This window comes from Rhipicephalus microplus, chromosome 2 (assembly GCF_043290135.1).
Source record: "Rhipicephalus microplus isolate Deutch F79 chromosome 2, USDA_Rmic, whole genome shotgun sequence".
Lineage (NCBI taxonomy): Eukaryota > Metazoa > Arthropoda > Arachnida > Ixodida > Ixodidae > Rhipicephalus > Rhipicephalus microplus.
In genome coordinates, this window is record NC_134701.1 from 156,013,546 (window position 1) to 156,084,902 (window position 71,357).

General features: G+C 45.5%; 1 protein-coding gene across 2 annotated transcripts; it reads right to left on the bottom strand.

Moving 5' to 3' along the window:
* Positions 1–5,438: 5,438 nt before the first annotated feature.
* LOC119170662 (DNA damage-regulated autophagy modulator protein 1) lies at positions 5,439–33,956 on the bottom strand. 2 transcript variants are annotated; one of them, XM_075886941.1, is made up of 8 exons: positions 33,828–33,919; positions 33,360–33,395; positions 32,087–32,405; positions 30,043–30,110; positions 14,887–15,062; positions 12,404–12,581; positions 11,228–11,292; positions 5,439–5,823 (listed from the first exon to the last, which is right to left on the bottom strand). In XM_075886941.1, exons 3-8 carry the CDS (start codon positions 32,272–32,274, stop codon positions 5,674–5,676), a joined length of 825 nt encoding a protein of 274 aa, XP_075743056.1. In that variant the 5' UTR covers positions 32,275–32,405; positions 33,360–33,395; positions 33,828–33,919; the 3' UTR covers positions 5,439–5,673. The 2 variants fall into 2 exon arrangements, with proteins under 2 accessions (XP_075743056.1, XP_075743055.1); XM_075886940.1 differs by lacking the exon at positions 33,360–33,395 and having other exon boundaries at positions 33,828–33,956.
* Positions 33,957–71,357: the final 37,401 nt, after the last annotated feature.

Sequence of the window (71,357 nt, forward strand, 5' to 3'; positions counted from 1 at the left end):
GTGCCTGGCGTCAGACTATAGAGTGCTCGCGTTTAGCTAACGTAGCGTCACTGTACCCAGCGTGTGCGTGTGTCAACTCTACATGGGAGTATACTGGGCCCTTCATTATGCGCTGGTAGCCGTTTTGCTGGCTCCACATATACCAAATTTGATGTTACGGGACGTCAATATAGGACGAAATGTATGACTGGTACAAACATGCTAATTCTGACACGCGTGTCATGTGAGCACATGACAACATACCACGCTAATTGCGTGCTCGCGGATGTTTCGCTAGCTTCACATATACTAAATTTGGTATCACGTGACGTGAATAGATGACGAAGGTAAACGGCACATCCAAACATTATAATCATTACACGGAAATCAGGTACAGCATCATTTTCCTCCACCTTCTAACGTTGTGCTTATTTTAAAGGGACACTTCAACATTTCTCATTCGTGCTTCGCATATCATTGATTCCCACTGTACGTGGGATCTGCCAACATTTTTATATTCTCGAAGTTTGTGCCCGAAATTTTTAGCACTGGCGGCATGCAAAGAATGGAAGGCTCGCCGGTTTAGAGACGTAAGCATTCCTCGAATAGGGAGGTTTACGTATGTAGTGCACCGTCCTGTAGGGGGCACCATATCACTGTGTATATATGTTTAATGCGCCTTTTGTTTTCATGCGTTGCACCCAAATTATTTGAAATAGAGACGATGGATCTGCAGATATGCAAAGCTACTGAAGTGTAATAGAGTAAGACTACAACAACAATCACAACAACAGCAACAACAATAATAATATAAGCACTGAGGCGGAAAAACCACGATGTGGTTCTGAGAGACGTCGTACTGGAGGGCTCCGAAAATTCTGACCATCTGGGTGCTGCTTAATGTACACTCACATGGTATGCTGAGGGGAACAGCGCAAGAAAAAAAAAAACGTTGACGGAGAATGATTGAACACATGACCCAAGCGCTTCTGTCGTGTGTTCAATCTTTCTCTGTCCCGTTTTTGGCGCTGTCCCCTCAGTATTATGTACCAACTGGCCCTCCACGAAACACTTCGACATGGCATAGTCCAAGGTCTTCTACTATTTTGCCTCCATCGAAATACGAGCGCCGTTGCCAGAATCGGAAGTTTGGCAGTCGGGTCAGCTGCAGCCGAGAACCACAACCAGTGCCCCACTGAAGCAGATTACAACGATACAAGTGAGGGCTAAGAAGGCAGTCTTGCTGGGTTTTACAATAATAAAGTCGCGGCTTATACGGCATTAGTGTTAACAACATCGAAGCCATACCTGCAGTCACAAGAGCTCCTGTTGGGGCGGCATGGTCCTCTGTCGCGTCGTTGCATGCGGTCAGCAGCGCAGACCCCCGTATCGTTCTAGCTTCCGTGCCAACGGCAAGTGTTCACGAGTCCGCCATTGTCGCTGAACTCTATACGCCCCGAATACCAGACAGCGCCTGTGATTTTTCGATCGCAGATGTTTTCTGCGCGCAAAGGACAGAACAATGGACAGCGTAGTATATATATAACCTCCAGAACCTCTCTATGGAATTGCCGATTTCTTCTTCTTCTCTATCTTTCTGGCTAGTAGCTAAATATACGTTCTCATAGAAGGCGTGCTTTGTGATTGGCCGTTCCCGTTTTGTTGACGCTTCTCGCTTGCACTACTTGCAAAGTACGACAATCTGTGCGATAACTCTGTAATCTTTTATTCTCGTAATATACTTCACATCTCTGTCTACTTGTCCTGTGTTGCTTTTTAAAAGGCTTTCTTTGTAGTTACAGTTTGTTTACGCAGCTAGTGTATGAAAATAGCTTTTATGGCCTATTGATTAAGATAAAATCCTCCCCCCTCCAAAAAAAAAAACAATATCAAGGTACCCTGCTTTCAGTTATCTTGTGTTTAGGGACCCAGAGCAGTAGCAACAAAACTGTGGTGCTCCGTCGGAGCGTTACTACAGAAACAGTGTACCGTGATTACCTAAATTTATGTATATGAAAGAGAGCTAGTTATCATTTCACCGGGTGTCGAGTTTTTCTTTTAGATATGGACAAGCGATCCTTGAAACGAAGATAATGCGAGAAGGGTTGCAATAAACGGCGTTTATGTAGCTCCATACGCTGAAATGGCAAGTGAAGCAGAGCTCTTATCGAAATAAAATGTATTACCTTCATAAAGACAAAATCTGTAAATAGGAAACTGTATATAGGAAACATACTTGCAATGTCCTAGATATTTAGAGACAATTATTGACGCAGTGTCAAAGAGTTGGCTTTTGCAAATTCTGCAATCAGCATTACGGGGGCTGCACTCTATGAAGTAGCAAACTTTTTCGTTTTATGGGCGATCCTCTTTATGGTCTAGAGCAATTCTTTGACCCACCGGTGTAATAAGTAGCGTCTCCCTTATCATATATAAATGCCACTGTCCCATAGAGATGCATGCAAGCTGCAGGTGGGTGACGATATACTAGATGACGTTGTACGCATTCTGTGTTTTCGCAATTTCTTGCCTAGTTTCCTTGATGGTGGTGTGCCGTAGAGATGTGTGCAATATGGCGGTGGGTTAAACGGACGCTAGATGGCATTGGAGATACCGTTTGGCTGCTGCGCGGGCTGCGCGGGCTGCGCAGGGCTACGTCGGTGCACCCAATAATTCTCATTCCCCTGGAGTTTGGCCGTACGTGTCGGATCACGCTTGGTGGCTCGAGAGGCTGCCGCCAAGGGGGGGCGGTGCCTGGTGAATCCTGAGATTGTGCGCGTTGTTATGACCGGCCTCCCTTGCTTGGCACCGCTTGGACACGTGAGATGTTGCGGCTGAGCCTACCTTGATTTATTCCGGCAAAGCGCTCCCAGAGACGCGCCAAAAGCGGTGACAGCACGAAAGTCGTTCTTCGAATTCTCCAGGGCCGCCGGCGACCCTGGTAAAACCACTTGGACACGCCGGACCGACTGAATAATTAGGAAGATCGATTGGTCGTCAAGTCTTCTTGCTTTGTACGTCAAGGTACTCCGGACAATGAGGCAAGCGTCTGAGATCCGTCAGCGGGGCGTTTTTCACGTACTCCGTGGTACCTTCATGACGACCGTTTTTCTCGAGCAGTGGCCTGCCCAGCACCCAGGCTCTATCGATGAGTCACCACAGCACCCCTGACCACTCAGCTGATCTGCATGTAAGACCCAACGTCCCTGTGCTATGCTGTGTTGTGCGTATTATAGAATTGTGTATTGCACAGTGTTTCTTCCTCGCCATGTGATGAACTGGGCGTGCCTCGTCACTCTTTCCTGGGTTGGGGAGGAGGCGGTGTTTCACCTTTCCATTCAGAAGGGGAGGCAATGAGGTCAGTTTCATTAGACGGTCCTGGCCTTCAATGTTTTTCCCTGCCGGGAATCGTGGGAAGACCAGGGCATAAAACGCGAGCGTCAAGATGCTCACGTAAGTGAAAAAAATAATAGGTCCACAATAGACGTGAGTTAACTCAACGTCACGTGGCAAGACCCACTCGAGGATGTTCAGGGCGCGGGCCCTCTGGACGATCAGAATTTGAGAAGTGAGGTCCTCTGCCTTAATCAACTTGTTTATTTCCTGTGAGTAGAAATAGGAACCGGGAAAGGCACAGCCCCGCAGGACATGCTCGAAGTCCACATAACCACCACACAAGTCGAAATCTGGGCTTGAGAACCGTTCGAGGTACATCGTGTGCGGTGTCGCAGCACTCGGGTAGGTTCTTGTTTTGAGCAGTTTGAGAGTAACAGCCTGGGCTCTGCACAGCGAGGAGTCTTGCAGGGTTAGCACTCTTCTTGAGAGGTAATGGTGCTTACATATGTCGTTGTGCATACAGAGAGGCTCGGATTGCCCAGGCGATTACACGTTACCCTGCACACGGTCAGTCATACCTCGTGCAGCCGAGTGCGCCTCCTCATTCGGATTGACTGAAACACCCTCAGTGGTTTCGAGGTGCACATGTGCAGGAAAGCAAACCGGACAGTTATTTTTGAGGTATTTGGCTATTTAAAGGATCTGTAGAATCTGGGCAGCCACCATACTCATCTGAAATTCCTTGATGGCAGCCTTGGAGTCTGAATAAATTTTGTCATGCACACCGTCCGTCAGTGCAAGAGCAGTGGCGACCTGCTCTGCAGCGCTCGAGCTAGAAGTGCGGATGGTAGCACAGCTGATTAGTTCAGAATCACAGTCAACGATCACTTAAGAGCGCTCTTCTTTTCGAGAGAAGCTCCTATCAAGCTTCTATCGAGAGCTTTTATGATGTAATTACGCCCCCATGATGTAATTACGCTCTCTTGAATCTGTATATAATGCGATTAGAAGTTCATGTTAACAGCTCCGGCTACTCTCCACGATATCTCCCTGTGACTTGGACTGGCTACTAGTACATAAGCGCCAAAGACGCTGCTGCGAGACGGGCTCAACGACAAGCGGACCCCGAAATGCGAGAGCGGCGGTGAAGCGCGCGCGGTGCCGGGTGGAACTGGTAGCTGCTCCTTGGAGGAGACGCGGTATTACCGAAAAAACCCCGGACCTTGGCCCACCTCACCATCATCCACTCCGTGGAGATGCTGGAATATTTTCCCATTCTCTGCGATGGCGCTGCACATATATAGTTCGGACATCTTCACCATTTTTTATCTGCATCTTTCTTCAACATCATCGGTGCTAGATTCTTCATTGTCGTTTCCACTAACGCCGAGTCACTGTAGACTTCGCTGCTTTGTTTGTATTAAACCTGTCAGCGGCTCTGCATCACGCCACTGCCAGCATTGAAGGACAAACTGAGGAGAAAAGACTTAAACTGAAAGGAGAGAGAGGCCATATCGTAACCCTTAACGTTCTCATCTCCATTCCTAGTCGATGTTTTAGCTGGTGCGCATGCTGCATGCAGCTGTGATCGGCGGTAATAAAAAGGTGGTACCACTTCCGCATATACTGGAGATTTTCGAGTCGCCATCGATTAACACCGACCAAAGCGATGCATGTACCTCACAAACGCGAGCGAACGATGTATGCAAGGAATATTTCCTGGATTGACTTCTGCCAGCTATGAAAGAGTTGGTCGAGCCTTCCTTGAGCACTTGACCATGCCGTTCTATCAGAACGACATGATTCAGTATGCTGATGAAATCGTCATAGCTTGAACGTCATTCATTCACTCATTCATGTAATGCTCCCATCAAATATATTTTAAATATGTTAATTGTGTCCACGTAAATATTCGCGTTCATCTGATAAGATGAAAAAAAAAATACTGTCACATGAACATAAGTAGTTTGCTTTTGGTAGATATACTCAATTTATAATTCAGTATATGGGTCACACAGAAACACCTGAAGAAGAAAAAAAATGTCCTTGTGTACATGCGCCTTCACGGCCGACATCACCTGTGCGTAGTGAAACACTTTCAGAACAATGAGACACAACCTAAATAAATGTGAGTTGTCTCAATATTTATTTGCAAAAATGATGGCGTAAAACATGATTAAAATAATACAATGCCAGTAGCATTTCTCTGGCTCGATAAGTAAAAAATATAGTAAAGTTTACGAGGTAGAATAGATTCTCCACACTCATACCACCGATGGTCATAACAGGCATCAAAGAGTCTATGCTCCTCATAGTTCTTGTAAAAAAAGTTCTAAGGGCTTTTCACACGCACTGCTTCTATTCCTTCTTTTCACACACTCCACCGAGGTTCACGTCGAGCACAAACGTCGCTTTGCGGAAGTCCGGGATGTACGTCAGCACGTAGGACTGGAAGATGAACACCATCAACCACTCAGCTACGACAGCGCGGAGCATTCCTTGCGGGTACTGGAAAGAGAACGAGAATATAGAGAATCACGCTCAGTAGAATGACAGCCTTACATGTCTCATACGCAAATAATTCCAGGCGTTCGTTACGTGAATACGTATAATATACAAGGGAAGCGTGGGCCGGCACTTGAGCAACACCGGGCGAGGTGCAGAAAGGTTGAACAAAAAGGGGGAGGTGGTGTTTAGGAGGTTAGAGCAGTAAGAGTATGTATGGTGCCTTAACAACAAAACAAAAGACGATACCAAGGGAGGGAAGGAACGCACGATGCTGTTCTCTGGTCTCGTCTTTTGCGTCATTATAAAACGCCATGCATTTAAACCAACCTTCCCATTCTGTCGTCCAACACTTTTTAAGGGTATGGCAAGCATAACAAGCTTGAGAACAGGGCTGGTTGCTAAGGTTTAGTCATGGTTAAGGCAGCGGAACTAATATTTACGAAGAAGAAGAGAAAATGCGCGAAAAAAGCTCTCATCGTGTCTCCTTTGCCCGTGTTGTTCGAGCTCTAACCACAATGCCAAGCAGAGGTCGGCCAACTCCCTCATTAGCCGACTCGCGTGGACCTGAGAGCCAGGTAAAGCCGTGAGTGAGTATGTCTTAGTTATATTTTGGGGAGCTAGAGTCGGAGCGAGTACAGCCGAGAAAACGTTTACCAAGACTGAATCCGAATGGGATCGGTTGAAGAAAACTTTTGTGAGTGAGTGCGAGTGAGCCCTAAACGTGAAATACACCTCTTAAGTGTACACCTCTTAAGAGGCTGAGTGAGCGCTACTATGCTTTTGCTGACTTAGGATGCCAAGTGATTGGACGTCTCAATTCGCGCCTAATGTGAACGAAAGGCGAGCTTAGGGCGATCGGAAGTTACAGTGCATTCTGGAGGGGTTACATTTCGGTGGAGGCGAAATGCATAGAAACATTCGTCCAGCTGTGCGCACGTTATACAACACTAGGTTTTCAAAATATCTAGACCACGGAGCCCTGCACTATGGCGGGCGTCATAATCACACCCTTGTTTTGGCCCGTAAAACCCTAGACATTGAACAATGCAAGTGACAGAATAATACAGTCACCGATTGTCTCGTGAGTGCGCACGTTTTTGACTGTACTGCCGTTAACTTTGTTTAAAGGGGCTGTACATTTTGCTGTCCACCTGGTGTCAGACGCTGAAGACAGCACTGCTTTTATGAGTAACTCATAAAACTCATGAGTAAGACAAAATCTATATTTGTTGAATTATTCGTGAAAAGATAAAATAAAACAGGTGAGAGGAAACTTTGAAATGATTTCTAATGCGGAGTGACATGTCCTGCGTTTTCTTATTTACATTAGCTTTTTTTTCTTCTGACGGTTAAATAGTTCATACGCCAGTTCGTCTGCGGAAGTAATTGAGACTCTTGGGTCGCATTATGTGTGGGTGAAGTGGGTAAATTATTTGTACCAGGGTTTCAACTATCTACCCGTCGGGTACAATTGGACAGGTCAGAATGGTGGGTGTGTGGGAAAAACGACGAACAGCGCGACGCATGCTCCGAACATTGGTAGCAATAAATATACTGAAATGGTCCTTTATAGTATCATAAATACCTCTAGTGGCTTTTTATTGCCATCCACGCTACGATCACTACGTCCACTCTCCAAAGACAAAAAGAAAAAAAAAGCGAGACAGTCGAGAATGTGGATACCACATCACTCGCGTTGCTTTGTATCTACACATTACAGGGTAAAACTAATGTGACGGCTGAAGATAGCATTTCAATGTCACAAACAAAGAGCCAATGAAAGTATACGATCTGGGAAAAATACCACTCTACTCGTGGACAAGATGTGACACCCCGAATAAACTTCGCAGCTTCAATCACTCGCACGCGTGAAAGTAAATCTGCCCGACATGTAACCACTACTTTATCTCGTCACCATGAGGAGACGTATTTAATATCGATATATGTCAGGCATGACAGTTTTAGAACGGCAGACTATTGAAAATAATTTGAGTATTTGCTTAAACTGAGCTAACATAATGACACAATATATGAGGTTTTACGTCCCCACACCTCGATGCGGTTCGGAGGGACGCCGTAAGGGAGGCCTCCCGAAGTATATGACCATCTGGTGTTACTTAACCCGTGCTTACATTGCACAACACACGAGCCTCTAGCACTTATTCCTTCATTGAAGTGCGACCACCACAACGGGAATTGAACCTGCGACCTTCGGGCCAGCAGCCGAGCACCCGAACCGCTACACCACTGTGGAGGTCCTTTCTCATATTTCTAGTGAATGTAGTTTCTGTCTGTTCGGGTAGGACCGAATTTTGATCTGTTCAGTTAAAGTTAAAAATCGCGTGTGTCAAAGCGTGCAGCCGTTATTTTGTTTCAGTGTTTATGTTACTGCCACGCACGGAAAAGCAATGTTTCTTCCATGCAAGGTGACGCAACAGCAGCCTAATGATGTTTTTTTTTCTGATAAGTGGGCGCCTAGCTGTCTGTCCAATGTTAGGATCATTCTTCGTAGTCATGATGATTATCTGACAGATGCAAAAATAAACGCAGTTCAATTGCGAGTTAGTGAAAACTCTCGCTCAAGAGCCTCTATGAGAAGGATAAAAAAAAAGAAAGGTGAATTTCCCGGGAGCTGCTGCTAGCCATATAGTTGTTGTGTGGGAATGCCATAACACTAATCTAAGGTGAGTGTTACCTATTTATTCAAATAGTCAGTTCCAATGGCACAGGAACGATGACAAATATATAAAAATCAAAACTGCTACGCTTTTCATCTTATATGCATGTGATTACGGCCAACAATACACTCCTTTATTCGCGCTATAGTGCAGGTATAGAGCAAGTAGGTTTCTTCCTCAGGAGTGCGCTTGTTTATCCTATTATACACTCGGCGTCTTCATATTTACTTTATATATCTTCGCGCACTCCACATTGGTTATCGTTCATATCCGCCCATAGACTGCAGGCAGGTGGACTAGGGCACATTTACAACGTCATGCGTTTGGCCCCTTAACGATTATAATCGAGGCTTTGTCTTTCTGAACAACATCCTCGATGATCTATGGACATGCAATACCGGGGTCACATAGATTCGCTTACCGCTCGTTATCGTTGAAAGCTTGATGGGGGTGTCTCTGTTAATGAATGTGTGGAAGAAAACTCATACACTCGGCGGATGTGACACAAGGCTCACTGCAATTGAGTGCCCCTTCCTTGTTTGACGCGATATCAAAAGAAGAAACAAAACAAAAGGGGGGGGGGGGGGCTTTTTCTCTTTAGCGATAGTGCAGACGTGATTGAGGTGCGCCATAGCTACACATCGACGTCCGGGTTTTCCTTGCGCAACTCTACAAAAAGAAAAAGGAATCGGCACTGTGCTGAAAGGGACCCTTGCTAGTAGAGGTGCACGAATATTGAAAAATTTTGAATAAGGAATTGAATAGTGTTTTATTAGATTCTGCACTCGCTTAGAATAGCGCATAATAGAACTATTACAGGATGTTTTCAGATGTTTTCGAATGACAAGCACCGATCAAAAAAATTAAATGAAATGAAACGTTTGAGCCCAGAGCGGTAACATGTTTTGTTCAAATAATCAAAATACCGAGACGGATGAAGTCCAGTGTTCTACAGGGCTGTCGACTCTGACAGTGAGTACAACATGAACGCGTTCTTGCCTGAAACTATTGTTTCGTAGACGTGACAGAGTTATTATTGTACTATCTTCATCATGACATTTATGTTGAGGTTGCATCTTGAATATTGGCTAATACTGATGTAAAAGCTTATGACAAACTTCCACCTTGAATATTGTAGCCGTTAGTGTATTTCAGCCTTTACTCACTGAATATACTTGCTGGTGTGTACGAGGTTGCTTCAGTTTACCTAATTTAGGTTTTTATTGTTGGTTAAACGTATAATATACCCTCTTTTGTTAAACCTGCAGAAATGTTGTTTTATATAAAATGTTGTAAAGAATTTTTAATCTGCTTCTAAACTGGTTACGTTACCCTTCTAGGGCTGCTTTGAAAATTGGTGCTGGACTAGTCAAATAATATTCGAATACCGGTATTCATTTCGTATCTGTATTCGATTTGGCGACTTTCGTATTCGATTCCTATTTGGCTCATTTATAAAATTCACTATTCGCCCACCCCTACTTCTCACAGTTTGAGGCAGCACTATCGCGTAGAAAAACACAGACTAAGAGACATGCATTGGAAAAATGACAATGGAAGAAATAATTTTTTTCTTATATATGCACGTGTTTCAGAAGGCAATTCAGAAAAACGCTCGTTCCTCCATCTGCGTCTGTAGCGCTGATATGCTGCATATGAATTTTCAGATTCAGAGACCTCCGTCAGAAAAATCAAACTGTCATGCGCCAAGTGCGTTCATGTAAGCCCACAGCTACGCTCAATTAACGATGGAAGAACTCGCCGCGTTATTTATTGCTGTAGTACGGTGCCATTCACAAGAAAGTTCTTGAAGGGTCAGTTGGCACATGATACTGAGGGGAACAGCGCGAAAACGGGACGGAGAAAAAATTATCAACATTAACAGCGCTTGTGTTGTGTTGAACATTATTTCTGCGTCCCATTTTTGTCGCTGTTTTCCTCAGTAACGTTCCAGTCACCCAGAAAGATATTGCACTGAAGTGTATTCCAGCTGGTAGTGATTTTTCTAAATTTTGATCATGCAGAAACTCAAGTAAGGCCCAATCGCACCATCTACAGGTTGTCTCCGTATCAAGGACTAAGAATGCAAAAGTAAAATGTTAATTGGGCTTGAATGAAGCCAAGCACACATGGCTTCCCATCATGTGGCACCCAGTTAGATGTAAATAATATTGCGCGTAATTAGTTATTAGGTAAACTCAATTGTGCTCAATCTTCAATGTCCACCCGAGTGCCAACTCTATTTCGTTACACCGAAAAGGGCGTACCAAAATGACTGATCGAGTTATTTGTGGTGGCTTATGCATGCCGCCCGATGACCAGTTTGCCTCCGGCATTTCAAAAAAGCCTGCGAAATACGAAATGAAACCACATGACTGCTTTCATGCGCTACTGTACTGCAGCTGTCTCAACCATGCTTCGAGTGTAAGAACCATGGTATTTACCACGCTAAAAGCATGATTTAGTCTGTGGGAATATTGTATCACATGATCACAGTCACGTGGCTTTATATCGAATTTCCCACGCTTTTCTTAAACATTAAATAAAAAAGCGTGCCGTGTGTATGGAGATCATGCTGCGCAGCATGTACAGTTTGTAGTGTATTTTCGATATGAATAACAAAAAACATGCAGAGTGTGCTGCTGCTAAAATGTGCCAATGCTGATGGGGTAATTTGGTCACATTAATTATAATAATTACATTTTAATGTACAAAGACAGCCTTACCACTTTCCCTCGTCCAGTTGGTGGAGTCATGAGGCTAATGTCGAACATGAGCCAGTTCAGCCCCGCTGTGGTGTTACAGACATGTCAAGGAAACATACTAAAGTTTACAAATTTACAAACGCACCAAAATTTGTTAATTTCTTGATTTCTCAATTCATTTTAAAGGTTAGACAAAAATAACTTCACATTCAAGAAAATGCAGAAAAAGCTAATTCATTTAACGCGACGAGACAGCTGTTTAGGTTTTTACCTGGGACGCACTTTTTTGTTAAGAAATTGTAATTTTTACTTTAGTTAAGCTCTACTGAATTGTCACTTACTTATGTAACAAAAAGATAAAATTATTGTGTAAAGACCGTTCTATCTCGCCGTCACTTGGAAAAGCAACCGACAAAGCGTGTCGATGAGAGACTTTAGCTCGCTCCTTGAGCGCCCACTTAAAAACAAACGCCTGTAATACAGCAAAAAATGCTTGCGAATCAGCCTACGAATATAGGGTAAAGATGTGGATGGCCAAGAAGAAAGGGGAAAAATCAACGCATCAGATTAAGTGGAGGGTGCCTATTCGTTTAGGCAGGCAGGCTGGAAGGCAGGCAGCTAGATAGATAGATAGATAGATAGATAGATAGATAGATAGATAGATAGATAGATAGATAGATAGATAGATAGATAGATAGATAGATAGATAGATAGATAGACAGATAGATAGATAGATAGATAGATAGATAGATAGATAGATAGATAGATAGATAGATAGATAGATAGATAGATAGATAGATAGATAGATAGATAGATAGATAGATAGATAGATAGATAGATAGATAGATTATCGCGGGAAACAAATTACAGTTCTATTTTTACTTTGTAGCATACGCTGTGAGGTTACGGAGAGCTGTGAACTTCAATTACGACTACCTGCCGTGAGCTATCAGCGAAGTGAGTCCTGGATTGACAAAATGATGACGAGGCTACAAGCACAGGATCATATTTGACTCAGCACTATGGTGATCATTTCGCGATTTTTTCGTTTGTTCCTGAAGACACCAGCTAAAGATGGCTGTCAATTAAAAACGCTGAAAACTGGTGTCTGTAAGAATACAGCGGCATTAATTGCTGACATTGCGTCGAGATGGTAGATGTCGCTTCGTAAGAATCCGTATTTCACGCAAAGGATACTGATAATCATCGCAGTGATGCCGACTAGAGATAAAAGGGCTCTGGTGTAGAACAGTGGTGACGTCTTCCAGCGTGTGTCCGTCAGGTAGTGGAGGTAGAGGTGCAGAAGCGTTGTCGTGTAGCCAACACCGAATACCATTATGGCCCCGATCACGTGAGGCACGAACATGGGCCAGTACTGCGTTGATACGTTATATAAATGATTGAGTATAAACCAGCGTTTCGTGTTAAAAACAAAACAAAAACAACGTGTCGCTTACGTAGAGGCTATGAACAAGGAAAATACCCTATGTTGGCTTCGTGGGCTAGTTTGTATTGCATCATGAAAGGCTACAGCGCACAGATAGACGGGGACGAAAGAATTTCAGTGCTTGCCTTGTTTGTTTTTTCTTCGTTCCCCTCTATGTATACGCTGTAGTCTTTCGAGGTAAAGGCATCGTGAGATCAGTATTTTCTGTCATAAATCACAATCCGTTTATGGCAGCACAGAGTTGCCTACTTATGTCTTTAGCCTCGAATAGGGAACCATCTACCAATATAATTATGTGCCAAGAGAAGGACCCGTGTTTAAAATAAACGTAGTAATGCCGTTAGTTTTCGCAAGATACATTTTAAGCAAATGATTATGCTGGACATAGCGTTAGAGAAGGTGGTCGACTAATAGGAAAGAACACTCGCGATCGGAAAGCTCTGGCAATGTGGCCCATGATTTGTAACGGCTTCTCTATTTTATATGCGCCATGAAGTTTATTAATAAAATTGAATGCCTTCTGAACATATTTTCCGCGGAACTTCATAGGTACACAGCCTTCGTTATTTCTATGTTCCTCATTGGTTTCGATCAAAGGAGTACTGGCACAAAATATCGAAGGCGAGATAACGAGCGAGACAGATTGATGTAGAGATATCCACATCTACGAAATATCAAGGGCAAACATAGCCTAGAACATGTGATGATGATGTCTAAAATCAGTCTTGAAGTGCACGTCGCGTGATTGAGTGAGATGCAAAGCGCCTCCCGACGCCGACATCAACGCAGGGGCAATTTAAGCAAACCTACGGAAACGAATTAGTGCTGGCTGGTTACTGGCACGCCCTTTGCGCTCGCACAACCTGCGATTTCCTCCTCCGTGCCTTCGGTAGACCCTACCTGCGGCTTCGCGTGTGCTGGTAACCTTTTCAACCTTTTTCCTTTGTGCTTCACATATCATCGATTTCCACTGTACGTGGGATCGGCCAGTTTTTTTTGCAAATTTAGTTGAGCCAATCCCGACAGATTTCCGCAAGTACACTTCAAAATTAGTGATGTCACATGTGCATGCATCGGCGCTAATTTTAAAAGTGTTTTCTGGTAACTAATAAAGTGTTTTCTGGTAATGGTAACATTAACGACATAAGAGTTCGCAGGTAACACTTTACCGATATAAACCAATTCATTGTTTCACTTTGGTGTCCCTTCAAGCTCGTTCTTTGTGCTCGAATGAAAAGTATTTGAACAAGGGGTGTAGTGAACGCTAGTCTTTGTAAAACTGCTCGATGTCTGTCTGTATGGTCGATGTCTGCCTCCAACAGCAACTAAACTTGCTGTGTTAAAAAAACATAACACCACTTTTCGAAACCTTGACACCAGTGACATCTGTTGTTCAAATATTATTATTGTCTCCAAGCCTGCATGTTCTCTTGGAATTGTCATTTTCTTTTTTTTTTGTCGCCCGCTTTATGGCTTGGTACTTACCTCGAGTGCAAGGTAGCAAAGCGGACGTGCGTCCCCAAACCTCCTGACCTTTTCTTGCCTCTCTTTTAAGTGTGAATACACTTTATAAGCGACCCCAAACCATCCACCGCCGTCGGCGGCGTCCGCAGTCTTCTCTCTGTCTTTAAAAGAAAGAGGACTTGGCGGGCCACAGCGCGACGCTCTACCGAATAAGCCCGGACGCGACGCTGATATCGGTGTCAGTAACGCGCCTTATACCCCCTCCCCCTTCGCTCGCTCCTCCGCTCTCCTCGCTCGCTGCTGCTGCGCGCGTACCCCTCTCTCTCGCGCGCCCACCTTCTCTCTCAGTCTCCCGTCAAGAGCGGGTCGTGAGGGGGAGTAAAGTTAAAATCCATTGGCATTCGCCAGTGAGTTAACGTAAACTCCCCCGTGTGATCAAATTGCGATTCCCAGGAACCATTACACCATAAAAGCACCATAGTGTGATTAATAAATATAATAGTGCGAATTAGTAAATACCCCTCATAGCATCACCCCGTGTATTCGCACTTAACCATGTTCACCCTCGGGGAAATGCTTGGGAGTTTTTTCTCTATATTTTCTTATTGTTATATATCTATGCGAGTTAAAAGCGAAGTATCAAGGCAATGGCCAAACATAACGTTCACGTTTCACGTGCTGCTGAAGACGCTTAAAAGCGTTCTTTTCGAAATTGCAACCGCGGCGGCGTTCACGAGAACGCTTGCAGTGCAACCAGAGCGTGCCTCACCCAGGTGCAATCCTTGCGCAGGTGTCCCGTAGGCGACAACGCCACGATGAGTCCTCCGAGACAGACGACAAGGCCGGCCATACAGCTCCACCGATTCACCGTGTCCACGCGCTCGTCACGAATTCGTCGGTTCTGCTGCCACACCATCAGGTACTTTAGGTACATACCTATCACAGCTGAAACAGATCACATCCAGTTGGATTCAGATTTGACAATGTTGATTGATTGATTGATATGTGGGGTTTAACGTCCCAAAACCACTATATGATTATGAGAGACGCCGTAGTGGAGGGCTCCGGAAATTTAGACCACCTGGGGTTCTTTAACGTGCACCCAAACCTGAGCACACGGGCCTACAACATTTCCGCCTCCATCGGAAATGCAGCCGCCGCAGCCGGGATTCGAACCCGCGCCCTGCGGGTCAGCAGCCGAGTACCTTAGCCACTAGACCACCGCGGCGGGGCAGATTTGACAATGTGCTGTAACAAAAAAAGAATTGGCAGATCCCACGTCAAGTGGGAATCTAGGATATGCGAAGCACGAATGAGGAAGGTTGATATGTTACTTTAAAATCAGCACAACGTTACGAGGCGGAGGTAAATTAGGCCGTGCCTTCCTTGTCATTATTATCATGTTTGAACGTGTCATTTACCTTCGTCGTCTATTCACGTCACCTGATACTAACATCGGTATATGTGGAGCTAGTTAAACGGCCACAGGCACATCATGAATGTCCAAATACACTCCGACGGAACGTTGACGCGCGTGCACGCTGGGCACAGCCACGCTGCGCCAGCAACGCGAGCACTCTATAGTCTGACGCCAGGCGCGACCAGCGTTCGTCGGCGCGAAATGCGACATAGTGCATTTCGCGCCAATGACGTTAGCTAGACAGCACTGTGACGGCCTCTCTTCATGACGGAAAAACGCCCACCGCGCTCACAAGCGCATGCGTCTAAACAACGCCTCCTCTAGAAAGATGCCTGAGGAGTGGCTCGCGCTTCCAGCGGAGTTGGCCTGCCTTCTGTTTTAACAAGCTCCGCGCGGTGGCGATTGCGACCGGGGGTTCAGTTCGGGCTGTCAAGGTGGATGGACGTGTTTTTTGAGCGCTCCGGATCGACTGCGCAGATAAGTGTTTTTGCATATTTTGAGCTTGTCTTTATAATTATAAGGCAGCGGTTGAAATCTTCGTAGCACTTATTTTATGGTACGGCTTTTTCGGGGGCCAGTCACCAGGTATTTATCAGTTAGTGCGGGTGTGTGTGTTTGAATTTTTTTGTTGTTTTTTTTCTTTTGCCACCCCGTGGGGGAGGTGCGCGTACATTTAACACGCAAATTTTTGTAGTAGAGCTTAGACTTTTTTTTTCTCGTAGTGCAGGGCTCGAGTTTAGTAATTATCGAGTATAGGAACAATAGGTGTCAGAAAGGCATGGTTAAAAAGACTGTAAAGTGTTCAAGATGTGGAGTGGGTTTGAAAGTGGACCCAAGCGTAGAAGCGGATGGAGAAGAGGCTGACGCGAAGTGTAGGCAATGTGAGGTCGAGGAAAAAATGGAGAAAATGATGGTTGCCCAGAGTAAACAGCTGATGAGAATCGCCAAGCTCGAGACTGAGTTGGCGACAGAGCAAGAGAAAACGAGGGCAATGGGAGAAAGACTGAAGTCCGCCGAGGAAGCGCTAGCGAAGCTGAACAAAGAAGCGACCTACCGAGAGAACAGTAGGGAACCGGCAACGAGAACGGTGGAGAAGGAAAAGCAAGCAAGTTTGGAAACAACAGGTTTAGCCGGTTCAACTGTCGCAAGGCCCAGCTTCAGCGAGGTAGTGGTGGGGCAGGGAGGGAACAAAGCAGCCGGCGTCACAGGTGCAAGTAGCCCCCAGGTGCAGAACGATCCAGCTGAAAAGTCACAGCATGTGATAATCGCCGGGGACTCGACTTTAAATCGATGCACAGAAGCCATCAAAGAGAGGGTAAGAGGTGACAAGAGGGTTGCAGTAGGGGCGTTCCCAGGACGCAAGCTGGAAGCAGTCATGAGGCAAGCGAGCGCAAAGATCAGAACGACAGCTGATAGACGAAACCTCGTGATAATTTCAGGCCGTTTAAACGATGTCCTAAATGGAGATGCAGCAGGACTAGCAGCCACACTGGCGAAAGGCGTCGATGACATGCGCGCCACTTCTCCTAAGGTACAGGTAGTGATATGCACGATACCGGAGGTACCGGTGCGTGATAGCAACCTGCAAAGAGCGGTGGTCAACGCAAACCAAGAGATATGGCGGATGAGTCGAGAGAAAGGCTTTGAGGTGGTGGAAATAAACAGAGAGGTGCATAGGTGGGGGGGTTTTCAACGACACAGAATACACTTCGATGGCCGGCTAGGTCATGAGGTGGGTTGGCGACTTGCAGGACGCGCAGTAGCTTTTTTGGGGGGCAAGCGAGCCCTTCGGGGTGCAGGATAGCTAGTAACGAGGAAAACAACCAGGGAGACTCTTCGACAGGTGGTATGGACAGATACGATTCCAAAGTGGCACCAATATCTAAGATAGGTGAGTCCGGGGCATAAATAGACGTAGCCATGAGCGCCGAGCCAATTCAGACATAGGGTATATTAACATGCAGGGTGGTAGGAACAGGCTGAAGTGGGAAGAAATAGAAGAACAGCTAAGGGAAGAGAGGCCGATGGTATACGGTTTTCTAGAAACACATCTCAGGGACATGGAACAACCTCCGAACAATCCGGACTACGCGTGGGAATATTGTAATAGAACAGAAGGCAGCAGAAAGGGGGGTGGTATTGGGGCATTCATTCATAAAAGTACAGACTGGCAAAGGGTCAAGCAGGAGTGCAAGGAACATTTATGGCTAAAGGGGAAAGTGGCAGGTCAACTGACACTCCTTGGTTTCGTGTACTTGTGGACGGGAGCAAAGGCCAGAGAGGAAAACCAGGCAATGGTAGAGTATATCAAAGGAAATTCAGGAGTTAGGAAGAGAGTGCGAGATAATTATACTACGAGACATGAATGCGCACATAGAAGATATAGATGGGTATACCGACCCGACAGGCAAAATGATCATGGATATGTGTGAAAGGCTTGATTTGATCATTTGCAATAGTCCCGAGAAGTGTAAAGGGCAAATAACATGGGAGGTAGGAAGGCTGCAGTCGACGATAGATTATGCACTGATGTCACATAGGATGTATGATAAGCTCAGGGGAATGCATATAGATGAAGGTGGCTCCAGAAGTCTGGGTAGCGATCACAAACGTATCAAGCTAAGTTTTGGAAGAGCAGTGAAAGTGGGAAGGAGACAAGATTAGCATTTACAGGAAAATTTTTATCCAGAAAGGCAAATTGAAATAGCCACTAAACAAACTGAAAAAGTAATCACGGAGGATAATAAGACAGTGTGGACATACACGAATCTAATTAGACTCTTTGAGCTAGAGCTTGCTAAGACGCGTGACAAGTCACCCCGGAAAAGAAGACACAAACCCAAAAGTTGGTGGGATGAGGAAGTTAAGAAAGCCATAGCAAAACGCCAGGAAGCCTTTAGGGAACAGAGACATGCTAAGCAGCGGGGTGAACAGACAGATGATGTTGAAAGAAAATGGTCAACCTTTTTAAGCTGTAGAAGGGATGCATCCCTTCTGATCAATGAAAAGATTAGAAGGAAGGGAGCTCAGTGGCTGGCAGAAGTACATAAAAAAGACAGAAAGGCAGCTGCGAAATTTTGGAACCATCTAAGAAATGAGACGAGCCTAGAGCAGAGTTTTATAACTACAGCCCAATGTGCTAGGCTAGAAGGGGACGAAGCTATTGAATATATAAGAACAAAAGTGACAGAAAAATTTCAACAGAGAAGTACTTTATGCACCACAATAGATAAGGACGAATCAAGTGGTGCAATGGCTCCATTTTCACAACAAGAGTGGGAAATGGCTGAGAAAAGGGTTCCTAGTAGTACATCAACAGGCTCAGATGGCATTCCAATTAGGCTGATAAAGACATCAGGTCCGAAGTCTAAGCAGGCTTTGAGAGAGGCAGTGAGCACAATAATAATCGATGGTGAAGTTCCCGATGGATGGAAACTTAGCAGGATGAGCATGATCTATAAAGGAAAGGGGGACAAAGCTGACATAAACAACTACCGTCCTATAACAGTGACATCAGTGGTTTACAGGCTGGCGATGCAGATTATAAAGGAAAGACTGCAGGCGTGGATAGAGGATGAGGGGGTGCTGGGGGAACTGCAGAATGGGTTTCGGAAACATAGGAGGTTGGAAGACAATCTGTTCTCACTGACGCAGTGCATCGAAATAGCAGAAAAGGAACACAGGTTCCTGTGGCTAGCATTTTTGGATATCAAGGGAGCGTACGATAGCGTGGTTCAAGAGGAATTGTGGGGAATACTGGACACAATAGGCGTGGAAGATGTAGTCACTAATCTTTTAAAGGGTATCTATAAAGGTAACAAGGTAGTTATAAAGTGGGAAAAACAGGTATCCAAGCCTGCAGAGGTAAAACGGGGGCTTATGCAGGGGTGCCCCCTGTCACCCTTATTATTCATGATGTACCTACAAGGATTAGAGGCAAAATTAGAGGGAAGTGCACTGGGCTTCAACCTCTCTTAAGTCAAACAAGGAAAACTTATTGATCAGGCACTACCAGCATTAATGTACGCAGATGATATAGTGCTAATGGCCAACAACAAGGAAGATTTGTAGAGATTGATGGACATCTGCGGTAATGAGGGAGATAGGTCAGATTTTAGATTCAGTAAGGAAAAATCAGCAGTCATGATTTTCAATTACAACGCAGGTACTGAGCTTAGAATGCAGGAGGTCACGCTAGAGATAACAGATAAATACAAATATCTGGGCGTATGGATAAGCAATGGGACCGAGTATCTGAGGGAACACGAAATATACGTGACGACTAAAGGTAACAGGAATGCAGCAGTCATGAAAAATAGGGCACTGTGGAATTACAATAGGTATCATGTTGTGAGAGGAATATGGAAAGCGGTCATGGTTCCTGGGCTGACGTTCGGCAATGTGGTCTTGTGCATGAGATCAGAAGTTCAAGCAAGATTAGAAATTAAGCAACGTAGAATAGGTATGCTTGCTTTAGGAGCTCACGGGAATACACCAAATCAGGGAGTACAAGGTGATATGGAATGGACATCATTCGAGGGCAGGGAAGCTAGCAGCAAGATAAAATTTGAGAAGCGATTGAGAGAAATGGGGGAAGAGCGTTGGGCTAGGAAGGTTTTCAGCTACTTGTACATGAAGAATGTCGATACAAAATGGAGGAAGCGAACCAGGAAGTTGACTGGTAAATACTTAGAAAACAGCAGGTGGCCAAACCAAAAAGAACTATCGGTTAAGAAGAAAGTGAAGGAAACGGAGACTGACATGTGGAGAATGGGCATGATTAAGAAGTCCGCACTAGATATCTATCGAACTTTTAAGCAGGAAATTGCCAAGGAAAGGATCTATGACAATACTCGGGGTAGTTCTCTACTGTTTGAGGCCAGAACGGGAGTACTGCGAACCAAGACATATCGGGCCAAATACGAAGGGGTAGACACAGTATGCTGTGCGTGTGGAGAGGAAGAAGAAACTGCCGAACACTTGATAATGTTCTGTAAAGGGCTTCACCCTATAGTTCAGGATGATGGCGCAGAGTTTTTCAAAGCACTGGGGTTTAGGGGCCGGGAGGGCAAAATAAACATTAAGCGGGTAGACTTAACTAGAAGGAGGTTATCTGATTGGTGGCTTAAGCCAAGGCACGAGTGAAAATTAAACTCTTCACTGCAAAGTACGAATCCTCAAACTCTTTTTTAAGGAAAAAAAATAAATATTGTTTTTGGTTCATTAGGTATTACGGCTTGGTGGCGCTAGCCACCGCCCGATCTAAAGGGTACAGCCATATCCATTCATCCATCCATTCATCACGGTGACGGACGGTACCAGCTAAGCGTTTTTCATCTGCGGCCCACAGGGGCGCGTCAGTCGAGAGTTGTTCGAGACCTGCTACTGTGCACCACTGTTTCGGAGGCTACGCAAAGTGTAGCGTTGTTGCACCGTCCGCCACAGGTGACGCTAGCGACCGAGAACATTTTCAAAATGAAGGAGGGAAAGGATGTGACAGCTGTTTTTTTTTTCTCATGCGGCTGGCATCTTCCTAGAGGAGGCGTTGGTCTAAGCAACGCAGCACGACGTACGCCTGTGCAGGCTGATCTGCGCCATGCTGCACATCGCCGTCGTGACGTGACGAAACGAATGCCAGCACGCACGCGCATCTGGTCCCATCGAAGTGTATGGTGCCTTGAGGGAGGCATGTAGTCATGTTCTTACTAGACATACATCTCATGATTGTTATGTTTTCACCAGTCACGAACCTTTGTCATCCATTCACGTCGCGTAACACCAAACTTGGTTTATGTGAAGCTAGCGAAACGGCCGTGAGTGCATCATCAACATGACATGTAGTCATGTTGTTACATGACACGCACTTGATGATTATCATGTTTGCACCAGCCACATACCTTCGTCATCCATTCACGTCTCGTAATACCTATTTCGTATAAGTGAAGCTAGTGAAACGATCGTGAGGGCATCATGAGCGTGGCGTGTAGCCATGTTAGAACACGATACCCATCTCATGACTATCATGTATGCTACAGTCATCTACCTTAGTCATGCATTCACGTCCCGTAATACAGTAATTGGTATATGTGAAGCGAGCGAAACGAACGTAAGCGCACCATGAGCTTGGCGTGTAGTAATGATTCATGACATACATTTCATGCATGTGATGATTTTCATGTTAAGGCATATCGCTTGCGTTCGCCATGCAGTCATGTCACACCATACCAGTTTTGCAACATGCCATGTGAACGAAACCACCGCAAGAGCTACAAGACCATGAATTGTAAATTATGACTTTTATGACATACATGTTCGGTTTTCATGTTATGACTAGTCAAATATGTTCTTCATACAGTTAAGTTTTGCCATACCAGGTTTGGTATCAATACCATTATTGAAACCGCCAGGAATGCTAGAAGTCGTAAGCGGATAGATAGATAGATAGATAGATAGATAGATAGATAGATAGATAGATAGATATGTGGAGCTAGCGAAACGGCCGCGAGCACGCTATGAGTGTGGTATGTTGTCATGTTCTTAGAAGACACGCATGTTCGGATTATCATGTTTGCGCCAGTCATATATTTCGTCATATACTGACGTAAGGTAACAGCAAGTTTTGTATATGTGGAGTTAGCAAAACGGCCGTGAGCGCATCATAAGGACCCAATATACTTCAATGTAGCGTCGACGTGCGCGCACGCTGGGCACTGCGACGCTACGTTAGGCAAACGCGAGCACTCTATTGTCTGACGACAGGCGCGACCAGCGTCCGTCGGCGCGGCCCTACGGCAACCGGTGCTAAATGTGACATGCTGCAATTCGCGCCGATGCGCTACGCGGACAACTCTGCGTCTCCCTCTTTTTGTGACGGAGGAACGCCTGACGCGATGAAATGCGCATGCGTGAAAGCAGCGCAGCGCGGCGTGCGCCTGCGCCTGCGAGTGTATGACAGGACTGGCGCCTGGCGTGGCAACGCCGGCATGACGCGATGAAATGAACGCCGGTGAACACGCGCACCGCGTCACGTCGAAATGTACTGGCGACTTCACTGTGGCATGTAGTCATGTTCTCACATGACGCCCATCTCATGATTATCATGTGTGCACCAGTCACATACCTTCGTCATCCATTGGCGTCACGTAATACCAAATTTTGGTATATGTGAAGCTAGCGAAACGGCCGTGAGCGCATCATCAGTGTGGCATGTAGTCATGTTGTTACATGACACGCATGTCGTAATTATCATGTTTGGATGTGTCATTTACTTATGTCGCTCGTTCGCGTCGCGTAATACGGAGTTTGGTACATGTGAAGCTAGCGAAACGGCCGTGAGCGCACCATGAACGTAGCATGTAGTCATGTTGTTACATGACACGCATGCCATCATTATCATGTTTTCACCAATCACATACCTTTGTCATCATTCACGTACCGTAATACCAAATTTGGTAAAAGTGACGCTGGTGAAACAGCCGCGAGCGCATCATTAGCCTGGCATTTATTCATGTTGTTACATGACACGCATACCATGATTTTCATGTTAGGGTCTGTCTCTTGTGTTCGCCACGCAATCTTGCCATACCATACCAGTTTAGCAAAATGCTATGTGAATGAAACCACCGCAAAAGGTGTTCGACCACGAAATGAAATTTATGACATTCATGACTTATATGTCATGATTTTCATGTTGTGACTTGTTCAATATGTTCTTCACACAGTTATCTTATGCCATACCAAGTTTGGTATCGATAGCATTTTATAAACGGCCAGGAGAGCTAAAAGTCGTAGGCGGCTAGGTAGATAGATAGATAGATAGATAGATAGATAGATAGATAGATAGATAGATAGATAGATAGATAGATAGATAGATAGATAGATAGATAGATAGATAGATAGATAGATAGATAGATAGATAGATAGATAGATACGCTGAAAGTTGCCAAACTTGCTAAGAAATGCTTCGCATTTAAAAACTACTCCGAGATTACAGTGGGTGAAGCCTGTAGTCGGTTAATACGGGTTCAACCTAAAAGCAGATATATTCTTCTCCCGCAATACTTCGGCGCACTTCACACAACTCAGCTTCATGTCAGTCTTCACTCGGGACCGATCCGTGAGGCCAAGGAGATTCGCGTTCTTCACCTCTTCATACACCACCAACGCAAGGCCGACACCACAATAGCCAAACTTCGCACGGTGGGAGACCAGGTGGGCCGTATGGTCCGCCGGGTCTCCAACAAGCAGGGCGGATTACGAAGCAGGGATGCAATGCGACTTGCCGATGCTTTCGTAACGAGTAGAATACTCTACTCGACTCCCTACTTGTACCTACGCAAACACGGGGATGATCGACTCGAAGTCATCCACCGTAAAGTTATGAAGCGGGCTCTCGACATTCCTATCACCACGTCCAACCAGAGACTTCTGGCCCTAAGCGTGGTGAGTACCTACCGGGAACTTCGTGAAGCTCACCTCGTTAACCAATACACGCGGCTTGCACAGACCCGTTCCGGTCGCCGCCTCTTGGACCGAATACACATCATACGCGATTACTATATTGAGGAAAGGGCGAGAGTGTCAGAACCTTGGAGACGCGCCCTCCGGATCCGTCCCCTTCCCCGCAACATGTCCAAAGAAAACCACAGTGGTCGCCGCCAGGCGCGCGCGGAAGCGTTGCAGCGACACTTTGGTCAAGGGGAACACGTGTGCTACGTGGACGTTGCCGGCCCGCACCATGGGGGGTGGTATACAGCCGCAGTCATACACAACGCAAACACCGTAAACGGGCTCACTTTCATAGCCTACAGCACAACACACGCGAAGTCTCGAGATTGCCATCGCTCTGGCTCTCACCTATCCCTCTTCTAAACTTATCATCACCGACTCACGAGGGGCCTGTCGGAACTATCAGCTAGGGGGGGGCTTCGCCGCTTGCTCAGCGCATACTGGAACCTAGCTGCTGATACGTTAATCCAACTCCGCGAAATCTGGTTTGGGCACCCGGTCACCAAGAACTCAGGGGTAACAAACAGGCCGATCAGGCCGCCCGCGCACTCTCTTCCCGGGCTATCTCCCTGTCTTTGGAAGCGTACTCCCAATCAGACAATTCGGCCCTTTCATTCAAAGATATTACCAATTACTACAAGGAGGAGCACCGGCGCTATGCAGACCCTTGTAAGGGACTGCATCGCGCGGACGAGCACCTCATTTTAAAACTGTTTACCAATACTGTACTGTGCCTTGCAGTGCTAAAACATTTCGATTCATCTTTTAATGGCACGTGCCAGTTCTGTGGTGAGGTGGCTGACACCTTCCACATCGTCTGGGCGTGCCAGTCTGATCCATCTATCCCCCCCCCAACCCTAATCCCACGAGAGAGGACTGGGAGGCGGCCCTGCTCGGCTGTCAAGACCTGAAGGCTCAAGAGGCTCTGGTTCAACGGGCGCGGGCGGCGTTGCTTGCCAATGGAGCTACGGAATAGGGATTCCACATAGTGCTGTGATGGTAGGAGGCCAATAAGGCCCCAACCCAATCACCTCTCTGTAACCATTTAATGGTTAATAATTGTTTCACCACCACCACCATCGGCGCGCTTCTCAATCACCTTTTTAAAAGAGTCGATGAAGCTGTTTTTCTTTCCAACCATAAGTACTTTTCTGCGCTAATGTATTCGCCACACAAATTCTAAACTAAAGGCTCATTATTCCTAATCTCAGAAATGACGTAGAATCAGGTGTGATGCCCGGATCTGAGATAAAATTGGCCAGTACATTCAAGTCTTTTTCTTAAAAGCAGTGACACATATATGTCTCCTCAGGAACATCATTAATCGAAAGCACAAGCGTCGTGTTACACGCCCTATAAAAATTTATGGCTAAGGGTTTTGCAATCCCCGACGTTTCCGTCGCGGCTTCTACGTTGTGCCTCCGCACTCTACTGCGAATACTGAGCAATGATGGCATGCCCGCTCAGACACTGGCTCACTACCATCTGGGGCCATCACTACGTGTCTTCTTGCCGGAAAGCCAAATTAACGAAGGTCCCCAATCAACTGAATTACCATCTTTGTATTAAGCCCTTCTGGTATTTCACCGACGTTTGGAAGCTACGTGCCCAGAGATAGAGGTGGCCGATTGTAAAGTGGTGGACACAATGTCTGCCCTTCTGCGACCCTTGTTGCCCCAGCATCGTCAATCTACAATGAACCGTGCTTAGAAACCAATAACTGCCGCAGTGTTGCCAGGGCATCTCAGAGACTTTGTCTGGAGGTTGGGCTGGGGCTTGCTCCCCACGCGAGATCGGTTGCAGCGATGGCAGGTGGTTCACACTTCCACTTGCCCCAACTGCGTCATGGTAGAGACCAATCGACATGCGACGTTTGAATGTGTTGTTTCCCGCTTTTTTTTGGCGTGCGGTTAATGCTGGTTTTCGGGGACGGGGTGTGCAAACTTTCGTGTCCAACGGCCGATTTCCGCGTGGCCACGTCTCCGCTCAGTTAATAGTTGCGGGGCTGTTCAGCCTTTGGAGAAACCGATGTGAGGCCGTAGCTGCCGATTGCCGCCGGCGTGCTTTGTGGCCGATACTGGGGAGAATGAGACGAGAGATCCTCGCGTTCCTCTCTGAGGAGCTTTTCTTCCTCGGGGAGCACGACTTCCTGCGGCATTGGTCGTGCCCTTTCGTCAAGGTAGAACACGAAAGGATACAACTCATTTTTCGACCGACTTGGTGCTAAGCAGCACCCATTGAGTTGTTCTATATGATTTCATTTGTTACAAATCATGTTTCATTGCATCTATTGTATCGGTATATCATTGTTACATGATATCGCATTGAGTTCTTTTGTACATATATGCCAACGTTGTCGTGTATATTAGAGCGAATGTCTTCACTGTAACGTAGTGATGTTATTCGTGAAACATAGATGTGCCGAAGTGTATGTGCCCTGTTACTGGAATGGTAAGAAGCCTTTGTGTTCTCTACATGCTGTAAATATTTTTTTCTAAACGCAAAAGCATAGTGGGTCTTTGATATCGACTGTGTGAGGTCCAAGGGACGGCTATCAGCTCTCCCATAGTAGAGTAGCGACAACTATTAATCGTAAACCACGTTTCTAAACACACGGGGCGACTATATGCTTTCCCATAGTAGAGTTCTAAGTACTCTAAATCATTACCAACTTTTTCTAAACACACATGTCCAAAAAAAATGCTCTATTGAAATGTTATTGACGTCTGTGAAAAGACATTTTTCTAAACAGGAAGTTTAATCCAATCGGCTCATTTTGTTCGATGTCATGAACTGCTTCACGGCGTAATTTTTGTCGACACAGACTCATCAAGGCTGAGGTGCACAGGAAGGTGTTATGCTCTTCAATAGTAGAGTACGAAGTACTCAAAATCGTTCACCACTTTTTTTAAACGCACACGGATTTCATCCGCCTTCTGGGATTTAGCGTCTTTTCGTGTAACCTAAGGATTTTCGTAATGCTCTGGAAAGGTACGTCAGAATTGTAAAGATGTAGTTAAATAATAGCGACGTCTGATTTACGTTTCTTCTGGGACAGCTTCGTGATCTCCCATAGTAGAGTGATGTATACTGTGAATCGTCGAACACTTTTGCAAAAATCACAGGCGTTCTCGGGAGTTTGTTTGTACGTGGTCCCATAGTAGGGTACCCGTTACCATCTACTCTAAATGGTTGATTTTTCTTAACACATGTAGCAGCAGTTTAAATCATGGAACATATGTTCTAAACATACCGAACGTCTTGCACATTCTTTCTGAATGACACAGTGATAATTGTGGATTCCGGTTATACTGATTAGGTTGGGGCCGGTTGCAAGATTAAGCTAGGACATGGCTTGGCCCACCAAACCCCTTTTTGCCCCCCCCCCCCCCCAACTTCACAAGTGTGGTTTGCTAGCTGGTTGTGCTTCGAAAAAGTAGTACAGTATATCGGCAAAAGGGTAGAAAGGTGGGCCATTTGGTATTTCATGTTCGTCAAACTTAGAGTGCGGCAACACACAACGAACAGCTAGAGCAAGAACAGATGAGGAGGCGCGCTTGTGCAGTGCGCTTCTTCCTCTGCTTGTTGTGTGTTGCCGCGCTCTCATTGCGCTGAATGAATGCTGTGCAACAAAAATGTAAATACTATACACCCTACAATATAAACGTTCGTTGTTTCTGACTGAAATTTAGTTCCCATTTATTGTTGCTGCTGGTATGTGCGCACGAATATTTTGTCGGGACGCTCTAGTTTTCTACCTAAAACCAGCGATGCTAAGTGGTATCTGTATAAGAAATTTTGACCATGAGTTGCTATGTATGACAAGAAAAAATTATTGTGCTGTAGTTCATCTGCTTCGACTTCACTCTGTTTTGGTGTGGCTAGTCACTCGCTGGCACTATGTGCTCTCTTTGATTGTAGCGCATACGTAACACTTATAATGGTTTTATTTTAAATACAAAAGCATATTTATGCTAATAGAAAAAGCCGTGAGCCCTTGTATTTTTTGTCAGGCAAAACTAAATATCAGCACGAAGAAATGAGTGCACAAAACAAATCGAAATACAATGACGATTCCGGGTTTAGAACGCCTGTATGTTTTCTTTTTCTGATGTGATTCTGATCCTCTTCGCATACACCCATTGACATTTTGCTCCCACGTAATTTTGACCATGGCGGCCGTGATCAGCCTTGTGACTGATGTGAAGGGCACCAGGTCACAGCCATTAAGCTTATAGCACATTGAAAACATGTAAAGGACGTGTTGAAATGTATCTGTACAACGGACGACTGTTAGGAAAGGACAAAAAAAACTGAGGTCGAGGGCTCCGCTTTTATTAGTAAATACTACTAAAAGACAGGCCACAGTCTTATATTAGCGATACCATTATCAGATAGGTTGAAAACTCTTACGTTAAGGAAGTCGAGCACGTAATACGCCTATGGTTGAGAAACGGGGTAGAGAAACGGTGAATATGTCAGTATTCTTTGTCTGTACGTAATGATGCCTGTATGTATTGATATCTGTAAAAACAGTAAGTATTGACAAGTCAACTCCCTCCTACATTAAGTAAACGTGATTTCAACGCTTCAAAAGGCCAGCCATTTGCTTGAGTTTGCTCCTTTCTTTCTTCATTCGGCGCCTGTGTATCAATTTCTACCCATTTTTTCCCTATCTGTGATCGTGTATGTGATGCTGCTTGCCAGTGAACAATATCCTCGAATAAACGGAGTCGCGATAGGAAACATTTGTGATACATTTTCATGGACGGAAGGTCTAATTCTGAGGCGTAGGAATAACCTTAGATCAAAAATACTTGAGCAAAACATGCACACGGAGTTAAATAAATGAGATGTTTTCTTCAGAGAAAGGCATTCCCCTTGAAGCTACTGACCCCCCGTTTTGTGAGGGACGGCCGATCTGACGAGGGGTGTCCATGCCGGCGGCACCCGTAGCTGTCAACATTCGGCATTGCTTTTCTGGCAAGGACCACGCCTTGAACTACTTCACGGGCACTGCAGCGAATACTCATGGCATCATGTTGGTCGTCTTTGATGTTATCAGGCTTCATCGCACGGAGGGGAAAAAATATGCTGGCTAGCGCACTCCGAGGTCAGAGGATACGCGCCATCAAAAGATGTCCTTCAAGTGTCCCCCATTCAAGAACCCTTTATAATTGCTCCTTTGCGTATGTGAATGCTGTTTATTTGTATTTTCCCGGTTCAAACATCCTTCTTCTACAGAAGTGTGCCTCCAACAACCTTGTAAGTACGTTCGTACTGGTCTATCACGGAGGTTTTCTGTGAAGCGAAAATCAGACTGCCAGAGTACCTTTCTCTTCTTTAAATGTGAGCATCAACATGCGTTGAAATTTTGCAACACAGCCAAGCCAAATGTCGGCTTCATCGAAAACGTGTGCGGAAAGTGTGCGGCTCACATATTTAATTAGACGGTTGAATAATAACTAATATAGGAATGGTTTCCACCAATGTCCCCACCAAAAATCTGTCCTTCAAAATCGACTAACGCTTTGAATGGACCCACCATGTTAGCTACCTGACTATAGCGTAGTGATATTGAGCACTACGCTATAGTCACTAACAACAAGCTTGCCCTTAGCTAAGCGGAGATCACTGCGATGGAGAAACGCAGAAGCATGCTTGTCTCTGCTAAACCATAGCGTAAGATTAACACTTGTGGGTCCTTTTGTCTACCACAATGACCCTGAATATCCCCAAGTCTTACGGTGTCAATTTATTCGCAGTTTGTAACATTCCTTTCTCTCCATGCTTCCAGCGAGAGGAGCTCAGCCAAATAGTTTGCTGCTGAGAAAGAGGGTGCCTTCTCGCGTACAACCTTAGCAATTATTTAAAAAAGACGCAACAGGTAATCCTGCATGCTAAGGACGATATGCGAAAGCCTACTGTACTCCATGCAATACGGAAGCCACGAGACCGAAAATCACCGTAGAAAACACTTTGTCAAAAGTTCCTTACCTGTGAAAGATGTGACTCCTAGGAACAAGCCGAACACTATACTCTGAGGAGGATCTCCACCAGCGTCACTATAACGACATAGCACGGACATGTATTTTGAGTTATTTGAGTATTTTGAGACTATTTATTTCACATTGTTGTATAATTTTTTAACTACTCGCTGCAATATATATTGTTGCAAGAAAACACAAAACGAAGAACTCTATTCTTGTCAATAATGACGTTCTTTTTGTAATTGAAATGCCCACACGAATAATAAAGTTGTAGGACGAAGTATCATTCCCGCACTAATTGCAATATGTTGGCCTTCAGGAAAAAAAAAAACTGTAGGCGCATTTGCAACCAGCTTTTCCGGTAAGCATGCCTAATTCTTGCCAAATTATTGCGTGTATTTGTAGTGAAACCACCAGTTCCTCTCGCTTTTAGCTTCTACAAAAGATGACACATATTTTATCTTGATACAATGCTTCATGCCGCTTTTGTGGACTACTTCACAGTGCTCAGAAGCCACATTAGGGCGAAGGAAGAATGATTAAATAAAGTTTTTTTTTATTTTGTCCTTTATTATCTGATTGCTTCAACTTTTCATAAGTGTCTATCTTACCGAGTTACACGCGATTAAACTTGCATTAGGGGTGCGGGCCTGCCGTTACCTGCCTTGTCTGCCGGAGGCTTAGCTTAAGAGTTACGGAAATATGCACTACTGATGTCGCGGCACATTCCTCTCAATAGTTCAATACACTCATAGTAAACTAGACCACTGAGAATAACACATGAGGCGCGAATCGGCAAGATCGCGCAGAAAAACGAAGGAAAAAAAAACTATCGTACCCTTCGATGTTCTCACAAATCGCAGTTCACAATTCGTATTGCCACAAGAATGAAGAGAGTCGGTACCTGTAGCGGCGAGCGGAATAAAACTCGCCGTGCGAATCGCTCCTTGCATCGTCTCTTACCACGATACGATTATGAGAGGCGCCGCGTAGCAGAGAGCTCCCAGCGTGTAGTAGAGTATGGCATTTATATTTAAAAGCACAGGCCTCAGGCATTTAAGTCTCCATCAAAAATGTGGCCGCCGTGGTGGGGATTCTATTCCGCGACCTGCGGGTCAGCATTCAAGTGCTATATGACCCCTAGACCATTGTGGTAGGTTAGAAATGAAGCAAGAAAAAAAAGACATCTAGCACCATGCAAAATATGACTAGGTCCGATGGCTAAAACCCCTTTTATTGGCAGGTTGCGATTCTCTCTAACGTAATAATAATGGTAACCCGGCTTCGTGCATTGATGTGGCTGTGGGGATCGTATTTGTCACCGTCAGGCTGAAGTCAACGCGATTCACGCGCTGACAATCGACTCGAACCGCCTACAGCGAAGCGCCACTGAATACGTGCCGCCGACCGCATTTCCACACTAACGCAGCAACGGTGCTGTTGTCGTAGCATGATCTCGCAGCAAACTGTATACGCATGGTTTGATTGTGCTGTACAATCTGACTGTGCCGTAGCGGTGACAAGAACAGAACGCGCTCGGTGGTGCAGTGAATGTCATTCTGCTGCCGAGCGTGAGCTTGCTGCTTCAATCCTTCGAAAGTATTTACCTTGGCCCTCTTGTACGTCGTCCCCAATAGCGCATTATTCTGACTTGGGATGCTACACCTCATAATTTGTGTCAAATGATCATTCAGGCCTTCTCAAATGTGAAATCTTTATGATTTCGTGAAGTACAATTGCAATTATTGAAGGCTTTCCGACTACTGAGATTTACTTCATACGCAGCAGATTTAGTTGAAAGTATCTGATGCGTTCGCCGATCACCACAGCCCCGATGAGCGCTGCTATGGATTTGTCTAGTATGCATGAACAACCGTACATTGAGGAGTGGAAGCTAATAATTGCATAAACAATGTACAGGTAGTGGTGATTATATGCATTAGGCTCCTACGTGCATTTTGTTTCCCGTTATTCTTAATTATAAATTACAATTTAACAAAAAGAAAATATATTTAATCTTATGCTCTATTTATATGTTTTTGAGTTCTTACCTGATGAAGGGCAGAATCGCAGGTGTGTCCCCCAAGTACACGCTGATGGCGTAAGGTACAATCATGGCGATAAGAGAGCTCAGGAAGCCTGTTATGGGCAAATAATGGAGGTTTCTAAACACGAAGGGGCGAGATTCTTTAGCTCCTCCATTGCACAGTCCATTGGTGTTGCTCACGGGCGCTGGCATGGCTCACAGAGGAGAGTACGATACTGCGGTAGTGTTATGTGTTTCTTATGGCCGGATATTTGCGAAGTCTATTTTACTTGAGTAACGCTCGTAAACTTTTGGTCATCCTCTTCAGATTCTGTGAGGCGAGTCTGCATGCAAAGGAGAGGACAGAGATCGTTTACTTAGTGACTGTTATAACTACTGAAAAATGCCAATGGCTTATCATTTAGGGTACATTGTGTTGGCGTGCCCAAGGCATCAAAAAATAACAGAGAGAACTATTGATTGAAAGGTGACTGCAGCAGCAAAGGACACATATGAAATGAACACTTCGGGAACCTCAATGTCTGACATATTCAGGACGCCTGGGATTGTGTTTTTTTTACATAAACTCATTACGCCAGAGAGAGAGAGAGAGATAAAGATGCAAGGAAAAGTAGGGAGGTTAACCAGACGCACATCCGGTTTGCTACCCTGTACTGGGGAAGGGATAAAGGGGAGAAAAGAGGTTGAAGAGAGATGAGAAGGTACGCACAATCACGAGCACACTCGGGGAGCACACACAGTCTACAGGCGGTCGCTCAGGTTTGTTGACTTTAGGTAAAGTAGCAGTGCTTTAGTTGCTTTCTGCGCAACTGAGGCAGATGCCCAAGGTCCTAGTACCTTCTGCACACAAAATGGTCCGGGGTCAAGTTGATTCAAAACCATCAGGAGCTGGCATCGCTGTGTGTCGTAGCAAGCGCACCTGCCTAGCACGTGCTGCCTAAAGAAATATGATGGCTGCATGCTAACCTAAAGCTTTGATTTCTAATATTTATAGGTTACCAGTTGACGCATTCTTGCTGCATAACAAGTTCGTTATCATCCGTCTGTCTTAACAAACGTAGATTAGGAGTCTAAACACTTGCGAATTCGTTACGGATGACTAATAGATTTGTCTTCCTTCACTTGTCAGCTAATAACATACGTAAAAATAAACAAGGAAACAGTGTTGACAACGTGAGTATGGTTCACAGAAATTGTAGTGCTACTCTAAAAAAAAACTACAAGAAATGTAGTGCATGTAGACGCCATGAACGTAACGAGAAAAAAATGAGCCTTACCTAAATATGTTGAATATGACCTCCGCAAACTAGCCACTGTAAGTATAAAGGCGTTCAAATGTACCGTTAATCTAAAGTATGCATCGTCGGCTTGCTATTTGCTACAGAGCTGCTGCACAACTCTGCAAGCTACCGTTAGTTCACTTAAAGTTGCTTGCGTTACAAGCAGGCGGAGCTGAAATACCACAGAAAGATGTTGAAAATTGCTCAAAAGGTATGCTCGGGCTAGTACTCAGCGCAGCTTGTGATCTCTCTACTGTCTTCACTCTCTTTTATGCAGCCGTATCGGAGCCATGCAATTTTGCATCGAGATGTCGGTTAAGTAATGCGCTATAAGATAAGTTCAACTATCAGTGATCACATTTCTTAACCACGAGGCGTTCGGAAGATACGAGGCTCGGCGACACGAACATACAATCACGGCCATTCTGTAAAAAAGAATAGCAGGAGAAAGAAAAAGTTGCTCACCTTTTCAGCTCGATTGAAGCGTCGCTGCTATATACAATCTTTTCGCCAAGACAGCAAGAGCAATAGTGGGCACCGTCTGCACTGCGGACGTGATCTAAAGTGAATCGGTAGAGAGGGCAAGAAATGAACGGCGTAGACAGGAAAGGACGTGAAAAATTGATAAAAGAGCAAAAGAAACATACGTGTGACGACGAGACGATGCTACGACATAGGAGAGAGAAAAAGTAGTGGCCTAGGAAGCGGGCGGCGAGGACGTGTTTCGCAAGCGTGCGAAGACGACTCCTTTGGCGTCACCGGCGGCAAGGTTAGGAAACTCCTTTCCCGATCATCCTTGGCCGGAAGACGCGTGGTCTGGCACGCGCGAAAAAATTGAAAAACGTCTGCACCCCTCGTCGACGTCAATGACATCGTGACCGTGGTGCCCAAGGCCGCGTCACCGACTTGCGAGGCGATGATTATTCCTGTTCAATTTGACTTGAGCTTGAGCAGACACTCGACTAGGTTACTGCGGCTTTCCTTTCAACGGTGTTTGTTTTTGATGGCTTCGTTATTCCGTGCAGGATGCACGCTCATGAGCACAGGATGACATGTGGACAAGGAAGAAAAATCGTCTCTGCAGAGACGCATTGCTCTTGTTGCAGAGACGTTATCAAAGAGGTAAATGGATCGGCAATTGAAAGACAGTTGGTGACAGGCTGAAGTAAGTGCAGGCAGTGATCATCGCGGTAGCTTTTGGTGCATCTCAGTGTTCATTCTTCCCCCATTGTGATGGAAGGAACGTGCATGTAGTGTAAACAATGTTTTGTAAAATGAAGCCGCGGAACAGGCGTCCCTTGACACCAACAGCTAGATTATGATCACTGTATGTGCATAAGCGTGAGCGTGCGCGTGCGAGTGTGCGTGTGCGTCTGTGTGTATGTGGGAGTGTGGTGTATGTGTGCATGTGGTGTGTGTGTGTGTGTGTGTGTGTGTGTGTGAGAGAGAGAGAGAGAAACATAAAAAAACAAGACATGGCCCGATAGTTCACCAAGGCTTAAGCTGTCCGACCTTAGAGAGAAATAAAAATGTGGCTGATTCCTCCTTCTAGGAATCGGTAGAACAGGAGAGTGATACATGTCTTCACATAGTTCGTTGAGCATTTATTGTGCTTCGCTTCACCACAAATCGGAGGAATGAGTGCTGAAACAACAAACTGCAAAGTCGCGTGAAGAACGGCAAGCAACAGCAGCTCGAAACTTGCAGCGCGCACGTTAAGCTAAAAGCACTCACAGAACGAGCATACACAGGACGAGCACGGACTAAGAGCTGTCACAGCTCGAGGCTGAAAGCGCGCTCTATAAACAGAAAGACAAGCGCACGAAACAAGCGCGCTTGTATACACTAAACAAGCGCGAACTGTCATAATTCTTACTTCACGTTTGTGAGCAGTGGGCTCCTTTCATAAATGCAGCCGCGGCAGCAAGCGAAGTGACCTTCGTGCTCTGTTGAAACTCGAGTCTGATAAGCACGTGCGCAGGAGAGACCACGCTCCGTCGAGGCGGCGCTCTCCAAAACGCGAGAGGCGACGACGAGAGGGCCCTCCCAATGCGCTCGTCGCGCCACCTCGCTACTGATGACAAAAACGCGCTGAATCTGCGAAGCTATCCGGACTGCCAAATGGTATAACCGCTATATAAAAAAGATTGCCGTTAGCGCTGTCAACCACATGCGCTGTGTCGTAGTGCATAGCACCATGCGCTGTTGTTGAAAGGTCGCAGGTTCGACGCCCCGTGGCAAGACTTTCGCATATCTGTTTTTTTTTCTTTGCAACTTGTCGCTTATATTTTACAACGTCATATTCGTGATGGAAGTACGTCATCGGAGCCATGGTGGACCCTCACATGAAACACTTTAGCGTTAAAAACGTGGCAACGCAGTTAATAAGGAGTTTTAGTGCTGGGTACCCAAGCGGCTTGCGTACGCAGGACGTTGGGGCGGCGGTATTGCGCATGCGCGAAACCCCAAACAGATGCGTCGCAAGATTGCTGGGGCGATGGGGCCATGCGTCCGCGCGGTCCACCTTCGCAAGAACTCACGGTATCCGCACTGCGGATACTCTAGACGTCGAGTTAAAATAAGCCAAAGTGCGAGCACTTGTTACGATTACACGGTTTTAGCCAGATTTCCAAAGCTAGAATGGCCTGGAACATAGAAACTGGAAGGCATATGCCAGCCCCCGACCAGCCTGATAGGTGGCGCCATCTAGCACGGCCATAGTGAAACGGACAACCACAACTTTGTTATTGCAGAAACATTGTGCATTGTACATCTGGTGCAAAAACTGCGCAGCGAAAATATTACAAATGAATAACCTTTTTTTATTTATTTTCACCTCAAAAACATTATGCGTAAGCTAACATGTTCATGACTGCAGTTGCACAAAGTGTCACAAGATGTCAACACTGTCGTTGCAGTAACCTTGTATTTTTCACTTTTTTGCGTATACCAGATTACTGTACACAATAAAAAAGTGTACTGATCACCATGTATGTTTTATTCAACATTTGAAATCATATAAATACTTGAATAATACTTACGCGACAAGACGCTACGGCGCTGCGAGCGCGTGTGAACTTCGTGCGGCTTGCGTTTGCGTGCGTGCCACCGTGGCGCCAACTAAAAGGCATTCCGGTTGGGTATGGGTTGGGCACGCAACGCCGCGCGCTCCCAAGCCCGCAAGGCCCCAAGAGAATGCGTACCCAGCACTAAATTTCCCTAATATACCGTATTACGATAAGAGAGGTAAGCCCGGGAGTCTCTTTCCAGTGTTATGTTTATGGTCGTAAGCGCGACGCGAGAACAGACTGTCAGTGATCAATTTCTTCCACATGCTCAGTGCAAACGTGAATACCGATAACGAGAATATATACAGAGTGCCTCAGATTTTTTAGCCAGATTTTAAGAATATGCTGACACTCGCAGTGACGACGTGACTAAATGCATGTTGCTGACTGTTGCCTGCTGTCAGTCAGGCTATTTTTTTTCTATTGAGATGCCTAATTAAACCACTTTTAATAACTATATTTGTAAGCAAAGAAAATGGGCCAGATGTTTCCATGAGAGTGTTGTTCATCAGTTTGCAAAACGCTTGATTAGACTGTTTCGAGCTTTATAGCCGTTAATTTTAGTGTTTTTCGCTAGCTACGAATACCCACGAAATACACAAAAAATACCACGTGACAAGCCCATTCGCGCTCCAGTGTGTGCGATGATTCTATTGCTCACTAACGTTCCGCGTACAAACGACCATAACATTTGCCCGATTGTGTTGTCTCAACAGGGCCGCGACAATGGTGGTGGCTTTGCGACGCATGAACAAGTCTTGCTATCTGTCCAAAAAAGCGATAACCACTGTGACTGCTTATCGCTGTCATGAACCTGTGTGAGGCGAACGTATCGTTCGTACGCGGAACGTTAGAGAGCACCAGAATTACGCGGCGCTTAGGCATGGCAGTGGGATTCACACGGGGTATTTTTTCATTTGATTGATATGTTGGGTTTAACAAAGGTTATTTTATTTTGAAGAAATTTGTAGTTAGCAGAAAAACACCAATAATGACAGGTATAATGCTTGAGGCAGCCTAATCGGGTGTTTTGAAAACCTTCAAAACCTTCTCCTGAGACTTCCTGACCCATCTTTGTTCCTTCAAAAGTCAGTCAATTAGAGAGCCTAAGGAAACAAATATTGAAAACACACAAAAAAATCTTGCTCCCTTCAGGCAACAGCTGTAGCATGCATTTGGTCACGTTGTCATTACATGTGTGATATATTTTTAAGCTCTGGCTGTAGATAGGTGGGGTGCCATGCGTATCGGCGTTCACAGTAGCAATGACATGGTACTTGGAATTAGGAAGTGTTTTAGAAGAGCATAGGTAAGAAAGAAATGGTGAAATGAAATTTAACGGTTAGCACAAACCCATTGTCAACACGAGTGTTGTATAAGCTCAGCTCCGTTGCCTTCAGGATATCCAACCCAAAGCAGCAGATGTCAACGATTCCTCCAGCTCGGACCTCATGTATTGCGATGGTGGCATTTTCGGTATACGTTCCACAGATTTCTTGTTTTCCCAATGAAAACAAGATAGTTGTTTTTCCACTACCACTATCATCTACGCAACGATCACGCAGTGGCCTGCAGTGGTGGTGCTGTGGCGACAGGCAGTTTTAGCCTTCCAAACGGGGTAGGCAATCGCTCCGCCCGGTCGTCTCTTTCCAGTCGTATATTTATGGTCGTAAGCGCGACGCGAGATCGTGCAGTCAGCGACCAATTTCTTCCACGTGCTCAGTGCAAACGTAACGTGTAATCTGGCCAGCGAGAATTGTGCCGCAATGAATTATTATGTTTGCGTACTGCGTCGTTCTTCTGACAACCTCTGTAAAAGTGACATCATGGATGACGCTGTTGTCCCCCAACTGCGTCACTGCTGGGCGCATCCTGTTATACCGGTCTGTGCTATGCATAAAGTCAACCAGAAATGTTTTCATTATTAATGGCCCGTTTGCAAGAACACAACGTTTCCACGAGCGATGTTTGAATCTTGAGGCTTGATTGGTATATGGGGTTTAACGTCCAAAACCACCATATGATTATGAGAGACGCCGTAGTGGAGGGCTGCGGAAATTTTGACCACCTAAGGTTGTTTAACGTGCACCCAAATTTGAGAACACAGGTCTACAACATTTCCGCCTCCATCTGAAATGCAGCCGCCGCAGTCGTAATTCGATCCCGCGACCTGCTGGTCAGCAGCCGAGTAATCTTGAGGCTTAGTACTGGCACTCATATATGCTTCCCGCGAGCTTCTGACTGTTTTGACGAATGAATAAACGAGGAACTGCGTGCAGCCATGCTCGTATTCTGTGAATAAGTAGCATGCTGCGCACTACGTGAACTTCAGGGAGTATTTCTCTGGTTAATTTGGTGGTACACAGGTAATGCTAAGAGAATAATGCTAAGAGAATAGACTTAAAAAAAAAACGAAAAACGACGACTTACAACGTGCAACAGGTGTTCAAAAATGTTGTGAGTGAAAGCCACATTTAACAATTCCTAGTCGTCGTCTTCGTTTATGGCAATAAAAATCCCGAAATCGACAACCGTTGCCTTCGTTTGTGGCAAGTAAAATCCTGTACTAACCATTCTACCACATCTCTTGCCTGCACGCTTATGCATTCATCTATAACGCAGGTGTTGCAGACACAGAGATAACTATTTATAGCACTCGGGTGGAAGCTTTACTATATCCGTTCATGGCTTTTGCGGCGCGCTGGTGCGATACAGTGTTGCACCACCTGTAGGAGCTGTTATTTTCGCATAGGATTGTTTCTAAGCATTTATGACATGAGGACCATTTTGTGATATCATCTGCTACACCACCAAACACTTTCTGCGTGAACAATTCCGCAAGCTAAATGTTGCGGAACAAGCAGCTTGCAAAGCAATATTTCGCTACGGATTGTAAGACGGACTTTTGGGTGGCTTAAAGTCGTTGGTCGTAGCAGCTACAGTGTTTCCGAAGGTATTTGCTCCCGCATGGAGAATATACAGTGGCACACTTCACGCCACCGTGGAATGCTCTTTTTCCAGAACCATGCGCTTTTTAGCCAGTTGTCTAAAGACCCTGCTCATTGTATCGAACTGACCCACGATTCAAAAGCACTGTTGCTGTTGTTGTGGACTCCTCACTAGAATAAAGCTATATAAAGAACTCCTATATGCAAATGTCTGTGCGTGATCTGACCGAATATTTGTGTGTATATACGAATCTTGTATAAACCACAGCCATCGCCCGACACCTGAAGTAGCAAGCAAGGTGATGAACCAGACTAGAGTTTCCGGTGTTATCATTAAAAATGCTACCTTTCCATCTATCCTCACTCACGACACAATCGCTCTTTTTTAAGTACTTAATACTAGGTAAAAAAATATCTATCTATCTATCTATCTATCTATCTATCTATCTATCTATCTATCTATCTATCTATCTATCTATCTATCTATCTATCTATCTATCTATCTATCTATCTATCTATCTATCTATCTATCTATCTATCTATCTATCTATCTATCTATCTACTAAACAGCCCTTCACAACCATGATAATGCGAGGCACAATGTGTTGCACGAGGAATAAATATCTCGTAAACCCAAGCGAAACATGTGTCTAACCACATTAAGAAATATGCACATGAAACCATAATTGTGAAGGGTTAAATGCAGCGTCGGGTTCAACCCACTGCTAAACACCTGGGTCACATGTTTCAGCTTTCGCTAATTAACCTTGTGTACGAAACGTTTGGGCAGTGGTCTTTTTTTTCAGCAATATTATAATTAGGGAATTAAGTCTCGGGTGACGTGTTCATCTCTTAATCATGATACCCATGGTGATTTTCTCATTAAATGTAGTTGAGGAGAGGTTGGTGCCTATACAGGGCTCCGGCTACTCTTCTTCTTTTGCATAGTAATTTGTGTCACGAACTTATGCATCACGCAAGAGAATAGTAACATTCATGCATGCATAAAAATGTCATTTTCAAAATGAGTGTTCTCACGTCGTGAACAAATACTGACATAAACAACAATGTGCAAACACAAGACACACAATAAGCGTTCGCACTTTGCAGGTCAGTTCATCTTACAGTCTATATATACGTGACGTTGCTGCTCATGTCACCGACTTTCCCGTTCGTCACGTCGACCAGAAGTTCCGCTACCGCGCATTTTAGAAAGTGTAAACACGTGGTCTTCCCACTTTAACGGTGAAAGAACATTTGCGCGGCACAGCTTCCTAGCGCCGTTCAGCACTTTTTAGTTAGTGTTTTTGTTTTACTTCGTAAAGAGACGAGATAATTATTAGGAACACCGCATTGGCGGGATCTGGGTATTTACCTTGCGCCTAAGTTTGAGTATACATGGACCTCTAGCATTCCTCGTGCATTGCAGAGCGGCCGCCACGAGCGTGATTCGATCCCACGACCTTCCTCTTAGCCATCGAACACCACAGCCCGTGGCGTGGGTTCATAGACTTCGAGACGATGGAGGCGGAAATGTCGTAGGCCCGTGTGCTCAGATTTGGGTGCACGTTAAAGAACCCCCAGGTGGTCAAAATTTCCGGAGCCCTCCACTACGGCGTCTCTCATAATCATATGGTGGTTTTGGCACGTTAAACCCCACAAATCAATCAATCATAGACTTTGAGAGAATCATGAAGCGCTTTTTGAACGATTAAGTTTTACAATATTCGCCGTCATTTCATTGCGCTTTGTTCACTGGAAAGGCGCCAATGCACCTACCACCGCCTTGAGCCATTCTCAAGCTTCCCGCTCTGTTATCAGCTGACAAGACCAGCAAGCGCAATGATTATCATACACGATGAAGTCACCCATTTTTTTGGCCCTCTTTTTACCTATTGTTATTTTTTGCTTTTAGTACGTCACGCCATCGTCGTCTTCCGTCTTATCGTCGTTTCATCGAGGCCAACTCCTCATCGCCAACTTCTCAGTCGTTTCAACGCTTTTTTTTTTCGAATAACTAATAATGTTAAGTTGCATCACAGATGGCCGCCCCTTTAAGAAAAACGCATTCCCCACCCTATTTTCTAATTGGAGAGCATTACACTAGTAATTCGCATTTAGGTACAGTGCACGGAGATTGTGCCGATATTTTTAAGAAAAGTTGCTTTAGAACAGGTACTTGTATTTTATTATCTACTGCATTCCCGCTTCTTCGTGATAGGACCTGACAGAGATGGTTAGTAGAACGAAGGGTAGCGGTGAAACGTCACCGGTAAATGAAGAAATGTGCAGCAGGAAAAAGGAAGAAAGCACTGTAATAAAACAATCGTTGAATATTTTTTCTCGCGGTGGTTCCCTCCATGCGATGACAACTGCCTGAAATAAGGAATTCTGCCCATTGTAATTAATTACGGAGCTTTTCAGGCGGTACTTTGTTAGAATAATTATTAGCAGGAGCGAACGAGTAGAAGTGAGGTCAAATGACTGATACAACAACAGCTGGGGTTTTCCCAATGTACTTGTGACACAGGAACGGGGTAAAGGCAGTTGAAACACCCCTCCCTATTCTCATTTTTTTCAATTTTGATTGTTTACGCATACAAGCACATATACCAGCGCACGCATGAAGTTCCTTTCAAGCATTTAACTATCCCTCCCTACCCCCCCGCCCCCGAAAAAAAGAAAACTAAAAAGTATATGGCTACGCTACTACCTCGTGCTAACCATCGGTGCAAGGTACGATGTTGAAAAGCCGGGTTAAAGAGCTCATTGAAGTAGAACTAGTGATTCGGTCGCAACGTGTGACTACAAGCCGTCCGTGTTTACCTTGCGAGTGCTCGTGTGTGTTCCTACCCCCTCCCCTCCCCCTCGCTAGCCTTACAGACTCACCCCCGTATTTACAAACGCTCCTCGACTCGACCCTTCACCCGGAACGCTCCTTGAGTGGCGTTTTCCCATTCACAAATCGCCCTTCACTTGAAACGCTTCCTTCACTTCAGAAAATCTCGAGCGCTTCCTCGATATTGTCAAGAAAGCGATCGAGCTACCTTGAATATTTCCTTCAGTGAAGTTTCTGCACCAAAATCGGGTCCGTGGCGGAGCCCACCTCGCTTTGACGGCGTTTCTCGATCAATTAAGCTGCCACCGCCACGTTTTTTCGACAGTGGTGGTACGTGTTTACTACGGAGCTGTTTTTGAATGGTTCGGCAACGGCTACTGTGTCACCGGGACAGGCGGGCGTGGTGTCAAGAGTACTGCTCTCCATTGCCATGATGTGTTGTGTTCTGTGCATAAGCCAGTGGGTTACCTGCCTTTGTGTGTGCGTATACTCGTCGTGCGAGTGCTCCCATACTTACAGCGAACGCCAGTGGCTTCAAATGTTTTGATGAAACTCGCTCACCGCATCTGTTCAAGCGTGGCACGAAAGCTTCACAAACAAGTGGAAAGGAAACGTAATAGCAAACTTTCAATGCGCTGCATTCACCGTATTTCTGAGCGGCTACCTCTCCGGCGGATCTTTGCTACCCTATAGCCGAAATTTACGGCGAACCATATAGGGAATCAAGTAGAAGGTCATGCTCTGTGAAACCTGTAAGCAATAACGCATGGAGTGCCGTATGAAAACGTCAACATATGAAATAAAAATTCAGCAGATACATTGCAGGATTGCTGTTTTATGATTGACCCCTCCCCCGAAGAAAAATTGCTCTACGCCACTGATTACTGCAACTAAATAATGAAATTATATAACCATATGCCTGGTAACCTGCTCAAGTGCCAGAGCCAAACAATTGTCAAAGTAGTCAAAGCTCATTACCTGAACATGAATTTTCGTTAACGCAAAAAAAATTAATGTGTGCACCACTAGAAGTTAAAAAAATGCGGCTTTAATGCCCCAGCTGTGACGTTTTTGTAATAATATTTCTTGCCTATTTTGTGCAGGGGCCAAGCTGCCGATAGAAGAACACAGAGGAAAGCTCTCCTAAAACATGCCGTATTAGCACCGCATTGTAGAGCTCGCATGACTGTATACAAAACGAGAAAATCGGAAGTGAACGCGTGCAACTGCACTGCATTAGACACGCTATGGTTTCTACTTTCCGATCTTACTTATGTCCTACGAGCTGAAACTGTATCTTCAAAGTGTGTAGGTTGAATATGCCTGATTGATGTACACTTTGCATTTGCACTTTTGTGTTTACTACGTTGCATTACATCAACACATTAATACATCAGACACATGTAATAAAGGTTCATTTGCCATTCGCAATTTCCACTTTGTTAATTTCTTAATACACAGTTATCGTTACGTTTGCCTGGTAATGGTGAGACAGGATCGCAAAAACCACTTTCCTGATTCTACAGGAAAGCAGTTCTACACAATTCAAACTTGTTTTATATACAAGAGCACCACTCCCCTTTCACGGAATTGAGATAAGGTGGTTCTAACGTATATACATACTAATGATGCAGCAATAGCGGGCGTTTTATTTACAGGGTTCCGACCGGACGTATCCGAAATGACTGCAATACTCAAGCATTTTTTACCATTTAGTTGCACTGGCATTCGTTATTTCAGCAGAGTAAAATACTCTGTTTTTGACGACACTTTGTTCAAGGTTGAGAGAACCGACACGGTCGTTTTTAAGACATAACAGCGCCAAAAGTCAGAAGTGGCTTTAATTTGATAATCTCCAAAAGAATGAAACATCTCCTATAAATTATGTGCTGCCGATGCTTTGGTATGAAGCACAGACACATGATCCTTTTCAACAGGTATTTCCAGCAATCATATTCTGCAAATAAAAGTCAAAACGTAAGTGCGAAGGTCATTCATACACTAACGAATGCGCTTTTGGGCTTCCAGATAATGGAGACGGGACAAAAATTTTGAGACGTAGCCGCTGTGTGAACTTGGAGATGGAAGCTACAAAGATTTAAAGGTTACGTCTATTAAAATCTGTCATATTAGGTGCATCCACAAATGCTGAATGAATAAAAGAAAGATTAAAAAATTAACTGCTTACTGATGCGTTCTTAGAAGTTAAAAGTTTTAAAATTTGAACACACCCACATACAAACAAAGACCACTTCTGTTAACCGATATCATGCTGCTAATTGAAAAAAAAAACACTAACTTTAAAATGTTGTTTTCGTCGATAGTGGAAGAAAGGCACACAATCACTTTTCCTAATTTGCGTAGCAGCCTAATACTAATGCTCAATCACGAGTATACCATGCGTACTTTTTAACGCGACCCTTGTATAACCTTAAATAGCAGTTGGGAGCATTGTCTTCCAAATTTCCTATTGCACGCAGAGGAACTACTACGAAAGTGCCACGTTGAAATTTGCAGTAAAGGAGAAAATAGACATAGCAGAGGCTCCAGAAATCAGGAACTGTGCACGTACTCCCACTACGAGAACAAATTTACGTACGAGTAATCCTTGTACACAATGTGATGGTGATTCTAAAAGCACACCAATGTAACGTGATACATAGTAAAAATTACTCCATCCACCGCATTATGAGTTAAATCACCATATTAGTTTGATCAAAAGGCTCTCAGAAAAGCGAAAGTAAAGAAAGTAACAAACAATTTGTTGTGCGTCCTGCCATTACTCACGAAGTTCGTTAGTTACCCCTGCGAAAGTTGGGTCCCAAACAACACATGCAGACAATACCGTAAATATAAAGCCCAACTAACAGACGCATACGAAAAAAATTAATCTAAGCGCGTGGAAGCATTTACAAGCAGACAAAACGCTGTCAGCTGTTCGTTCGGCTCATGGGTTCAGCTGCCTGGGTGCAACTGTTGCAAGACTTGAAGCGGGGGTTTCGCTAGCTCTACAAGCTAAAGGTTTACGGAAATGACGCTACCACTCTAATTGAAGATATTTTGCCGTAATGTCAATTTACAAAGAAAAATACTTTAAAACGTTGGCATATGCGACGTACAGTAGGGATCGATGATTTGCGAAGCACGAATGAGAAATGTTTATATGTCACTTTAAAGTCAGCAGAACGTTACGAGGAGGAGGTAAATGATGATGTACATGACTTCCGTGTCATGATTATCATGTTTGCATGTGTCGTCTACCTTTTTCATCTATTCACATCACGTGATACCAAATTTAGTATTTGTGAAGCTAGCGAAACAACCGTGAGCATGCTATGAGCGTGGTATGTTGTCATGTTCTTACATGACAGGCATGTCAGGATTGCTATGTTTGCACCAGTCATATATTTTTGTCATTCATTGACTTCATGTAACACAAAATTTGAATATGTCGAAATAGCGAAACGGCCGTGAGCGCATCATGAGGGGCCCAATACTACAATGTAGCGTTGATGCGCGCGCACGCCGGGTAGGCACAGCGAGGCTACGTTAGCAAAAAGCGAACACTCTTTAGTCTGACGCCAGGCGCGACCAGCGTCCGTCGCCGTGGCGTGACGGCAACCGGTGCGAAATGTGACATGCTGCATTTTGCGCCGATGCGTTACCAAGACAACACTGCGTTTCCCTCTTTTCGTGACGGGGGGAGACGCCGGACGCGCTGAAACACGCATGCGTGAAAGCAACGCAGCGCAGCGTGCGGCTGCAAGTATATGGCAGGATCTGTGCCTTGCGTGGCAACATCGGCGTGACCCAACGAAATGAATGCCGGTGAGCACGCGCGCCGCGTCACGTCAGAATGTATTGGCGCTTTGGCTGTGGCACGTAGTCATGTTCTCACATGACACCCGTCTCATGATTATCATGTGTGCACCAGTCACATACCTTCGTCATTCATTCACGTCACGTAATATGAAATTTGGCATAAGTAAAACTAGCGAAACGGCCGCGAGCACATCATGAGTGTTGCATGTAGTCATGTTGTTACATGACACGCATGTCGTGATTATCATGTTTAAATGTGTAATATACCTATGCGTTCATTCGCGTCTCGTAATACCAAGTTTGGTACATGTGAAGCTGTCGAAACGACTGCGAGCGCATCATGAGCGTAGCATGTAGTCATGTTATTACATGACAAGCATCTCATGTTTAATATTGTTACGTATGCCTTGGAAGAAAACGAAGATGGGTGAACATGCTGGCTGCCCCAAGCTGGAGGAAGAAAGAAGACGACGAGACTGCGATCATCTACCTGTTGGCCACTCCGGCGCTTCTCTTCGCGACCAAAATAAACGGCCCCCTTCAGCCATATACGTCCTGGTCCTCCTTGTGCGTAACAGATTGGTGGAAGCGTGCTGGGTAAGACAAGCCCAACGACGTGAGCTTCACTACCTGGACTACGCCGCAGCCGCCGCCTTGCCGGACTTCCGCCTGCGCCGATCGTAATGGCCCAAGATCAGCCATCTAACGCTTCAAGGCCAACTCCAATGTGTTCCGTGTCCTACTACCGAGTCCCGCCAACCTTTGGAGGAAAATCGGGAGAGGATGTCGACGCGTGGCTCGTCCAGTACAAGCGAGTCAGCAAGTCCAACGGCTGGGATGCCGCCGCTCAGCTCAGCAATGCGGTCTTTTGCCTTACGGATACTGCGCTCGTGTGGTACGAAAACCACGAGGACTCACTGACGACGTGGGACGTTTTTGTTGCAGAGCTGAAAGCATGTTTCGGCGACTCGAGCGTCAAAAGGAAGCGGGCAGAGCAGACATTGTCTCAACGCGCGCAGCTTCCAGGTGAGACATGTACCACTTATATAGAGGATGTGCTGAAGCTCTGCAAGGTGGTCAATGATCAGATGTCAGAAGACGACAAAATAGGGCATTTGCTGAAAGGCATAGCCGAAGATGTATATAATTTTCTAATCGGAAAAGAGCACCTGAGCTCGGTGTCCGACGTGATTCGGCATTGCCGAACTTTCGAACAGCTGAAAATGCGCAGGACTGCTCCAAAGTTCGGCCGGCTCACAAATGTTACAACGGTTGCCAGCATCGACACGAGCACCTGCCCAGACCTGTCCTCCACGATTCGAGAGATTGTTCGCGAAGAACTTTTTCGCTATAGAGAACAGACGCAGTCAGCAGTTGATCACCATTCTGTAAACGACCAACATTCGGTATATGTGCCACGTGAGGCTGTGACTGCACCGCCGCCTTCTACGACCCCTTGGCAATCGATGGTTAGTGCAGCAGCTGTTGAGTACAGCGCACCCCCACAGCCAAGGAGAGCACCACGGTTGCCAGCTCCTCGCCATAACCGACGCCCCCAGCGTCCGCCTTCTTCGCGACGCCCGGTCTATCCCTATGATATACGAGACGAACCGACCTACTCCGCCAGAGAAGACGATGTTCGATTCATCGACGAACAAAGAGAGTGTCGACCTCTCACAGTTTGCTACTCCTGTGGTGTACCAGGACATATTTCGCGATTTAGCAACCGTCGACGTGTAGCCCCACGGTATGGCTACCCACCACACTTTGCACGGCCTTCCGAACGACTTCGCGATGACCCGCGAGCAACGTACTCTGGCCCACCACAACACTTCACACGATCGTCTGATCGACCGTACGACGACGCTAATGCAACACACCTGCTGCCTCGCGACGACTACTGGACACGCAGCTTCCGGAACCACTCCCCTACATCTGACAGGAGCTTGACGCCTCCACCGCCTCGTGTTCCCCGTTCTCCTTCACCACGGCGCCGCAACACGTCTCCTCACCCACAGGAAAACTAGCAAGCGCGGCCGATGGAGGTGAGGTCGCCGGAGACGTGCTAATATCAGAAATACCTCCTGTGTTGATGCTCAAGAACAAAGTACGTATTTTTGTTAACGGTGTGCCTGTGATGGCTTTGGTGGATACGGGGGCAACCATTTCGGTCATGAGTGCGTGTTTTAAAGGTACCTTGGGGCGGAAGGTATTATTTAGGTGGAATCAAGCTGCGAAGTTTTGCGGAGTGAGTGGTGAGGCACTGCATCCTGTTGGTGTGTGTCAAGCTAACGTATTTCTCGGGGGCCGCGTTATCCCAACGGAGTTCGTGATTATTCCGCAGGTGACACATGATGTTATTTTGGGTATGGACTTTTTGAGAGAGTGTGGTGCGACTGTCGACTGCCGCACAGGGACAATAGTCTTGAGTGATCACGTTCCACAAGCACTCTTGGAAAACCCTGTGGATGGTGAGACGCCATTGTGTGTCTGTGGCGACACTATCATACCACCGTTATCAACCGTTCGTGTACCTGTTGGTTGCAGCGACAGCTATTCCGCCAACTTTGATGCCAACGTATAACCAGTGTACACCAACTGCATGAAAAAGAATGTGTTGATCCCACATTGTGTGGTGTCGATCAGACGTAGACGCGCTGGTTTATGGACTGTCAATTGCTCTACAGAACCCGTGATGTTACCAGATGGTCTAAAGTTAGCGGTCGTGAGTGGACAACACGAGGCCTTACTGGTGACCGAGTTTAGAGATGCGCCGGAAGAGCATCGTAGTCACAGTTTCGAAACGGCTCTTCTGTCAATGGTGAATAAGTCGCTGAGCACAAGTGAACGCCGAACATTGGTCAATGTACTTTCGAAGCACGTCCTTGCATTCGACTTTGCGCAGAAAGACAAAGCGCCCCTAATCCCTGCTTCTCGGACATGTCACACTATCAACACGGGTTTGGCCAATCTGATTAGACAAAAGCCATACCGTGTTTCGCCATCCAAGCGGCGGATTATTAATGAGCAGGTGAACGAAATGATTGAAAACGGTATCATTCAAGAGTCGGTAAGTCCATGGGCAGCTCCAGTAATTCTCGTTAAAAAGAAAGACGGATCCTGGAGATTTTGCGTCGATTATCGCCAATTGAATGCTGTAACAAAAAAAAGACGTGTACCCACTTCCACGTATTGTTGATGCCATAGACTGTCAGCATTCGGCCTCTTACTTTTCCTCTGTCGACTTAAGATCGGACTACTGGCAAATTCCCATGCATCCTGAAGATAAAGAAAAGACAGCCTTTGTAACCCCTGACGGCCTTTTTGAATTCAACGTGATGCCATTTGGACTGTGCAACGCGCCGGCGACGTTCGAGCGATTTATGGACACTGTTCTTCGTGGCATGAAGTGGAGCATTTGCGATTGCTATCTCGACGACGTCGTCATCTTTGGCCGCACCTTCAGCGAACACAATTCACGTCTGGATACTGTACTGACTTGCATAAGAAACGCTGGCCTTGTTCTTAACTCAAAGAAATGCCACTTCGGAGACCGGCAAATCCTTGTTCTCGGGCACTTAGTCGATCAGGAGGGCATCCGTCCAGATCCCCAGAAGACAGCAGCCGTTGAAGCATTCAGTGTGCCGCGCTCTGTGAAGGAGCTTCGCAGTTTTTTGGGGCTTTGCTCCTATTTTCGCTGCTTTATACCCAAGTTTGCCGATGTCGCGTATCCACTGACATGTTTGCTACGGAAGAATACTCCCTTCGAGTGGACTCCGGAGTGCGACTCCTCTTTTCGTCAACTGAAGTTCCTCCTGACGTCGCGGCCTGTTCTTCAACACTTCAACCCATCAGCTCCAACCGAACTGCACACAGATGCCAGCGGCATAGGAATTGGTGCCGTCCTAGTTCAACGCTATGGTAACCGCGAGCACGTGATTGCATACGCAAGTCGCTCCTTGAGTAGGCCCGAGCAGAATTACACTGTCACAGAACAAGAATGCCTCGCGGTAGTATTTGCGATTCAGCGGTTTCGGTCTTACTTATACGGACGCCCTTTTACAGTCGTCACCGATCACCACTCATTGTGTTGACTTGTCAACCTTCGGGATCCTTGCGGCCGTCTAGCGCGCTGGGCACTTCGGCTCCAAGAATATAACTTCATAGTCTCGTACAAAAGTGGTCGACGACACGCCGACGCAGATTGCCTTTCGCGCATGCCACTGAGCACTACAGAGTGTGACGCCGATGACCTCGATCACCTCGTAGCTTCTGTGTCACCAAAGTTTCCCGACCTCAGTGCTTTCAAAGATGAACAGCGAAAGGACACCAGGCCATCATCGCTTTGCACAGCTCCTACGGCATGCCATTTCTGTGTACGCAACGGACTCCTATATAAGAAGAACTTTTCCAGCACTGGCGCACGTTTCCTTCTGGTAGTGCCAGAAACCATTCGGACAGCGATTTTAGGTGTGATGCACGACGATCCTACGTACGGACATTTAGGTTCTGCGCGGACGCTTTACCGTGCTAAGGAACGCTTTTATTGGCCAGGAATGCGACAGTCAGTCGAGGCGTATGTGGCCAGCTGCACACAGTGTCAACGCCACAAACGCCCGTCTACTGCTCCGGCTGGTCTTCTACAGCCCTTGCCGCCTCCAAGCACACCTTTCCAACAGGTGGGCATTGACCTCATGGGCCCTTTTCCAAAGTCGGCTAAGGGCAATCGCTGGATAATTGTATGTGTCGATTACCTCACGCGCTACTGCGAGACGGTGGCCATACCAACCGCAACTGCCAGCGACGTCTCTGTGTTCCTGCTGCAGCACGTTATCCTCCGACATGGCCCACCTCAGGTGATCATCAGTGATCGTGGGCGACAATTTACGGCAGACATAGTAGAAGAGCTGCTTCGATTGAGTGAGTTCCGCCTTCGTCACTCGTCGCCATACCATCCGCAAACAAATGGGCTCACGGAGCGCACCAACCGAACAATTGTAAACATGATCTCTATGTATGTGGCATCCGACCACAAGAACTGGGATGACGTGCTACCATTTATAACGTACGCGTTCAACACCGCTAAGCACGAGACAAGAGGCTATAGCCCCTTTTTCTTGATGTACGCACGACCGCCACGGCGCGCACTCGACACAGTTTTGCCATTCTCGGCGCACGAGAACCTCTCAGTCACCGAAATCCTCTGCCTTGCAGAAGAAGCGCGTCGTATTGCTCGTCTACGCACTTTGGCATCACAGGAAAAATTGAAGGTACGCTATGACGTCCGCCACCGGCCTGTAACTTACCACGCAGGCGTCTTGGTGTGGCTGTGGACTCCGGTACGAAGACGCGGGTTATCCCAAAAGTTCTTGGCCACATACGACGGACCGTTTGTCGTTTTCGACAAAATAACGGAAGTCACATACACAATAGCTCGCCTCACGAGAAGTGGTAGAAGAGCCGCTAAAACCCAAGCAGGCCATGTCGCTCGACTGAAGTTGTACACACCAAGGTGAATCGGTTACCTCGCCCGGCGGGCTTCGTCTGCGAGGGGAGGAATGTTACGTATGCCTTGGAAGAAAACGAAGATGGGTGAACATGCTGGCTGCCCCAAGCTGGAGGAAGAAAGAAGACGACGAGACTGCGATCATCTACCTGTTGGCCACTCCGGCGCTTCTCTTCGCGACCAAAATAAACGGCCCCCTTCAGCCATATACGTCCTGGTCCTCCTTGTGCGTAACAATATGTTTGCACCAGTATCATACCTTCATCATCCATTCACGTCCCGCAATACCAAATTTAGTATAAGTGAAGCTATCGAAACAGCCGCGAGCGCATCTTGAGCGTAGCATGTAGTCATGTTGTTACATGACACTCATCTCCTAATTATCATGTTTGCACCAGTCACATACCTTTGTCATCCATTCACGTAGCATAATACAAAGTTTGGTATATGTGACCCTAGCGAAACGCCCGTGAGCGCATCATGAGCTGGCATGTAGTCATGTTGTTACATGACATGCATGTCATGATTTTCTTGTTAGGGTCTGTCACTTGTGTTCGCCATGCAATCATGTCATATCATACCAGTTTTGCAACATGCCATGTGAACGAAACCACCGCAAGAGCTGCAGGACCATGAAGTGTAAATCATGGTTATGTTGACGAAAATCGTGGTGATTCACATTTTCACAGTTGTAAATAACATCACCACAACACAAAAACTAAAATTTTCAGATAGAGCAAACAGCAGAAATCAGATCAACAGAATAAGAAATGCATAAAACTCAAACCTAACAATATAGAGAAAGCGTCAAATGGGTAAATTGGCAGCTGCTCATGCTTTTTCATAGTATTCTTGGTGGTATAATCACCAAGGCATAAGATACCAAGGCGGCGAACACAGTTCAAAAGGGCAAGGTGAAAAGCAAATCAACTCTGACCTGGCGGTGCGGCTTAGCACCATGCCGGCCAAAAAATAAGCAGGACACGTTCATGCTTAACGTTGACGAAATGGAGCCAAAACTTGTGCTCTCCCAAAAAGAAGACCTCCTAGGCGAGGAACGCGAGCATCTCATAAGGCCGTCGACGGCCACTCCCAGCGACGCCTTCGCAGTGGTTATACGCCAGAGGCTGAACAGGCCAGCAGCGAATAAGAGTTCCACAAAACGCCCGTGTGGAAACCGGCCGCCGGACGCGAACTTTCTCACACGTTGGCCACCAAAACAACATGAACAGCATGCCAAATACTGCGGGCGGCCATGCAATATATCGTCACATGCCTGTTGGTCTCAACCATGACGCAGTTGGGGCAAGGGGACACGCGTACCACCTTCCGTCGCTCTAGCCAATCGCGAGGCGGGTGCAAGCCCCAGCCCCTATCGCCAAAGTCACGAAGATGATCTGGCAATGCCACTGCTGCCATGTGCCATAGAGTAACTCTATGGCACATATTACTCTATGCATGTGCTCCCACGAGTGATTCATTACCGCATGGTGGTGTCGAGCTACCAGAGGCTCCACAAGGGCGGCCATTGTGTACGCCACTTTCGCTCCAGCTACATCGATTCCAGAGCCTTCAGTTTGTAGACGGTGACGGAAGGCCGGCAAGGCACAATACACAGTCGGTAAATGGAAGGACTGCGGACCAGAGTTGATGTGACCATAAGGCATTAAGACACATATAGGGACGGACCTAGGGGGTAACGTGTGAGTATTTTCACTTGCGTACCATCTTTATTTAAAATGCACAATAAGGTGCGGAGGCAAAAGATGGAACCCGTGACGGTCACATTGGCAAACGCGAAGCCTCCTCAGTTGCGCGTTGTCTTTAAAGAAAGTTATTCTCACGAACAGTGAACATCAATTACAGTCCAACAAAACATCACTACGGAACACAACTTCCACAGACACACGAAAAATTGCTGCAAAAAGATATGTTTACCTATGTACACGCAACACAACATACACAGATACAGAAGTATCGTTATAAAAAGATATGTTTACATAGGTACAATACATGGTGGATTTATAAGAAGTGGTTAACGATGTACAGTACTTGGTACCGTACTAAGGGAGAACTGAAAGCCGTCTCACGTGCTGGAAAGTTCATCGACACAATGAATACAAGGCACGCAAGCATACCATAACGCGAATGAAGTCCATAAACACAACGCTAAAAGGTGACACTCATACAGAGACATGTTTGTGTCCCTGGTTTCTGCACTGAAATATCAAAGTCCTAGTAAATTTGTTCAGAAGCTGACAATTCAACTCACTATAGAAATTCATTTTTTTAATTGTAACGACGAGGTTTTAACTGCTTATAAAGGGAATATTTATCTGAGCTAATAAAAAGTACATGCCGTGCGAATGAAAACCGGCTAGCAGGGTCGCATCTCACAAGTGATGGACAGGCGCGCTAAATTCTATCGCGCTGCTTTTTTTCGGACCATTTCTCAACGGAGCTAACATCGTTCCTTTGGTTGTAACCATCACCTCCGAAATTGCGAGTCAGCAGGTGTCAGCTGACACGAAATCTCGGAGGCCATGTTGTAACCTAGCATATAGCACCTGTGGAGCGTCGATGAAGGTACCCTGGGCTTCAAATATATTTGAGTGGTTGGTGGTGTTAACCTCTCATGAATACTGAGGCTATGGAGGACAACCTAGTGAAGATCTCCAGATAAGTTCAATTACTTGCGCTTCACCAAACGTGCACTGAATGAAGTACACGCATCCGTTTTGTGGTCGCCCACAAAAAAACGAGATAGCCGAGGCCGAGATCAAGCCCGCATCTTGTGGATGAGCAGTGGAATCTCGGAGATGTGGTTATAAAGAAGCTGCCGTGCCTGTAGGGTTCGCCGTTATCCCAATCACCCTCGTAGAGGTACATGCACAGGTACGTTAATTCCAGTAGGACAATGTCACTGCCCTGCGGACAATGTCACTGCCCTGCGTATGTCACTGCCCTGCGTATGTCCCTGCCCTGCATATGTCACTGCCCTGCGTTACAATGATCGTTACAACGATCAATGTAACGGTTAAGAGCGTGCGAATAGCAAATTGTATAACCACATTGAGTATGGATGGAATACTAGTTGAACATAATGGAATAAGAATTAAAAAAGAGTACTACATGAATACTCTTCGATGACTAAGCTCACCATTTTAAAAGCAGCCCTTGAGTAGTAATGTAACCATTATCAAAGCAACCCTAGAATTTAACAATGTTTATCTTTGAAATAAATATTGTGTCTATATTTCATTTCCGGGATGACTTAAGTAACACACTTAGTTTAAATAGAGCTTTGGTTTTTAGACACGAAGCTCGTTAAGGTCGAAGCAATAGTCTGTTGTCGGCGTTGTGCGTCGTAGCCACCGCTGTCCGTAGACCACGATGATGGTGATTATGCTGATGACGATGAAGAACAAGTGCGTTGCAGACCACACATTCTGTTTCTGCCATCATGGCACAGCACATGCAAGGTGCTCAGTTATGCCATGGCGATGATGATGACGCTGTTGATGATGAAGATGATGGCGATGATGATCACGGACAACGACCGGCTTCTGCAGTAGATGACGTCTCGATATGCTCTACTACGCATTCCGTATGACTGAAAATGACCAGCAACCACCAGAAGAACGTTCCCAGACTTCGTCTTTGCCAACTTCAGGTTAGATCTGACACCACAAAGCTGTATAATGAAGGCAAAACAAAATTCATAACGAAACAACACTTACCAGTTATGCATGACCCATTAACATTGTATATACCTTAAAACTGCTTGGCGCTCATTTACATGCGTGAGCCGTAAATGTCACAAGTGATTTAAGGCAAAACCAAACGATACGACTAATTTGCGTCCACTCATCATCATTCACTTTGTGGATACGCTATGAGTTTTTTTTGCCTAATTGTTTTTGTGCGCACTGAACCATATTTGCATACAGGAAGAGGACAAGATGAGCGTTTCTACTTTTTTTTTGTTTCAGCATGTTCGGTTATTATTAATATTATTGTTATGTTATTATTATTACCGTTTCACGTTAGTCACTTGCTATTGTGTAATGCTATACTTGGATTACGATGTTGACTTTTTAAGAGCACGTATTGAAAATATCACAGTTGTTATTTCTTACAAGTTGCCTTTAAGCATTAATGCTTGCAACTTAGAAGTACTTGTTGTTGGGCTAGTTGGTTCGTCATACTGACACTCTTTCTCTGTGATTATTTCTTCCTGTGGTGTTTTAGGCATCTAGAATTACCTCTCAGTATTAATGCTTGCTTATATATTATTACTCCATCACCACATTTTAAATACAACTAAAGCACCAAAGATCCACAGATGATTACGACATCATCCTACTCAAATTCTTAGCGCAGTTTGTGTACTCTGTTTGAAATTTGTCTATCCAAAGCTATAGCAATGTAACCGTCGCCGCATATTGCCGCAGAAACTGTGAGTGAGACGCCAACCACATTGTGCATTGCGGGCGTTGCATACTAAGGGAAACGCTGTCAGTGCCATTACCACACGCGATGCCGGCCGCAGTGCACGTGCTAGCCCTGCGTGCGCAGAAGCTTCGACCGAGGGGCTAGCGCGTGTGATGGAGGAAGGAAGTCAGGTTAGAGGCCAGTGGCTCTTGATTGCGGCAGATTCTTCTGTCACTCTCTTTCATCTTCATTTGCTCTACCGGTTACGTCATAAACGGAGGAAAGGACGCCTAAGAGCCGAGCCCTAAAAGTAAAGAATGTTTTATTAATCTACTTTACACTAAATATTATATGAGGATGCATGATAATATTTTTACGCTAGCAACACTGAAAATTTAAGCAACGACTATTTCATATGGTGATCAATAGCTGTCGATGCCGTGATAGAATTTTGATTGCAATATAAACAAAAATACCCCTCATTGTTTCAAGGTTTCGGTTTACGGAGTTTTTCTGTTGTCGCTGTGTATTCGTGAAATATTCAGGAAATCTCCTGTATTTCGAATACGCAATCCTCGATGCAACTTCCGAATTGAATCGAACGCTATTCGATTCGCCATTCGAAAATTTTCTAATATTTGTTATACCCTGTCCATTTCCGAAGTTCCTGACGACATTCTTAGCTTCAGCGAGAATTCAGCAAAGCTGCATTAACGAAGCACGCTTCGCACAATATCTGTTCGTTCGAGCACCAGCTTTTTATGAAACCCGAACTATGGTTATCCTCAGCCAAAATGCGCTTTCAAATGCACTACTATATTCATCTTGCCGAGCTATAGATGCTCTCTTGCGGTTAATGTTCATGGCAGGTGAAAATGAAGGCTCCGCGATGCTTCGATTCATGCACGATAATGCCAGAAACAGCTAGAACACGCCCGCCATGCACGTGGAGGAAGTGTTCCCTGCAATTACGTGGGCCCATACAGGCGTCATTCATTAAATCATCGCCAGAGAGCATATGTGCGAACAGATTTCCAGTCGACGTCCTTACGGTTATAGCTAGTGCATACACTTAAGCGGAACAGGGAGATTAAGAATGACGCTGTTAGAGCGGCACCGATAAGGGTCAGTCCGGATAATATTCGGCGTGTAATTTACGTGGAATGTTGGGATATGCGCGTAAAAAATAAAAGTTTGAGATAGATATATACGTAATAAAAGAGGCAGGGATTTTTACTGAACGCTTGTTACCCTGCGCCAGGGCATTGTAATGAAAACTAAAAGAGTGAGAAAGGAAAAAAAAAAGAACTTGAAGCAGCTTCGCACTTGTGGCGCCAAGCGTGAAGGAAGCGCGGAGTCTGACAGCTCTGATCGTTTCTCGACACTTTAACCTATCGTTCTTCATATCTTTATTTCTCCTTTTATGTCCTCTCTATAGCATCTTCTTTTGATTCTCTACCTACATTTTCTTCTATATATCTTCCGTGCTTTCTCTCGATGTTGCAATGTTTATTCCTTCGCGATTTTTCCGGCTTCTCTTTTTTCTCTGCCTCTAATTATCACTTCCTCTTTCTCTCTATCTTTATCCTTGTGTCTACATATTTATCTTTCTTCTGTTCTCTCTTTCAGTGTTTCCTTCTATCTTCTATCCTCTGCTTGCGATCTATATGTTTCTATATTACTCTTTCTTTTTATGCTACACTTTAATCTCTCACGCCCTCCTTTCTTTCCTCGTTGCCCCCTCATATATCCTCCTCGTCTTCATTTAAATGCTCCCTTTGTCCCCCCCCCCCTTGCCCCTTAACCCCCAATGTTATGTTCTGCTTGCGTGCCCTTGGATAGCTGAATAGTAATGAACCTCACCGATGACCATGGGTACGTGCGATCAAAAGCCACCTCACCGGAAAATTTTCTCCCTCAAAATTTTCCTTCCCCTTTCTCTTTTTTTTATTTCTTACTCTCGATGCTCGTCCTCTCACTCATGACTGTTATTGCATCTGACGTCACAGAAATCGGCGCACGTGTCCTGACAGCAACGCAGAAAATGATGAACAGAACGAAAAAGACATTAATTGCATGTGCCGGTTCATGATACTGATAATTACCTGTCGACGCCCAACGCCACAACGAAAAATTCAACAGCTAACAAAAAACTGTAAAAGTCGCAGAGAGAGAGAGAGAGCCATACGAAGAGGAAACGCTGGTAGGTTAACCAAGTTCCGGTTCAATTGGCTACACTACCCTCGGTGGAGTGGAAAGGGGAATAATAGAAAGAAAAGGATAGAGACGAAAGAAGAATACTAAGTAGACATGAACGCCTAAGCCTATTATAAGAATAATTCTGTTGTATGTCATCGTAGTACAAAAAAGATCTTTGGTCAGTGGGAGGTTATGCAAAATAATATTTAACGTTTGAGGCTAGCACCTGCAAAATATCAATAATATTAAATGCAGTCTGTGTATATATTCCGCCCGACTCTTGGCTGACCTCCCCGAGTAGGTAAGTGCCAATCATCCAAGGAGCATCATCATCATCATTATCAGAATCCCACAGTGTGTCATTTGGCTACATAGTCGTTAGGGAGGAAAGCGGCGAAATGGTGCAGCCAATTTGTGTTATAAACAGTAAGACAATAAGAACGAGGCAGAACTTTGTTAAAGAATGTTAGGTTCGTTGAGAGCCTACCATTCGTTCTTGGTGTAAGCGATGTGTCCAGGGGAGTACGTGCCTCACCCTGATCATTTCTCTATGAACGCCTTTCTGCTCGTACCGCAGCTTTCCAACCACTCCACGAACGAGTCTAGTGAGCACGCCAGTGTTGCGGCCGACCACGTACGGGTATTCAATGCGTAACGACAGTTATGATTGCTAGTAATGTTATGCATCATTAGTTTTGTTAGAGCATAACTAACATATTCGCCATGCGTGTCTACATTTACCGGTCATTCTAGAATTCGGTGACTTCTGTGTAGAGCATACGCGTTGCCATTCAAGCTCGTTCCAAGGTCTATATAAATAGTCACGAAGGCTCAGGCGAAAAACTGTTCAGAATCTATTGCGAGTGACATCAGCATGGGGAGTTACGGGAGCTGCGATTATAGAGAAGCTATGTGTGGAAGGAGCAAACACGAATAGTGGAAAACCATGTTTGATTCAAAGTCGAAGCAATTCATGAGTTTTACAAATGAGATTTCTGTTCTCCCAACATTATTACATAGGTGTAATGAACAAAGAATTCGTGATGGTCGTACTATTACGAAAAATCATTATTTAGCGCCCTCTGCCCATGCTATTATTACTCATTGCAGCCCTTGCACTACACAGGTACACATGGCAAGGCGCGCGTGTAACATTTGTCTGCGGAGACACACCCCCTCACGTGATTTATTGTTCTGCGCCTGCTTGCGTTCTCTGTTGTGTGCGAAGTTGTTAGGTGCGTTTTATCCTTGATGAACGTCTTCAGTGCAGAGTCCAGTGGGCAGCGGAACGATGCGAATTACATTTAACGCCAAGTCTTTCGTCGGTAGCTATGAAACAATGTGCTATGCAAGGTTGGAGTAGCAACAAAAATATGCCTGGTGACCCATGTCTTCTAGCAAAAAAAAAATAGAAAATGGTTCCGAATGCACAGCTTCCTGGACTTTCAAACATCAATAATCCTGCAGCGCGGTTTTCTTCTTGAGCATGCAGTGTCTATATGCGCGTTATTGGTTAGCAGATTATCAAGTTATCTATCACGGTATAATTATTCGCATGTCTTCATTCGCATACATGCCGGTAATTTGTCGGAGCATAATGCAAAAAAGAAAGACATAACGCAGGGAGTCTCCACCGATGCTTTTGTTTCTATTACCATTTTGTGAAGTGTAATAAGTTTGAGTTATTGTGAGCATTGAAGAAAACTAAACTGCCCACATTTTGGCGTGACTACGCATCGTTTCTTTCTATTAAAACAGAAAATCATAAGCATTGTGCATTCTGAAAAAAAACCTGCGTGTGTGTGGGACAAATGAGCCATGCTGCAGATATCACTTGTAAATACTGATACGCTGTTGGTTGCTCTAATTTACGTCAAGTGATACGAAATTTCGCAAATGTGGAGCTAGCGAAACGGCCACGAGTACATTATGAATGTAGCATACATGTGGTCATGTTTTACATGGCATGCATATTATGATTATCAAGTTTGGACGCGTTATTTATCTTCCCCACCTGTTCAGGTCATCATCATTATCATCAGCCTGACTACGTCCACTGCAGGACAAAGGCCTCTCCCATGTTCCGCCAGTTAACCCGGTCCTGTGCTTGATGCTGCCAATTTATACCCGCAAACTTCTTAATCCCATCTGCCCACCCAACCTTCTGTCTCCCCCTAACCCGCTTGCCTTCTCCGAGAAACCAGTTAGTTACCCTTAACGACCAGCGGTTATCCTGTCTACACGCTACATGCCCGGCCCATGTCCATTTCTTGTTCTTGATTTCAGTTATGATATCCTTAGCCACTCTGCTCTCTTCTTGTCTCCTAAGGTTACATCAACCATTTTTCTTTCCATTGCTCGCTGCGTCGTCCTCAATTTAAGCTGAACCCTCTTTGTAAGTCTCCGGGTTTCTGCTTCGTAGTTAGGTACCAGCAAGATACAGCTGGTATATACCTTTCTCTTGAGGTATAGTGGCAATATACCAGTCATAATTAGAGAGTGCTTCCCAAATGTGCTCCACCCCATTCTTATTCTCCTAGTTACTTCAATCTCGTGGTTAGGCTCCACGGTTATCCCCTGCCCTAAGTAGACAAATCTTTTACAACTTGAAGTGCACTATTACCTATCTCGAAGCGCTGCTCTTTCCCGAGGTTGTTGTACATTACTTTCGTTTTCTGCAGATTCATTTTAAGACCCACCTTTCTGTTCTCCTTGTCTAACTCCGTAATCATGAGTTGCAATTCGTCCCTTGAGTTACTCAGCAATGCAATGTCATCGGCGAAGCGCAGGCTACTAAGGTACTCTCCATTAACTCTTATCTCTAACTGTTCCCATTCTAGGCTTCTGAAAACCTCCTGTAAGCATGCGGTATATAGCATTGGTAAATGGGATACCAAATTTAGTATATGTTGAGCTGGAGAAACAGCTGTGAGCGCACTATGAACGTAGCATGCAGTCATGTTTTACATGACGCGCGTTCCATGACTATCATTTTTGACGTCTCATTTACCTTCATCAACCATTAACATCACGTGAAACGCAATTTAGTATATGTGAAGCTAGCGGAACCGCCGCAAGCCCATCATGAGCATGGTATGTTGTCATGTTCTTACATGGCATGCATGTCACAATTATCATGTTTGCACCAGTCATACATCTTTATCATCGATTGACATCACGTAACACAGAATTTGGTATATGTGAAGGTAGCGAAACGACCACCAGCGCACTATGAGCGTGTCATATAGTCATGTTTTACATGACACGAATATCATGATTGCTTCTCCAAGAAGAAGTACATCTCCTTCTTGTTTATTTGTGTGACCCTCTATTTTTCTGCTGGCACACTTAAGCTCCCTCAGGTACTCCTTTTTCCATCTGGTTCACCATATTATCATTGCCTGTTTTCTTGCACTCCAGTGATTCAGCAAACTGTATTCTCCGAGTCTGTTTTCTTTCTGATTGTTCATTGCTTGCCTGCCTCCTATAACGTCCGCCGGTGTGATGGGTTGTGGCTCGTTAGGATCGTCATACACATAAGAGGCCATTTGTTAATTACTCCTTCTGCTTCAACAACAACAGTCCGTAGTTCTTCTTCATTTAAAAGTCGAGCACCTATAGTTTTTGCCATGAATGTCTCTATACGTCGTCTACAAAATTCCATTTAAGTCCCAAAATCTTGATTTGTCCCTCTTTTCTTATCCCTCGATCCAGATCCTCTCCTTCTTCATAAAAGAGTTTTCTTAGCTCGGCGTCATTTGAAAATCCATTTTCTTAAATTCATTCGCGCATTGCAAAAAATATCTCGTGCTTCTTTCTAAATCTTTGTCGATGTCGAGTATTCGTCGGCTCCTAGTAAAACGCCATCGACGTAGATTCTTTTCCGGAGTTGCGCCACAACAGAAGGACATTTTTCTTCGAATTTATCCAAATGTCGATGAATCGTGGCTGCTAGAAGGAAGCTACTTGGTGTAGTTCGGAAAGTAACCCTCGTCATCCTCCACGTTTTTATCTTCGGGGTTGGCATATCTTCGCTGGATATTCTTTCCCACCACATGAATCGCAATGCACCTCGGTCATTTTCATGTATCTTGATTTGCAGGAATGCTTTTTCCACGTCGGCTGACATAGCGATCTTGTGATGTCGAGAGTTCATCAGCAAGTTGTGATGTCGGGGTTAAGGTTTGGCCCCTTTTCCAAGTTGTCATTCAAGGATTCAACTGGATTCTGGCTTGACGATGCGTCAAAGACGATCCATATTTTTGTCGTTGTTCGGTCCTTCTTGATTACTGCTTGATGCGGCATGTAGTATACAAATTTTTTCTGTATATCGGATCCAGCATCTTCTTCGACGTTTTCTGATATTTCTTGCTCGAAGTACTCTCGAATAGATTTGCCATAGGCTGAGAGCTCATCTTTATCTTTGCATAATTTCTTGGTTCCCTGGATAAGCCTCTTCTCAGCAATGGTGGTGTTGTCGTCCAATGTCACGTTTTCCTTCCATGGTAGCCGCACTTGGTATCTTCCTTCCTTGAACTCCATTGTTTGTCGGACGTACTCTAGCACATGTTCATCGCTCATCTTTGTTGCTGGTTTCTCCTTGATGCCCATGTTTTCCAAGTCCCAGAATCTCTGCAGTTCGTCCACAGTCGTGTCCTACTTGGTACTGACTTTGAGTACCATAACCATCGATGATTTCATCGGCACACAATGAAGTTTTACAAGACCTTGGACCGTCCATCCCAATATTGTTTCTATTGACATTACTTTTGGATGAATCACGCAAATGCGACCAGTGACTACAGTCCAGTAATAATCTGCTCCAATTAATATAGAAGTTTCCATATTTTTTTTTCTTTGTCCGTCTTCTTGTTGTCATCAGCCAAACAAATTCCCATCGATCTTGCTGTTTCGTGTATTGTAAACGGTGGCGATGGTAGCACGTCACAGGATATAACTTCTATCTCCAGTGCCTCAATCGTGACTGGCTCCGAGACGGAATCTTTCCTCACGCTGACCTCGACGACTTTCATGTCTAGTTCCATCTCTCCTCCTCCAAATGATCCTACTGTAATCCTTTCGGATCTTTTTGCCTTGCACGCTAGTTTTCTTGACAATCTTTTGAGGATGAATGTCCTCTGGCTCCCGTTGTCCAGCAGAACCCACGCTCAGCACCCGCTGTCTTCTCCCTCCGTCCACGAAAAGGCTGGCTGCAGTAGTATGCACTTGTGTTCATCAGACTGCTGTGCGTGCACGTTGCAGGACTTGCTGGTGTCTAACAGGTCAGGTTGCGCGCTTTTACGCACTTTCTCAACATCACTGCTTTGCTGCTGTGCTGACTTTCCTGCAGGCGTACGTGGTCGACACATGGATGTCGCGTGCCTTCCCTTGCATGTTTTGCAGCGTACGATAGCGCGGCATGTCTTCGCCGTGTGGTGAGGTCTGGTGCATCTGAAGCACCTTCGTTCCCGTTGCAAGGCTTCTTTCTTCTGTTGCATACTAATGCCTCTTCTGCAATCTCCCGTGCAGTGTCCAGTCATCTCACAAAAGATGCATTTTTTCATCGAGGAGCTTTAAAGCGCAGATGTTCTAGTCCGCCTCATACTGTGCGGTGACTGGGTCACGTCGTATTTTTCCTCTCGAGTTTCTTCTCTGCTGCGTATATATATGTTCAAAAACTCCATAATTTCTTTCAAACTGCTCGTGCTGTCTCTTAACGCTGAGTTCGATTCCGTAGTTGCTGGTCTGTTGTCACCTTTCTTTAACTCCTTCATCTTCATCTCAATCCTCATATCCACCGGTAGCGCAGATTTTACAACAGGAGCTAGCACTATGGCGTAACTACCCATTTTTGCTCCTAATGACTGCAATGCTGGTGTGTTAACTTGCAACTTTGAAAGAGTTTCTTCAACCCATCTACATCTTTAGGACTTTTCACTGCTTCCACGTTTGCTAGCTCTTTTATGTAGGTCTCTCTTAAATGATCTTGTCGTTCGAATGTTTCTTTCAAAAGAGCGACTGCATGCTCGTAATTCTGATAAGAAAACTGCAAACCTTCTATGATGGACGCAGCCTCCCCGCTGAGAGACGCCAGAAGGTAATTAAATTTTTGACTCTTCGGCATGTTCGTTCTGTTATGCACCGATGTCTCGAACTGATGCCAAAACCTTGGCCATGTTGTTTTTTTTTCCATCAAACTTGATCAATTCAAGACGAGGCAACTTAACAAGCTCTTGCGTCTCCGGGATTTGGTTAGTACCTTGCACTGAGCTCGCCTGTTCTGTGACTATTCTCGTAGTCAGTTGCGTCGCTTGTTCTAACTCGCGTAATCGCTCCTCTATTTTTGTCGTTGCAGCGACGATCTTCATCTCATAATGCAAAACTCTTTCAAATTATGCCTCCGCGTCGTCTTCTTCAACAAACGGTTCACTCTGTTCGTTAACTTGACTTAGCGTCTGTGACACGCTCTTCATGTGGTTTAGAAGCGTCATAAGTTGTACTCGATCGGCGTCTTCTTCTATCTTCTTATCGATTTCGCTCGTAAGCGTCGTCACATTTGCTCAAAGCGTCTTCCGCTTCTTCGATAGGACCTCTTCATTCTTGCTTAAAACGTGTTGAAAGGGCTCTTGCCTGTGTTTGTGCGTCTCCAACAGTTGTCGGTCGTGGTCCTTCTCTCGACGGTTCGTCCTTGAGCCAGACGCCGCTGATTCGTTCTTCAACCCGTTGTTGCGAATGGGGTTGAAGTCTGTGCGCCTGTCTTCAGATCATCCTGGTCACGGCACCATGTCTCAGAAGGACCAGAGAGACCGCAGAACCAATACGCCTTCGGTTTATTGTTAACAGAACAGGAATAAAAAAATATGCAGAGCGTGCCCCTGGCTACTTCTTCTTCCTCGCCTCCGAGCTCCGTATTCAATCTGTTTTCTACACATGTCATGATTTCCATGTTATGACTAGTCAGATATGTTCTTCATACAGTCATGTTATGCCATACCAAGTTTGGTATCGATACCATTATCAAAACGGCCAGGTGAGCTAAAGCTTGTAGGTGGATAGATAGATAGATAGATAGATAGATAGATAGATAGATAGATAGATAGATAGATAGATAGATAGATAGATAGATAGATAGATAGATAGATAGATAACTTCAAATGCATGCTGTAGCTCAAGACACCTCAGTTTCTTCTACATGCATAGCTGCAGTGAAATCTGTCTGGTTTTTCCATGCATGTCAGGGGATGCTCCCGAAACAACAATGCTGATGCACTTGCATTTGCCAAAAAGATAATGACATTCATGTTGATAGCGTCGACTCAAGAACACAGTTTGGTTATTTCAGGAGGTAATAATAAATTTAAACACAACTCATTTACAATTAATGTTACCGTTCTAGAACTTACACATACACAAAAGCACTTAAGAGCACTTTTATCCTGACATTATGCCTGATAGACAATAAGGTGGCGGAACAAGAAGATCGGTGACGAAACCTCCGGATCAGCCTATTGGACTTCAATGATAGACGGATTTAAAGTTGTTTATGGAGGCGCAGGTGCTCTGTGGGGATAAGCCCGATATTGAAAATAACTTTGTAAACTCTGACAATCATTCGTAAGGCGTCATAAATTAATATAGTTTTCCCAACTCAGGCTAGTATATCATTGTTTGTCGGTAAAGTAGAACTACAGCGCATTTATATAAAGCTGATGCTCGAATAAGCAAATGTAAATAGCCCCGCCGCGGTGGTCTAGTGGCTAAGGTACTCAGCTGCTCACCCGCAAGTCGCGGGATCGAATCCCGGCCGCGGAGGCTGCATTCCCGATGGAGGCGGAAATGTTGTAGGCCCGTGTGCTCAGATTTGGGTGCACGTTAAAGAACTCAGGTGGTCGAAATTTCCGGAGCCTTCCACTACAGCGTCTCTCATAATCATACGGTGGTTTTGGAACGTTAAACCCCACATATCAATCAATCAATCAATCAATCATTCAATCAATCAGCAAATGTCAATAAGATTACAGCGCCCACAATGTCTCTAAGACGAAACAAAGTTGTCTAAAATGTTGACGTCACAATTATGTACCGTCATTGATGTTGGTACGCCATCTACAACGTAATCAATGCTGATACGTCCATACGTCTGACGATGAGAATATAATCTTTGTTTTGTGCAACACTTAAGTACCTCCCTCCACGAAAAACCAAGCACGCCATCATCCTGAACAATGCCTTATTCTTATACACCTAGGGTTGTCTCGTTTTGCAACTTTTAAACTTTAATGCAAACCTTTATAAAAATGCAGGTGATTGCCTAACTGCATGCATCGCTGTAACGAATCATTTTCTCTTATTCATGAAATTGTACTGTGGTCAGCACCTTTGACTTGAATGCTTCGACACCTGGTCGTCGGCTTGCTGGGACTGAGGTCCGCGCTGCAAAGCAATGAAAATGATATTGCCACTTGGCCGCTAGTTACGGCGAGCACAAGCCATGGCTTGCGCTCGCCGTAACTAGTGGCCAAGTGGAATTATTCCCCCTTTGGAAAAAAAAAGGCATCACTCTAATGCTCGGAAAGTACAAAGGCAAAGTCAGGGCGAACCAACAGAAAATACGCGCATACACAAAAACAGCAATATGGTTCATGCGCAGTCGCACTACCGCGTGAAGTACGGCTCCAGGCGCACCACGTGGACAATCTCCGAGGAGTGCCTTCGCCGTCGTGGCGAGAACGCGCTAGGGACTACCTCGTAGTTCACATCGCTCACGCGTCGCAAGACTTTGTATGGTCCGAAGTAGCGACTGAGCAGTTTTTCTGCCAATCCCTGGCATCGGACTGGAGTCCACACCCAAACTTGATCACCTGGATGGTATTAAACTTGTCGATGGCGAGTGTTGTAGCAGCATGCGTCTGTACTCTGCTGGTGCGTAATGTGTAGGCGTGCTAACTGGCGTGCTTCTTCGGCGTACTGGGTAAGCTAAAAGCATCGCAATTGTGTGTAAGCATCGCATCCAGCATGGTCTGGACCTCACGTCCATAGACAAGACGGAAAGGCGTGAATCGCGTAGTTTCCTGGACGGCAGTATTGTACGCGAATGTGACGTACGGTAGCACCTGGTCCCAGGTCTTATGCTGGACATCTACATACGTAAATAACATGTCAGCGATGGTCTTGTTGAGTCGCTCTGTCAAGCCGTTGCTCTGCTGATGATATGCCGTAGTCTTGCGATGGCTCGTGTAGCTGACCTTGAATACGTCATGAATGAGCTGGGCCGTGAATGCTGTTCCTCTGTCTGTGATTACGCACGACGGGGCGCCATGTCGAAGAACGATCTGGTGCATAAAGAATTGGGCAACGTCGGAAGCCGTAGCGCGTTGTAGTGCCTTTGTTTCGGCGTACTTCGTCAAATAGTCGGTGGCTACTACGATCCACTTGTTGCCGGCAGATGATAGCGGAAAGGGCCCCAGTAAATCCATTCCTATTTGATCAAATGGCGCTCTGGGTGGTTCTATTGGTTGAAGAAGCCCCGCGGGCTTTAGTGGCGGGGATTTGCGGCGTTGACATTCCCGGCAGCTTTTCACGTATCACTTAACCGATGCAGAAAGCTTAGGCCAGTAGTATGCTTGTCGAACTCGAACGAGAGTTCGAGAGGAACCTATATGACCAGATGTGGGCTCATCGTGGTAGGCAAGATAAATGTCGTCACGCACGTCAGTTGGCACAACTAGAAGCTAGGTTCTCTCATTGCCATTGGAGTTTTTCTTACACAGGACCCCATCTCGCAGACAGAACGACGACAGACTTCGAGAAATACATCGAGGTATGGACGGGTTGCCTCCTTCAAGGTTTTCGATAACTGCGCGAATTTCATCGTCCGCACACTGTCGCGTAATCAGATCTGTTGTAGTAAGGGCCCCAAGGAAACCATCGTCATCCTCGGTGTCGTGGTCACAAACTTCGACAGGTGCACGGGATAATGAATCAGCATCTTCGTGCTTGTGGCTCGATTTGTAAGCGATCGTGAAATTGTATTCCTCCAGACGAAGACCCCATCAAGCCAGTCGCCCACACGGGTCCCGTAGGTTGGCTAACCAACACAACGAATGATAATCGGTCACTACCTTGAAGTGGCGTCCGTAATGGTAAGGCCTCAATTTCATTGTGGCCCATACAACAGCGAGGCACTCTTTCTCTTGACGTGGAGTAGTTGACCTCGGCGCGTGAAAGAGTGCGGCCAGCGTATGCTATCACTCGCTCTGTGCCCTCTTGTTGTTGTGCGAGGACAGCACCAAGACCCACGTTGCTGGCGTCAGTATGAATTTCAGTATCAGCGTCTTGGTCAAAGTGAGCGAGGACGGGTGGTGTCTGCAAACGCTCCCGTAGTTCAGAAAAAGCTGCGTCCTGTTCTTCCTCCCAGACGAATGGAACATCTTCACGAGTGAGTCGAGTGAGCGGTTCAGCAACCTAGAGAAATTGGCTATAAAGCGGTGATAGTACGCACAGAGCCCTAGTAAGCGACGCACTGCCTTCTTATCACGTGGAACAGGAAATGAGGCTACGGCAGTACTTTTGTCAGGGTCTGGTCGAATACCATCCACACTGATAACATGGCCGAGAAACTTAGGTTCCTTGTAACCGAAGTGGCATTTTTCTGGCTTCAGTGTCAGGTTAGCAGAGCGGAGCGCTTCCAGCACATTCTGCAGACGCTTCAGGTGCTCCTCAAAGGTTGCAGAAAACACCGACAACATCATCGAGGTAAACTAAGCACGTGTGCCACTTTAGACCGGTAAGAACAGTGTCCATCATTCTCTGGAATGTCGCAGGTGCAGAACAGAGGCTGAAGGGAAGCATTTTGAATTCATATAGGCCACCCGGTGTAACGAAGGCGGTTTTTTCACGATCTCGTTCATCAACTTCGATCTACCAGCAGCCACTTATCAAGTCTATCGATGAAAAATACTTGGCCCGCCGCAGTCTGTCGAGGGAATCGTCGATACGAAGCAGCGCATAGACGTCTTTTTTAGTCACGCTGTTAAGTTTCCTGTAGTCCACGCATAAGCGCAGTGATCCATCTTTTTTCTTCACGAGCACGACCGGAGATTACCAGGCACTCTTCGAAAATTGGATAATGTCATCTTGCAACATCTCTTTGACTTGAGCATTTATAACGTCACGTTTCTTTGCCGAAACGCGGTAAGGGTGTTGTTTTATGGGCGAGGCGTCGTTATACGTAATTATTCGGTGTTTGGTAATCGGTGTTTGACGAACCTTCGAGGTGGACGCGAAGCACTCTTTAAATTGATATAGCAGTTCACGTTCACGTAGCTCGGTCTGTTGTTGTTGCGAGAGGGTCGAGTTGACATCAACTTTTCCAAGTAGTGAAGTCACGTCGCTTGGTGTCGGTCGAAGCCCGTCGTTGGCTGATGTAGATGCGAAGCATTCAGAAACGTCAGCGATAGGGTAGGCGAAAGCGATGGTGGTGTCACGAAACAGGTGCCGGTACTCGTTACTGAAATTAATCACAAGTAGGTCAGAGTGTCCGTCATAAAGCGTGATGAGGCTTCGTGCAGCGCAGGCTGCCATGGCTGCCAGCGAGAATGGAAGACGATGTTCTGGGGCAGCGCGTGCTCTGGCTAGTTGTCGATTATTGAAGCAGCCGTCTTGCCAGTTTTCGATGCGTCTCCCCGCCGGCTCAGTTCTTCCTAGTTGAAGACCTTTTGTAGCACGTGACAATATGCTTGCTGCAGTTAACGATAGATGAAGCACGCGTCGGTTTCACTAGCAAATTTTTTGTTTCCAGTCTGTGCGACTGGCGGGTCAAATGTATTTATTTGACATCCCGTTCTCGCCACGTTTCGCTCGTGGATACGTTATCGCGCGCGCCCATGGCGTTCGTTGTAGTATACTTATCTCGACAATGAACCACTGGGTGTGGCAGCTTACGCACCTTTCGAGTTTTAATTTGTCGCTGCTGCTCAAAAGACACCACAAGTACAAAAAGCAGAGAAAATGCACGTTTTTTGCGTTTTAAATGTTACACAATAAATAAACCTGAAATGCGGTAGCGTTGTTCATGCTCTTATTCACAAATTTTCAGACGGCGTGAATTGAACTGTTCTCGCAATTTAGTGTGTGTGTGCCTTACTGTTTGGTTCACGCTGCACGGAAAGTCCCGACGAACAGGTGCGTCTGTCTCGCTCACTACAGTTATATATATATATATATATATATATAGTGAGTGAGACAGACACGACACAGTGTATTGCCTTAAGAGGCAAGATCATTCACTAGGGCACTGCTGCACTTGCTGCGCTTTTCACATTGGAAAAAATACTGACCACACATTTAGAAAATATTTAGGAAAATTGCGTGACGAAAAGAGAACTGGAAACGGGAGGAACACAGCTGCTTGTGTTCTCTTACTCCATATCTTGTCCCGTCTCGGCGTTTTCTCTATAATGCACCCGCGCCAACTCGCCCACCTGTCAGTCCTGCTTACAATTTAGAGTGCGCCAGGGATTCAAATTTAAGAAGGTAATAGAGGTGTTCCATCAGCAGTTTTTCCAGCTGACAGTCGACTTACCTGAGTCACTGCCGGATGTGACAAGCAGAATGAAGCTCGGAACTGTAATTAACAAAATGATAAGAGAAAATTGAATGTATACCATATACTTACCGTGTCCAGCTCTGGATATCTCGGCGAGATACGGCGGAAATAGTCGTTGCAGTAAGAAGCTAGTACGACACATTCACCATTATGCGGCATTTATGATTGCGCACCTGAACCTTACTGCGGTACTTCAGGTGAAGTCTCGTGTGCTGCTGGCTCTTAAAGTTCATGTGAGGCTATTTTCTGAACCCATAAGGCCATTAGTGGACACGTCCACGCATCCAAGTAAACCGCAACTGTTTATGGTGAGATAGATCAGGGCGTCAGTTTTAGCTTAAGCTCCATATCATGCAGATGCCATATCATCCTCATGCATGTGCTATTTTAAGAGCAAATTTCCGGACATCTAAATCACTGAAATTCAATATTGTAAGAATTTCGCACATACACCTCCTTTGTGTCAGTTTGTGTATACTCGAGTTGGCAGACGTTTTGCTGTTCATGCAGTCTTCTGTAGGACAGCTAACCTCCCTGTCCTTCCTCATTTATTTCTCCTTCTCCTTCTTAGG

Bases quoted from the DNA above. Each gene is read 5' to 3' on its own strand.
- LOC119170662 (XM_075886940.1), bottom strand. From the start codon at position 32,274: ATGCCAGCGCCCGTGAGCAACACCAATGGACTGTGCAATGGAGGAGCT. The intron at 12,582-14,886 runs GTGAGGCACGCT...GTATCAACGCAG, and splicing joins TGCGCAAGGATTGCACCTGG to TACTGGCCCATGTTCGTGCC. The intron at 11,293-12,403 runs GTATCCTTTGCG...GTAACACCACAG, and splicing joins CATCACTGCGATGATTATCA to CGGGGCTGAACTGGCTCATG.